Source organism: Durio zibethinus, chromosome 24 (assembly GCF_047325235.1).
Source record: "Durio zibethinus cultivar Kanyao isolate XHJ-2024 chromosome 24, ASM4732523v1, whole genome shotgun sequence".
Classification (NCBI taxonomy): Eukaryota; Viridiplantae; Streptophyta; class Magnoliopsida; order Malvales; family Malvaceae; genus Durio; species Durio zibethinus.
In genome coordinates this window covers 18,861,575-18,919,032 of record NC_143185.1, presented here as the reverse complement: position 1 = coordinate 18,919,032, position 57,458 = coordinate 18,861,575, and the positions used below count along the sequence as shown (strand labels likewise).

General features: G+C 32.2%; 3 protein-coding genes across 7 annotated transcripts; all 3 read left to right on the top strand.

Annotated features, from left to right (window-relative positions):
* The first annotated feature begins 20,448 nt into the window (after window positions 1–20,448).
* LOC111317064 (uncharacterized) lies at window positions 20,449–23,678 on the top strand. Of its 3 annotated transcripts, none has more exons than XM_022919391.2 (7): window positions 20,449–20,750; window positions 21,576–21,799; window positions 21,935–22,125; window positions 22,260–22,495; window positions 22,637–22,880; window positions 22,983–23,090; window positions 23,331–23,678. In XM_022919391.2, exons 1-7 carry the CDS (start codon window positions 20,653–20,655, stop codon window positions 23,451–23,453), a joined length of 1,224 nt encoding a protein of 407 aa, XP_022775126.2. In that variant the 5' UTR covers window positions 20,449–20,652; the 3' UTR covers window positions 23,454–23,678. The 3 variants fall into 3 exon arrangements, with proteins under 3 accessions (XP_022775126.2, XP_022775124.2, XP_022775125.2); XM_022919389.2 differs by having other exon boundaries at window positions 21,562–21,799; XM_022919390.2 differs by lacking the exon at window positions 20,449–20,750 and adding an exon at window positions 21,028–21,412 and having other exon boundaries at window positions 21,562–21,799.
* A 668-nt stretch (window positions 23,679–24,346) lies between these two features.
* On the top strand, window positions 24,347–29,330 carry LOC111317066 (casein kinase II subunit alpha-like). Of its 2 annotated transcripts, none has more exons than XM_022919393.2 (10): window positions 24,347–24,738; window positions 25,004–25,133; window positions 25,230–25,424; window positions 26,562–26,719; window positions 27,604–27,694; window positions 28,065–28,130; window positions 28,356–28,438; window positions 28,530–28,593; window positions 28,681–28,749; window positions 28,929–29,330. In XM_022919393.2, the coding sequence occupies exons 1-10, from the start codon at window positions 24,362–24,364 to the stop codon at window positions 28,983–28,985; spliced, it is 1,290 nt and encodes a 429-aa protein (XP_022775128.2). In that variant the 5' UTR covers window positions 24,347–24,361; the 3' UTR covers window positions 28,986–29,330. The 2 variants fall into 2 exon arrangements, with proteins under 2 accessions (XP_022775128.2, XP_022775127.2); XM_022919392.2 differs by having other exon boundaries at window positions 25,001–25,133.
* Window positions 29,331–53,377: 24,047 nt separating this feature from the next.
* Window positions 53,378–55,841, top strand: HLS1 (Acyl-CoA N-acyltransferases (NAT) superfamily protein). 2 transcript variants are annotated; one of them, XM_089753615.1, is made up of 3 exons: window positions 53,378–53,880; window positions 53,918–54,178; window positions 54,293–55,841. In XM_089753615.1, the coding sequence occupies exons 1-3, from the start codon at window positions 53,696–53,698 to the stop codon at window positions 55,158–55,160; spliced, it is 1,314 nt and encodes a 437-aa protein (XP_089609741.1). In that variant the 5' UTR covers window positions 53,378–53,695; the 3' UTR covers window positions 55,161–55,841. The 2 variants fall into 2 exon arrangements, with proteins under 2 accessions (XP_089609741.1, XP_022773931.1); XM_022918196.2 differs by having other exon boundaries at window positions 53,379–53,875; window positions 54,003–54,178.
* The last annotated feature ends 1,617 nt before the right edge of the window (window positions 55,842–57,458 follow it).

The following is a 57,458-nucleotide window of genomic DNA, read 5'->3' as shown; positions in this document are numbered from 1 at the left end:
AAAAAAAATCTTAAAATGACAAGAAACTTTCAATCAGTCTTATATTCATTCTCCAAAATTGTCCCCCTATACGATCAGGTGAAGAATTTTTATTGACATCTTGCTTCTCAATTCATTGTGACTCTCCGGACCCTTTATGACCAATGTGTTCTTGATTTTCACTCAGAGCATTATGATTTGGTAATGAGTTACCACTAACATTAGGTGTTGTTGCTCTTCCTTGATCAAAACTTACCATTTCATCATTGATTAATCGTTACACCTTATACTTTAAAGTAGTGTAATTTTTAGTAGAATGGCCAGCAATTTCATAGTGATAGTCGCAGTGAGTTGTAAGATCATATCACTTAGGATAGAGTAGCTTGAGTGGCTCCACACAGCTAGGGGCAATCAAGTGGCTATTATAGAGTTTTTGATATAACTATGTATAAGTCATGAGGATTGGATCAAATATAAATTTTTTTCAAGTAATCTGTTGCTCTCGTGAACCACTTGCTGGATTAGTAGGGTGAATTTAGGATCTTGCAAGAGTTTGAATGTTAAAGCTATATGTAAGATCTTGAGGGCTAAAAATTGATCGGTATGTGAATGAATAAGTTGGTTGTGGAGCTAGCTGGTATGGACAGGATGAGGCATTATTCACAGCAGGATAGTATGAAAAGTAACCTTATGATGGATAGGGTTGATAACCCCTAAATTGTTGCCTATCAAAGCTCACAGCTTGAGCTTCAGTTTCTTTTTTTTTTATGCTTTTTTGGTGTCTCCTTCTTTCAACTTGTCATTCTTGATGGTACTCTCAATAATTTCTCCAGAGATCACCATGTCGATGAAATTTTTTATTGCATTCCCTATCATCTTTTCATAATAGAGAGATTTTAAAGTGCTGATAAATAATACTATAGTTTTTTTCTCAGTCAGAAGAGGTTGTACTTGAGAAGTAATATCCCTCCACCTCTAGGTATACTCCTTAAAAGTCTCATTGGCCTTTTTTTTCAGGTTTTATAGAGAAAAATGATTAAGGGCCAAATCCATGATATGTCGATATTAACTGATAAAATCATGGGTCACGTCACTCCAAGAACGGATGCGAGTTCTATCTAATTGGATATATCATCTAACAGCAGAACCAGTAAGATTATCTTGAAAAATATGCATTAGTAGCTTTTCGTCATAAGCATAAGCTATCATCTATCGATAATACATGGTAATATGAGTTTTTGGGTACTTTGTGCCATCATTTTTTTAAATTTTGATACTTTAAACTTATAAGGAATGACCACATTAGGGACTAAGCAAAGCCCAGCAGCATCAACTGAACCATAGAAACCAATTTCTTTCACAGCCCATAGCCTTTGTTCTAGCATACTAATTTTAGAGTTTTTCTGAGCTTCCACTTTTATATTTTCCTTGTCTTTTCTTTTTAGTTCATCCAAATCAGGGATTTGAATTGGTTCAACTGCCTTTTCAGTAAAGACAGGATTCACATAGCTATGGTAATGCCTTGGATTAAAGGCTGATAACATTCCAGGATATGTAAGATATGTGAAGTGTTGTGGTGGAACCTTTTGTGTAGACTGAGCTTGAGGTGGACCAAAATCAGATGGATATAGGGGGTCAGTCACTTCTTATGATGCATGGCCTTATTGGCTTGTATTTTTTTTTTACTCTTTTCTTCTCATTTAATTTGTTGCGAGCATCTAAAATTTTACTTAACTCATTCTTAATCTTTTTTTGAGTTTTTTTCTAGTTTTTCAAATTAATGAAAATTTTTTTGCTCTATTTGTCTGGCTCTGGCTCTTGTATTATATCGATGGATAGGGTTTCTGCTTGATGGAGCTATCCTTGAACCTTTAGCATTACAATTACAATTAGAAACTATGTATGATATGCTAATGTATGCATGAAATGTACTAATGTTTGTCACATCATCGATATCGATAAAAGAAATCTCCATTTAAAACTTTATTAAATAAAATTTTAAAATTACATCATAATAAAGTCAAAGTAATATTCTAAAGTCCTAACCATCATTCTTTATTTCTAATGCCTCCTTATAAACTTTCTAGCTTATTGGTAATGATTTTGTGTCTCATCTAAGAAATCAAGTAAATGTCGTCCATGTACTCTCACTGGTTGCACCATAGCCTTTAAACTTTTTATTTTTTCTTCCATTTCTGATGCTTTATCTGTAACAATGCATATCTGATCAAACAAATGCCTTAGATGAGTTTGTTTTTCTGTATACATGTTTTTCCATAACTCACTCTGTTGAGCTTGTTTCATGCATTCATCAGACAAAGCTTCTACTTGTGCTGTGCATCGATCCACTATCTCTTGTAGCATTTGGTTATGTTTATGTGCCCTAGCAGTAGACTTTTATTCTTCCTCCACCCTCACTTTTAACAATTCATTTTCTTTTAAAAGTCGGGCAAGCTCGGATGTGACTGACGAATGTGTCATATCTAAATCATTAAATAAGGCTTTTCATTGATTTTTTTGCTCTGTAAGACTCTAGATTTTTAGTTCTTAAAGTCGTGAACACTTTCATTTCTATCTTTAATCGCCTGTTTTCTTGTTCTAACTCATCTTTCTTAGACTAAAGTTTTTTTTTAGCTGTTTTCATTTTAAGCAAAAGATCTTGAAGAATGGGTTTTGAGAAATGCCTTAACTGTTCACTGGGAATCACAATGTCTTTTCCCCTCCTCGCATGCCATGCATTATATTCTGGAGTGACATCATAAGTAAACCTCCCTTGGTTAACCCTAGTGGTTTGCTTCCATGCTTTCTTGATCTTTTCAACCATTCTATATGTCTCTTTATCAGTAAATAAGAACTTCCTTTAGTTAAGTTCATAAGTTTTTGAAATGAATTGCTCACACCTAGATTGTCTTCTCACTGTAGCTGGAGCATAAGTAACAGCACCCCATAGGCCTAATAAAAACACCTATGGCTGATTTTCACAACTATATAACACCATATCATGATGTATCCAAGGTGTTCTCCAAACTATCCCTTGATTATCAAGGGCTCAAAAATAGAAAACCCATTCCTCTTTTGACTTTGCTTGAGGCCATGTGCTGTAACAGAATTCTTTGATGGGGATATTGGAACGAAGGTATGGCTTACGAAATTAACTTTTTTTACATTCCATGTGACTCTTGATCCATACATAAAGTAACTGTAAACATCTATTAAATCGACCTTTACCATTTTTGTGATAAAAATTTAGAGATCGAATGGTTTCTGCCAAAATGGTTGGTGCTGTATTAACCTAATATGCTAACTGATCAACAAAATCCATCACTGTAACATCGACATATCCGATGACTTTTGAAAAGATCACCAATCCATATAAAGCTATAGTCATAGCTATTAATCCCTGATATCATCTATGTGCCCTTAGATAAAATCTCGTAAAAAATTCTATGGAATAGCCTTACTTTCACCCTTTATCTTGACACATGAATCGACTTGAGGCAAACTAAGTCCAAGCATTTGCACTAGTTTTTTTAGGATAGCCCACCTTATTGGCCCAGTAAATCTTGTCTGGGTTTGCTAGATTGAAGCGAAGTAGGACCATATACTCTTCAATTGTGGGTACCATGTTTGTTTCATTGAAAATAAAATATCTATATGAAGGATCCCAAAACTGAATGATAACCCTAATCAAATTATTATCCACTTGCACCTGTAGCAGTAAAGCTATGTCTCCATATCTATTCTTAAATTTTTCTTGTCTTATTCTATTCATGCATCCCTATATACTACTTAAGTCGGATAGATCATTTTGCTGTAGCTCTAGATGAACTCTTTTAGGTAATGATGAAATAAAATCCTTAGGCAAGCAATCTTCTTATTTTCTTTGACCCTCTTCTGACTTAATTTTCAATTGATGAACAAACTCATAGTGGACTGATGTAGACTTTGGTTGCATTTGGCTTTTCATGGATGTAAGTGTTAGATCTGATTTATCAATAACTGATATGCGATAAATATTTCCTATATGAAAATGATGCAAACGATAGTGTTAAATATGATCATGATATGATAATGCTAGAACATGAGAATAGAGATGATGCATAGAATGAAATGTTACATATAGATGCACAAAATCAAGCAGACAAAATGGTTAGATAACAAATTGTTCCTTCTTGTGTCCTAATTTTGAGTTGTATCTATTGATGGATAGAAATGGCTTAAGTTGATTTCTTAGGGGTGAACTATATGCAGGGTTAGAAAATTTTGACCACTAAAAGGTTCTCAAATTGTTCTTTATATCATTGTTCATCACAGACTAGTAAGGCAATCAATCCTCACCCATCATAGGCTACCAACGAAAAAGATTCAATTTGAGTGAGAGTATTTCGCTAGCCATTGCGAAGATTATCATCTTACGAGAGCATAAGTACTTTACTTCCTCCTAAAGGGACTGAGCCTGGGTATAGAGCTCATGTAATGCAAATGCATGTGATAGTGTGTGTGAAGGAACACAAAATTATCAATCCCATAAATCAAATAAGAAACCAAAAAAAAAAAATGTTAGTAAACAAATAACTTAAAGCCATTAGTTCAAAGAATATGATAAATTCAAAAATTATGGCTTGACTCTCTATTGTCCCCAATGGAGTTGTCAAACTGTCATAACATATAGATTCAAAAATTTATACCTAGATTTAACAAATGAATATAGTCACCACCAATCTTTTATTAGGTGTGATTGATCACCTGGAGAATCTATCTTTTTAAAAAACTCCTAAGCTTGACTAAGGGTCCCTAAAAGAATAGGTTCATGTTTATTAACCAAAACATGATTTGAGAGTTCGGTTACATATGGAGAAGGTTATAGCACCTTCACATGCCCATCCAAGGGATGGTACCATATTATTTCAAATTTATCCTAAGGTTCGAAGTCTAATGGTTTCAAATATTGGAAACAATTTTTAAGATTCTCCATCAATCTGGTAGAACTCTTAAAAAATACTTTCTCACCTCAAGAGTATTCAAGAATTCATTTTGATTTCTTGAAGAGGCTCTCTCGTCGAAAAATGATTTATTTATTTTTTTATTTTAGAAATAAATCTAATTATTTCACCATTTGGGCCAAATTAAAAATATTTTTTCTTTTGAATTTCTAAAATTTTCACCATTTTGGTCTGTTTAGAAATTTCCTTTTTCTCTTTTTTCCTTGAAAAGAAAATAATATGACAATTATTTTTATTGAAATTTCACCTAAATTATTCCACAATTTAGGTCAAATTTAGAGAAAATTTTTCACCTAGAGATTTCTTAAAAATTTACCATTTGAAATTTTTAAAAATCTCATCCTTAGATAATTATCAAATATTTTCAATCCAAATTTTTATATGAAAAAGAATACAATTACTTGTATTGAAATTTCATCTAAATCATTCTACCGTTTGGACCAAATTTAGAAAAAATTTCTAACCTAGAGATTTCTTAGAAATCTACCATTTGAAATTTTTAAAAATCTCATCTTTGGATAATTTGTATTGAATTCCAAAAAATTTTTATATTTTTATGCTTTTTATGTTTTTAATTTTTTTGTTTGAAAATAATATTAATTATTGTTATTAAAATTGTATCTATATTATTCCACCATTTGGGATAAGTCTAGATAAAATTTCTCACCTAAGAATTTTATAAAAATTTTCATTTGAAATTTTTATAAATTTCATAATTAGATAATTAATATTCATTCTTAAAATTTTATTTTTATTATTTTATTTTATTTTGATAAAATAAAAAAAAAACAAGTAAAACAAATAAATTAAATAAAATAAATAAGAAAATACCAAAAATCCAAAAACGGCTCGGCTCAGGCTTAAGATACGGCTTGGCTCAAGATAAAAATCACGACTCAAATACGCAGCTTGGGATCTCGACTCGGCTCGGTTGGAACCCAGGCAAAGAAACGGGTTGCTGGTTCGAGTGCATTACGGGTTGGGTCGAATCTAGGCAAAACGTGCGGATCCTGTGGGTTTACTAACGCAAAAATAATGTCGTTTTGGGGAGGGTATATAAGGCTGAAAATTGATTTTTTTTTCAGAATTCCCTTTTTCTCTTCTCTCCTTTCCCTTCTTTTCTCCTCTTTCTCTCTAAACAATTTCAGATTTCGATTGAATTCCTATTGAAATCAGGAAAAAGTCGTTGAAAAATTTTGTCAGATTTTGAAAAATTTTTAGAAATTTTCTAGAAAAAGAACTCCAAAAATTTAAAAAAAAACTTCTAAAAATCCTGTACTACCTTTAAACACTTTTTGCTTCTGTTTCACCTCTTTGTTTTTTTTTTTCCTCTCTGATTCCTGTGTGTTCTCAAGCTTAGCTAGGGTCTATATTTATAAGATCAGATTAAAAGAGTTTCTGATCAGTTTCGAATCCTCTTTTGATTGGGTTCCCACATTATCAGAAAACTTAGGATCCTAGAGAAATTGAAACCAATTGCAATTCTACCAGTGCCTATGCACGGTAGAATTTACAATTTTTTTCCTTTTTTTAAAAATATTATCTCTTAAAAATAAAATGAATAAATAAAAAATAGAATTCAGAATAATAAACCAATAAAAAATAAAAATAAAGAAACTGGGCCACCCTTTAGACCAGATCTAAGCTAAGCCTAATGGGCTTAGGCTCAACCTCTATTGAACTAGGCCCAATGGGCCTGGGTCCAGATAAATTATGGTGTCTATACCGAGTATCGAACCGCGAGTTGAAAGTCAAATTCGAATTTTTCACTGTATCAACTCGACTCGACTTGATTACACCCCTAATTTGAACTAATTACCTATATATATCATATGATTTTTTCTTTAGGTCCATAAATGTTTTTATGGTAAATAAACATCTAAAAAAAGTAGACATAACTTTCAACAAAACTCTTAAGGCTAAAATAACAAAAAATCTTTAAATTTTATTATTTTATTTAGATAAATCTTTATACATTTAATACATTTAAACAAATCATTAAATTTTAACTTAAAATCAAAATAAATACTTAACATTTAATTTTATCTAAATAAATTTTTAATCTTTATTTTGTACCTAGATAAACTCTTAATATAAATTAATATTTTATTTGAAATAAAGAGTTTATATAAGTATATATAAATAAAAAATAATAACGTATAAATCAAAGAATAGTAATTTATTTGGATAGAATAAAAATTTAAAGATTTAAATAAAAAATTATAAAAAGTCATCAATCAAAAAATTAAATTTTAAAAACTATGAATGAAAATAAAATATTATTAAAAGATCATGAATGATTGGTATTTTACTATATTTATTTGCCAATAGCCATTGTAATTCAACATTGTTTTGTTTTTTATGTATAAAAAAATGAAGGAACATGATTATTATGTCCAATTGAATGAACCTTGAATCAGATGATAACCTTATCTTTCCATTATATTCTCTTTGCTGTTGTGGTTGGCAACTAATCAGAAATAATAATAGATTATAATTAATTTAAACTTATCCTTGACGTTTTAAAATAGTTATGGCAATTGGAAAAGTATAATACCTAAGAGAAAATTATAATAGCCCACCTCACAATTTAAGGAAAGAAAAAAGGCACTATATTGACTATATATACATTTATTTTGTAATACAATTCAAGATATCCTAAGTTTTGCCTGAATTTAATTTTTTCGGATAATCTTAAAGGCATGTTTTATCACATCGGTATGTTGTATTAGGATTTTACGTATGAATTAATATAGGGTACATTGAAAATTTGAAGCAACATACATGGCTTTTTTAGTAATGGATAGATACATTTCATGAAAAAATAGATAATATTTTAAAATTTTTTTGGTACATAAGAATTCTAAAGTATGAACAAATATGTATCAAAATTATAGAAAAATAGTAACCCCTATATCAAAATGAAGAATGTCTTCTGGAGCTTGTATAGTTTTCAAACCACTAAAATTAAGTAAAAACATTGAATTAATAATCCAGCTTCAAGAAAAAAATTGGTCAATGTTAAGATATTTCAAATGTGTAAAGAATTAATGAAGTTACTTGTGCTATATTGAAGCAAAAACATGAAATGTGGAAAAGAAATAAAGAAACTTCAGACAAATTAGCCAACACGCATATTTAGCCATCATATTCTCCTATACTATTGTCTACTGTTATTGCTAAGAAAAAAATTTTATTTGTATTGTGTAAAATATTAAAATTTATATATTTATGTAATATTTTATACAAAAATTACGTATCATAATTTATATCAATATGAAAATATAAAATATATATTTTTATTTTATTAAAATTTTAAACTGTATTATTTTTATATTTTTTTCGTATCGTATTTGTATCATATCATTGTATTATATTTTATAATTTTAGATCTAAAGAAAAAAAAAATAGAAATCACCAACATCAAATGTACAATTTTTTTCCAAAATTAAAAAAAAAAAATTTTGGTTACAAGATTTAAATATAATTTAATTTAATTAGAAGAGATAATATTGACATGAAACAATCATAATCAAATAATATTTAATGTGCATTATGAAAAATCGATAAACGAATTAAATTAATATTCAATAAAGTAATGCATATAAAATGCATAAATGATGAAACTTGAATTAAAAATTTCAAAATTTTTTTTTATCATTAAAATAAAACCTTGAATCCACTATAACTTAATTCTATGAAAAATAGAACTAATAAATTAAATGCTCAGATGAAATAAATCTTAATAATAACTTCATAACAAATTATCTCTAAGTTTTCATGACTGAAGAAAAGATGCGTGAAAAAATTTGCATCAACAAATTTAGATTTAAGATTTTTTTTTTTTAAAGGTTACGTAGTTGTATATGCGGCGCATGACTGGTGAAATTCTGACCAAATGGAAACGTCATCGTGTCTGGCAGACGTGGCGTCCTTATCCTTACGTGTCAACCTTGTTTTTTTCACTCTCCTTCCCCACACCCCCCCTCCCCCACTTGCCCAAAAGAAAAATAGAAAATTACAACGATAACTTTGGAGCCAAGGAAGAAAGTTACTTATCATTCATTCTTTTTTTTTTTTTTTTTGGCAGTGAAAAATAAGATTTTGTTTCGGGTTATTTAGACGGATGATGCGATTAATTTTGATAAAATTAAAAAAAATAATAATAATAAAATTAATTATTATAATAATAAAATTAAAATTAATAATAAAAATTAGAATGATAACGAAGTGAATTATAATAAAAAAATTGTTTAAGGTATTAGATTAAAAATTATATGTAATAAAATTAATAAATATTTAAAAATTAATAAAAATAATCATATATCAAATAAAATTTTTATTATATTAAATTAATAAAATTATTTCATAAATTTTAAATAAAAATTTAAAATAAAAATAAAAACCTTAAATTTACAAATATTTTTATCTCTACATTATAATTAAAAATAACAACATGATTATCTATCTAAAAATTCTAATGAATGAACCACATAATTTCAATCTCGTCGTGATATCCAAACAAATATCATGGCATTTTGCATAGATTTACATGGCAATCATATCCTCACTGAAAGTTCGGTTGCATCCAAATTCACTCTTAATTAGTTAATTTCCTCAATCAGAGGTAAAAATAGAAAATTAATGAAAAAATAAATAATAATTTTAATGAAGAAGAGAGGTTTAAAATAATAATTTGATGAAATTGACCGTTATATAATAAAAAAGAAAAAAAATTTAGAAGGATCATAATAGCCCCTATTTGCCCCTTAGGGCTGCTCCTGTCCTCGGACGGGGGAGGGAAGTCACTTTCCGATGAAATTTTGGAAATTAAGATAATTCCTTCAGCCAACCCAACACGAAAACTCCCTCCTCTTGAGTCCTGCTTGATGATGATAAAAATTGTTCGGTTTTATCCTTTGTGGACTTGTTTTTCATTGGTCTCTCCTGACATTTGTCTATCCCGCATTGATCAGAATCCTTATCTAATTGGAAGTGAATTAATTTCCTCGATTTTGGCCTAATTCACTACTTTGTTTTCAGCTTAATCTTCATTTATGGACAAATCCCATGAATGATTTTCTCTGATCAACTGAAATTCAATGGTAGAATCATATGTACTATCATAGATTGAACTCGTCATTTTTCTTTTGAATATGAAATCTCCAATATAGAATTTCAGGTTCAAATGCTTTCAATTTTAATTCATTGAAAATTGAATTCAATCAAATTAATTCAATTAATTTACATAATTATTTTTAAAATATAACATTCAATAAGTTTGAATTTTAAATTTTAATCTTTTTAATTAATTTTTATACTCTTATATTACAGCTTTCATGTAAAAAAAAATTGAATTCAATCTTTTATCATGATTTGTGAACTAGAGGCTCCTAAAAAGTGATCAAAGCTTAAATGCAGGTAAGAAGGCTAAAAAATGATCCTAGAAATAAGAATTGAAAAAGATTGAGTGGATAGGTTAACTCAAACTTTTAAAATGTTCCCTCTTATCTTGACAATAAATCTGTCAAAGGGTATCAGAGAAGTGTGTTATAGCTGGATATGGGAGGTAGGCTGATGCCAGAATCTACCATAATCTTCTTTGTTTCTATTTGTTCATTAATTGAATCAGATTTAATTATTGATTAGTTTGTACAAATGTCATACTGTTTCAGATAGCCAGCCAATTGGATTGTCCGTTACCAAAAAGAATCTTCCAGGAAGAAATGCTGGCACTGTAATTTGTAAAATGGTCAAAATCTTCGATACAAGAACTCTCTAATCTGCAGAAAAATGACAACAACAGCTGGTTTGATAGAGCCAAATGACATACCCATTATCTTCTCCTTCTTTGATTTGGACTGATGACCCCATAAAATGGCAATGGTAGCATCAGCTTATTTTAGATCAGAGTTGCTGGGACCATCCTGCGATAAAGCAGAAGAAAGAAACGTTTTTCTCTATAAGAACAAACAAAAGCTCAAATCATCATGACATGCAGGCAATATCTCAAAGATTCCGATTTGTGGGGTCGGATAAGAGAGCAGTTGGATTAGCATGAAGGCCTGTTTTCACCCAAAATGATGGTAGTAAACAAGTCCAGATGTTCGGCTATTTTTAAGCAATGTGACCAATCTGCAGTCTAATAGTTATATCGCCATAATTTTTTGTACAAAATTTTCTGCTAATGGATGGTAACGTCAACGGGACGATGTTGAATCAAATCAAGCACCACTCAAATTCACTTGGATGATAAGATAAAAGTTCCATCCAGTACAGCGATCATTTCTTAATGAGTGGTTCACTCTGATTATCTCCTGAGCCGGAGCTTTTTAGTCATTGGCTTGATATTTTATTATTATATAGCTTACCGTTCTTATCGGTATTGTTTTATTGTAGCAATCTGTCAAAGCTCAATCAATTCCTAGTACCGATCCGTCCCCTCAGTAAAAAAAAAAAATTACGGTAAGACATGTAGATCTAATTATTTTTATTATATATATGAATAATAATAATAATTTGAATATGATTGAATTTAATTTAATTTTGTAATAATATATAATATGATAAATTTTAAAAATTTTATCAAAATTGAAATTGATATTTTTTAAATTGATTTGATTCTAATCAAAATTTATTGATTCAGTTAAATTTGATTAATCAATTTAAAATTTTTTTAAAATTTTTATATATAATTTTAATAAAATTTTAATATATTTAAATAGATTTATATATAAAATAATTATTTTTATTTCATAAAAATTTAAACTATATATAACAATTAATAAAAATATATAATTTGATTCAATTTCATTTTTTTTTATTTTTAATATTTTGATTTAAAATTCAATCTGAATTTAATATATATATATATATTTAATATTCGACTTTAATTTAAATCGAATAAAAAAATCGATCCAAATCGAACTAAACACAAAATTTCAAATTGATTTTTGATTTTCTTGATATTTTTCTCACCTCTAGATATTAAATTGTTTTTATGCCTCAATTGTCACAAGTTTGAAAAGAGTGTGTTAATTATTATTAATTTGACAAAGAATCTTGTATCTTATGTTAGGACAAATCTTAATACTTTTAATTATTATTCTAACGTTGATTGTTTTTGTGCACTGTAAATACACATATCGAATATTAAGGAAAGGTGTTTTGAGCTTTTAGCATCTATAATTTGATTGCCTTAATTATGCTTATATTCAGAATGCTACTAGTTTTAGGTGTGCTATAACTGTTTGTATTTTTTTTTTTTTTATAGTGAAAATTTATAGCGGTTGCAAAGTGGACATGATTTTCACATTGACAATGAACCACTAAAAATCTTGTGTTTCAATTTTGTTTGCATTTATTTGTTATTGAAAATAGGATTTTACTCCTAAGAATATGTGTTTGTGTGTGAGAATTGCTGATAAGGTGATGGCCGTCAATCTTTCATCTGATAATGAACGTTCCAGGATGTCGGCAACTTCCACGAGTCTCCTCATTATTGACGTACCTAACTTTTGTATTGTTCAGCTAAACCAAACCTGGAACTCTGGACTGAGCCATGGCTAAATATGGTGAAAGATGGTGGTTCTTATAGACTTGAAAGAAGAAGACGGGAACAGAAATATCCCTTTCACGACCGGTGGCACCCTGACATACCAGCTGCTGCAGCGGTCAAGGAATTAGGGAGCTTTTTAGAGCTGAAATGGTGCATTGTACTGGAGGTATAATAAAAAATAAAGACTCCCAGGATGATTTCAAGCGTGTTGATCCATATGGCTTGAGTTCAATTTTAATTTTCTTTTGTTCCAAATTCTACTGCATATATAATTGCAAGTGATTAAAGATCACAAACTCCTTGATAAACCCTCAGTAAGAGTTAAAGAGTAGTTCTGTGATGAAGATCAGACAATGTTCAGAATGTTAGGAGCTCAAGTTTATGCTGCTACAAATTTTCTTCTGAAACATCGAGCTATACCACATGGTTACCTTTTAGGTCACTAAAACATGGGTGTAAACAGTTTCTAACGAAATTTTTTAGTGTTTTTTCCACCCTGGTTGGAGTGAGTAAACTATTGTACCCTTGGACAACAGATAACGGCACTGTAAATAATGGCCTAATGGTTTTCAAGAAATCATTACAGTCTTTCAATAGAAAATTTGGTTACAATTGATTGCTTGCTTAGCCCATCTTATCTTCTCAGAAACCTCTTAAAACCCGTTGCCTTCAGCATTTCCCACATTAGCAAACGTCCTATGGTAAAACGCAAATGGGGACCATTAGAAGAATTATCACTCCCATCCCATTTGTCAGCCAGTAATTTTATGGGAGTTAAACCTCTTTCCTCCAATATTGCCATTTGTCTAGACTGACAAGTCTGCAACGAATATCTCCATGATCATACTCCATGACTAGTGACCCCAATAGGATGAAACCCAATAGGATGAAAAAGCGCTGGGAGCGAGCTCTGCAACTTCACAGTCTCTGTTCAGATGCCAGAAGCTGGTTTGGTTAATAGAAACATGATTTAAATGATATTCTGATTAAATTTTTTTTTTCTGACCAGAAACAACTGCAGTGGATATGAATGGTTGTTGAGTTTTTCAGCTAAAATCAGGGAGAGATGGCTCTCTCTAAAAATGCTTCTATGTGAGCTTAACAGAAAAATTATTCCATAAGTGTCTTATTCTTTCAAATATTCAGTTTAAACACCAGGATTGACAACATATATTCAAGCAGGTTTAGATCAAATCAGATAAAATCTCCTATACAGGATTGTTTGTCTATTCTATTGTCCGGGTTATAGCTGCGAAATCATAATGGGTGGGACGAAGGAGTATCTTACTCCCAAGGGGACCAAGCTCTCTTCCCATTTTCGAGATTGGCCCGGTGAAGCCTAGATTCTCACAATGGCTAGTGTTTGAGGGAATATATAAGACTTGATGAGAGTGGATCGCCATTGAGTACTTTCAGAATTTGGATACTTCAAAGAACAGGTATGCTTCCTCAAATTCCATCAAGAACTCTGAAAAGCAGCTTCATAGATCAAAATGAAACTGCTAGCTTTGAACAGGTATCATTTTATCAAGATTCGTGGTTGGAATTGGTCTGCACAAATATCTCACAACAACATAAACTTGATCCGATTCCTGTTGTGCCTAAAGCAATAATCACAACAATACAGAAGCAATAGACAACAATCAATAATCAAATACGCAAGAAAAATAAAGCACACCAAAATTTACGTGAAAAACGAGGAAAAAAATCACGGGTCACCAGAAAAATCTTCACTATCAAATAATAGATATACAAAGTTCTTCTCTAGCTAAAACTAGAGCTAATGAACAACTAGAGAAACAATTGGAGAAATCTCACCAAATAAGTGACTCAACAAATACACCCTGGATTTGTTCCTAGAGAGCTTTAAACCCGATCTTCACCATTCAGAATGTAGAACTCTGAATCATAAACCTCCTGACAAGGTTCCAACTCAATCGGACCACGGATCGACTTCCGTTCAACCAACTCTCCCTTCTCTTTTTTCTCTCTCTATTTTTTTTGGCTTTTCTTCTTTTTCTGCTTGGTTTTCGACACACACCTAAAACAACCCCACCTCTTTTTTATTAAGTAGCTAGGGCTCTGTGTAAAATAAAAGATCAAGGCCCATGGCCTTTACTTGGTCCAAAACCACTTACATGAGACTGGACCCCATTTTCCTAACAATCTCCCCTTCCAGCCCCATTAGGAGGAGATTCATCACCATAGCAGTTTCATTTGAAACTTACCTTGGCCAGAGAACTCATTCCGGCCAAGTTACTACAAAGCTCAAGCTTTTCTCTTGAAAGTATCTTAGTCAACATATCTGCTACATCTTATCAGTATGGACTTTCTTCAATAACATCTACTGTTCTTCAATCACTAAACGTAATCAATGATATCTAACATCAATGTGCGTTGTTCTAGCATGGTACATGATATTCTTACTCAAATCTAAAGTACTTTGGCTATCACAAAATATCATATACTCTTTCTGATTCAACCCCAATTCAAGAAGAAAACGTTTCATCCAAATCATTTCTTTACATGCTTCGATTGCTGCAATATACTTAGCCTCTGTAGTTGACAAAGCAACACACTTCTGCAACTTAGATTGCCAAGATACAGCTCCTCTTGCAAAAGTGAACAAATACCCTGAAGTAAATTTCTTACCATCAAGATCGTCTGCCATGTCAGCATCAGTAAACCCTTCTAGAACTGATTGTGAAACTCCATAAGTCGAGCACATTTTGGAGGTACCCCTCAAATATCTAAAAATCCATTTCACTGCTTCCCAGTGAACCTTCTCTGGATTAGAAAGAAATCTGCTCACTACACTAACTGCATGAGCAATGTCAGACCTTGTACAAATCATAAGATACATTAAAGAACTGACTGCAAAAGAATAAGAAATACTAGACATAGCTAGTTGCTCTTTCTTAAACACTGGATAAGATTTCTTACTTAGATGAAAATGGTTGGCAAGTGAACTGCTAACTGATTTAGCATGTTGCATGTTGAATCTATCAAGCACTCGTTCAACATACTTTTTTTGTGACAACCACAGCTTTCTAGCTCTCTTATCCCGGATAATGTCCATACCAAGAATCTGCTTTGCTGGACCTAAATTCTTCATATCAAAGGATTTAGACAATTGTTCTTTTAACCTGTAAACCATACTAGCATCTTATCCTACAATCAACATATCATCAATATATAATAATAGGATAATGAAGTTACCATTAAGAAATTGTTTAACATACACACAAGAATCCGCTGCTGTTCTTTTATAGCTATGACTCACCATAAAAGAATCAAACTTCTTGTACCACTATCGCGGAGCTTGTTTCAAGCCATACAAGCTTTTCTTCAATTTGCAAACTAAATGCTCTTTCTCTTTCACTTCAAAACCCTCAGGTTGATTCATATAAATGTCTTCCTGTAAATCATCATGTAAAAATGCAGTTTTAACATCAAGTTGCTCAAGTTTAAGATTCAAACTAGCTGCCAATCCCAGTACCACTCGAATAGAACTCATTTTTACAACTGGAGCAAAAATCTCATCAAAATCGATGTCTGGTTTTTGAGAAAAACCTTTTACTACCAATCGAGCTTTGTACCTCACTAGTTTGTCATCATCTTTTTTTAACTTGAACACCCATTTATTCTTTAATGGCCTCTTCCCTATTGGAAGTTTAAAAAGATCATAAGTACCATTCTTTCGTAATGACTTCATCTCTTCTTTCATTACTTTTAATCAGTGCTCTCTATCCGAAGTAGCCTACACATCTTGGAAGCTTTTTGGCTCCCCTTCACTGGTAACTAAAATAAAATCTGAACTTGGATACTTGGTAGATGGTCTGTGCTCTCTAGTAGATCTCTTGGGCTGAGACTCTACATCACTTGATGTCGAAGGTAGCTCCCCCTGTTCAACACTCTCAGGTAGAGAGGATTGCTCTTCCTGCTCAAAACTAATAGCATCTGGCTCATCACCAACTGTGGCTGGCTTATTCATATCCCCAAGTTCTATTTCTTGCTCATTTTCACCATCTGTGGCTCTTTTCTGTGGAATCCCTGTCGGTGTTGAAACATCACACTCAACAGTAACTCGTGTAGTCTTCTCATTTTTTTCAAGGTCTGCTATGGTTTTTTTTTCATGAAAGACCACATCTCTGCTTCTGACTGTCTTTCTCTTTACTGGATCCCATACCCTGTAACCAAATTCTTCATCACATATCTTATAAATACACATTATGTGGTTTTACTGTCAAGCTTTGATCTTTGCTCTTTCGGCACATGCATGAATGCTTTACACCCAAAAACTTTTAAATGAGAGTATGAAGTATCTTTTTCTGTCCACACTCTTTCTGGAATGTCAAAGCCCAAAGGAACTGATGGTGACTTGTTAAGTAAATAACAAGCTGTGTTGACTGCTTCACCCCAGAATGGCTTTGGTAATTTTGTCATCCTCAACATACATCTGACTTTTTCCATAATGGTGCGATTCATTCTTTCAGCTATACCATTATGCTGTGGTGTTCTAGGTTCTATCCTCTCATGCCTGATCCCATGCTTTGAGCAATACTCTTCAAAGTCTTTAGATGTGTATTCTTCACCATTATCAGTTTGAATACACTTTAAGGGTAACCCTGTCATCCTTTCAACCATGGCATAAAATTTTTAAAAATACTGTAGTAGCTGACTTTTGTATTTCAACATATACACCCAAGTCTTACGTGAAACATCATCAATAAAAGTAACAAAATATCTGCTACCACTTAATGACTCAACCTCAATGAGACCATATACATCAGAATAAATTAATTCCAATCTATTTTCTTTTCTTTGAGAACTTTTATGAAAAAAACTCTATGATGCTTACCAAACAAACAATAATCACATGAATCGAGAGACATACCTTTGGTCAAGGGAATGAGAGACTGCCTTGCCAAAACCTGTAACCTTTTTTCACTCATATGTGCCAACCTCCTATGCCACAAGTTTGCTGAAGCATCATTTTTAACGGTATTTACCTGGTTATCGTTCAATTGCATTCATGTCTTATACCTTGTGCAGCTTAGTTTTTCTCTTACAACTACCATAGATCCTTTGAGAAGCTTCTACTGTCCATTCTTTTGTCAGCTTTCATATCCCTCCTTATCAAGGACATTAATAGCAAAGAAGTTCATTTCATATCTGGAATGTGTTTGACATCCCTCAAAGTCAACATACAGCCTGTACTAGTTTGTACAACAATATCATCAATCCCAATAATCTATGACATACTCTTGTTTCTCATCTTGATACAACCAAAGTCTCTTGCTTTGTAAGTTGTAAACAACTCTCTCTTAGGAACATAATGATATGCCGCTCCTGTGTCAACTATCCACTCAATACCGAGATCACTAACATGATTACAATCACCATGTGTACAAATCAAAGTAACTGAATCACTATCTGAATTCATTGCTGCAACATTGTCATCATCTGAACTCTTACTTTTCTCATCTTTTCGCTCTTGCTTCAAGATTTTACAATTTTGTTTTATATGACCTGCCTTACCACAATAGAAACACTTCACTTTACCTCTAGACTTGGATCTATGTTTAGACTTACCACGGCCTTTTGAGTCCTGACCTTTGTCGATGTTTCTACCCATGTTCTCTGTAACCAGAGCTTGATTCCCAGGGTCTACATCTTTTTACCTTACTTCTTCATTAAGCATACTGTCTTTTATCATCTCTAATGTCACATTATAATCAAGAGCTGAATTAAGAACAGTCATAACTAGAGTATTCCAGCTGTCTGATAATGAACCCAAAAGAAATAATGTCTTCATTTCATCATCCATTTTAAGCTTTATAGTAGTCATCCGATTAAATATATCTTAAAAATTACTCAAGTGCTCTGTAACAGATCGTCCATCCCTGTACTATAAAGTTACAGCTTTTTAACAAGCATAACTTTATTCATACCTATTTTTCTCTCATACAATGCTGCCAATTTTTCTCAAATAATGTGAGCATCTGACTCCTGCGCTACATGATGAAACACGTTGATATCAACCAATTTTTTGATTGTAGCCAGCGTCTTTCTACCTAGCTTCTTCTAGCTTTCATCTTTCATATCTACTGATTTAGCCGAATCACCCAATACTGGCTCATACAAATCTTTACAGTATAGATGATCCTTCATCATATGCTTCCAAATTGAATAATTTGATATTGTCAATTTTATCATGGAACTTGTATCACCCTCCATGATCCCAAACAGAATTTATTTCTATCCTGAGTTGCTTCTGTATCGATGTCTCAAAATAACCCTCGCTCTGATATCACTTGTCACGGGTCGAGACTCAAGCTTCGAACCCGCATCCCTCCGAGACCCGGGCATTCACCCTTCCTATGTCTCAGATCAGCCTTCCACCACGGTTCACACCTTTGTGAGATATTATCCGCTCTGGCCCCCCTGACCTCATGATTTTATCCTACAAAAGGTGCCTCACAAGGCGGAGGTGATGTGAACCCTTATATACCCCAGTAACCCTCCTATTATGTTCGATGTGGGATTCAGGACTCTTCCTTAGGTCCGTGATATTCTTTCGCACCCAACCTCGTGACCCCCTCGTCACGGAGGCTGACTACCCTGCCTGCCTCCCTTGAGGCGCTTGGCGTGGATCAAACGGTTTAGGGTTGAGTCTGATACCACTTGTTGCGCCTGAAGCAATAATCACAACAATACAGAAGCAATAGACAACAATTAATAATCAAATACGTAAGAAAAATAAAGCACACCAAGATTTACGTAGAAAACCCTCCAGTGTAGAGGAAAAAAATCACGGGCCACCAGAAAAATTTTCACTATCAAATAATAGTTATACAAAGTTCTTCTCTAGCTAAAACTAGAGCTAATCAACAACTAGAGAAACAATTAGAGAAATCTCACCAAATAAGTGACTAAACGAATACACCATGGATTTGTTTCTAGAGAGCTTCAAACCAGATCTTCATTGTTTAGAATGTAGAACTCTGAATCATAAACCTTCTGACAAGGTTCCAACTCAATCGGACCATGAATCAGCTTTCGTTCAATCAACTCTCATTTCTTTTTTTTTTCTCTCTGCTTTTCCTGACTTTTCTTCTTTTTCTACTTGGTTTTCAATACACATCTAAAATAATCACAACTTTTGTTTATTAAATAGCTAGGACTCTGTGTAAAATAAAAAATCAAAACCTATAATTTTTACTTGATTCAAAATCACTTACATGAAATTAGATCTTATTTTTCTAACAATTCCATCTTGCATCTACTCATCTTTATTAATTTCTACACGCTTCTATAGCTAGGAGTGATGACCCTAGATCGTGACAAATAGCTTATTATTTGCCATCAAGTCAAATAATTTTGATTAGTCTTATTGAAAGTTGTTTTCTCTCTTTAAGAGCAGACAAAAGCTGAAAGATTCCAAATTTGTGGGGTCGTGTCAGAGGGTTTGGATTAGCTTTTGAAAGTTTGTTTCCATCCCAAAATGATGGAAAGAAACAATCCAACTGTTCGGTTAAAGTAATCTTTTTGGGTTCAAAGTTTTTACTAACGGATGGTTACATTGAATGTACGATTTGTTTAAGCAAATCAGAGTCAGACACCTCTCAAATTCACTTCCATAATGCGAAAAATGTTCCATCAAGTACAGGGAATCATTCCTTAATGAGTGGATCAATTTTATCATCTCCTAAGCACATGCTTTAGGCATTGAATTCAACATTTTATCATTGTAGTTACCCTCTAATCACTGTTTTTTTGACCTAGAAGAGCGTCCAAGGTAATGTGTCAAAAGTCAAAGCCTCAAATCATTTCCAAGTGGTCCATCCATCAAAGAAAAAATCCCAACCCATGGCTGTTAAAAAATGGAGGTTGCTGGATGTTGGCAACTGTAACGAGTCTCTCATTATCATCGTACCGAACTGTTTCTTGCATACAGCCAACCTGACGCGGCAATTCTAGACTGAGCCATGACTCAATATGGAGCAAAAGTGGTGGTGCCTATAGACCTGAAGAAAAAGCCATGGGAACAGAAACATCCCCTCCACAACCGGTGGCACCCCCACATACCAGCTGTTGCAGAGGTCAAGGATGGAGAGGTTTTCAGAGTTGAAATGGTGGATTTTAGTGGGGGTGGAATTAAGAATGACAGCTCTGCTGAGGATGTCAAACATGCTGATCAATCTATTGTGAGTTCTAGTTCAATCTTCTGTCTTCCAGTTTCCTTTTTTCAACTTCTACTGCTGGTGCTTAAAAGCAAATACCTCCATTAAAAATAAAAGTAGCTCCATATCTAATGTCAGGCACAAAATTTTGCTGCTAGAGCATAGAACTTTGCCTATGTAATTTCTTTACAATTTTCATTGTTTTCAATTAACAATTTTATCTGCAATTATTTGGTTCTTTAAGAAAAAAAATTGAAACCCTGTTGCTTAGCAAGTGAACGTTGGTATCTCTGTCCTTCAGTAAAATCAAAATGGGACCATTGGAAAAATGGTCACGCCTACGCCCCATTTGTCAGCAATTAGTATTGTTGAAGAGTCAAACTTCCTTCATTGGTTGACATTTGGCTAGATTAACAAGTTGCAACAAATATCTCCACTATCTCCCAGTTTTTCCCACCGCTTAATCCATGGCTCCTCCAACTCCAAGGCTAGTGGTGCCGATAGACTTGAAGAAGAAGCCATGGGAACAAGATCTACCTCTTCCCAACCGTTGGCACCCTGAAATACCCTCAGTTGCCGATGTTAAAGTCGGTGAGATCTTTAGAGTAGAGATGGTAGACTGGACTGGTGGTGTTATAAAAGATGATGATTCTGCAACTGATGTAAAATTTATAGACCTGTCCACAGTAAGTGCATAAAACTCTTCTGTTAGCGAGAGAACACGTATAGCAAAGGAAAATATAAGATCAATAGATCGTTTCTGTCAGATAATTTACTTTAACAGAATCGTCTTTGAAACTTGTTTGTTATACTTAAAGATTACATAATGACTCAGGTCCATTATCTCAGTGGGCCGATAAGAGTTCTAGACAAGGAAGGCATACCTGCCAAGCCAGGTGATCTTCTAGCAGTGGAAATTTGTAACCTGGGTCCTCTTCCGGGGGATGAATGGGGTTATACAGCAACGTTTGACAGAGAAAATGGAGGTGGTTTTTTGACAGACCATTTTCCATGTGCAACCAAAGCTATTTGGTACTTTGAAGGAATTTATGCCTACTCTCCTCATATACCAGGTGAATTTGCCATCTACTCCCTATGTTAAAACTAGTTATAAGCTCTTAAACACTTACCTTGTGTTCCTATGATCATGCCTAAAGTTTGGAAATGATTCAGCTGAGTCCCCTTACAAAGTTTTATATGCATAGCAGGGGTGAGATTTCCTGGTTTGACTCATCCTGGAATAATTGGGACTGCACCATCAATGGAACTTCTGAATATTTGGAATGAAAGGGAAAGAGAAGTAGAAGAAAATGGCCATAAGTCCCTAAAGCTATGTGAAGTTTTGCATTCACGACCATTGGCAAACCTTCCATCAACCAAAGGCTGCCATTTAGGGAAGGTAGTTTATATCAACTTCCTTTATCACTACGTTAATGTCTTGAACGCTGCAGATGAGTTTGAGATTTAACCAAAATTAGTAGACCACAATATAATTATTTATAAACTAACATGGAACGGAACCGCCATGTGTAGATAAAAAAGGGGACTGCTGAATGGGAAAAGATTGCTAAGGAGGCGGCAAGGACTATTCCAGGAAGAGAAAATGGAGGAAATTGTGACATCAAAAATCTTAGTAGAGGTTCGAAGATATATCTTCCTGTGTTTGTAGAAGGAGCAAATCTTAGCACCGGTGATATGCATTTTTCTCAAGGTGATGGTGAAGTTTCCTTCTGCGGAGCAATTGAGATGAGTGGTTTTCTAGAGCTCAAGTGAGTATCAGGCCTTGTACTTTCACATACACTATATTTATGATAGGAATCGCCATTTCAAGTTATAGAAAATCTCACCTACAGAATTATCAGACTTTGGCATGTATTCAATTGTTTGCCTATTTGGTATCTGGTTAATAGGTGTGAAATCATAAGAGGTGGAATGAAACGGTACCTAACTCCAATGGGGCCAACACCGCTTCATGTAAACCCAATCTTCGAGATTGGCCCGGTTGAACCCAGATTCTCGGAATGGTTGGTTTTTGAGGGAATAAGCGTGGATGAGAGCGGAAGGCAACATTTCCTTGATGCCAGTGTTGCATATAAACGTGCAGTACTCAATGCTATTGACTACCTCTCTAAGTTTGGCTACTCCAAAGAACAGGTCTGTTCCCTCAATATTGAACCTTAAAAAACTCAAGTACACAAAAAGAAATCACCTATAGTTAAGTCATACTGATCTACAAGAAACAATGGTGATCATCAGATTTACCTTCTGCTATCCTGCTGCCCATGTGAAGGAAGGATATCTGGAATTGTGGACTCACCAAATGCCCTTGCAACTCTTGCAATTCCAACTGCTATCTTTGACCAGGTATCGTTTCTCCAGAAAATTAACCTACTTATTACATCAGGCCAGTTTTGCCTTTTTTGGGTTTTCCTTCTATGAACTTTTCCCTGCAAGAACTAATTCTCAACTTTCTTTTCCAGTGAGTATCCGCGTTCTTTTTTCCTTTTTGGCAATAGTAAATGTATAAGCATGTAATCCTGGTATGTGAAAACTCAAATAGAAATTGCATGATATAAAGTTTTAATGACAGTAGCATATGTGCAGGACATTCGTCCAAAAACTGGAAAGGTGCCAGTAGGGCCTCGGCTAGTGAGAAAACCAGATGTGTTAAGATGCACTTATGATGGAAATCTTCCCACAACAAAGAATCCAGCTGCCTTGATGTAACTTAAGTCCATGGAGCTAAAGCAAGAACTCCAATGTCGGGTTACATTTCTATGCCTAGTGGGGCTTTTATGCATATGAAAACAATTATGGATGGAAGAACAGTAATGTGAAGAACAGTAATGTGACAGAATAAACTCCAACTTCGGGCCTTATGCGTATGTTATAGGAACTTCTACATTCTTCTTCCGGCCAACAATAAAATGAAAAATGATAGTTGGCACTTGAGTACTTGACCCCTTTCAAAGAAGCGGACCAATTATTCAAGGACTGGCAAAAGAGCCATCAAAATACAAACGTACACACACACATGGAAATGCTAGTTATGTCTTGGTGAACAGATGCACTTACAAGGAGAGCTGCTAGGACTAAGGTCTACGCAGTAACATATTGACAGTGTTCGATGATGCTGGAGAGATGGGCAACGGATACCAACAGACCAGAGCCAAAGATATAACTCCACACTCAGAACCTGTAAATGGGGAAAAGAGAAAAAAAGAAAAAGTCCCATAATTACCAAAAGGATAAAACAGTACAAAAAAAAACTGCAGAAGTGCATAAGACTAGGATCACATGATTGGCCCCTGCTTCAACTGCAAAGAAATAAAAATTTTAACTAAAATAGTGTCAAGACCGCAAATCTATGGATGTAAACTCAATCCATTGGCTGATGGGCTGAGCTTCAATTACACGATTGGTCCATCCAAGTTTTGTAGTCCAGGGTCCAGACTTTCAGAACCGGAAACTTAGCAGCCAACTTAGCGTTGCAGTTTTTGTTAATCTCATAAACGGCGTCGTTTCTGTTTTTGAAAAAGTAAATTAAAAAAAAAAGGGAAAAAATGTTTGCGGGCCGGGCAGCGGCTAGGAAGTAAAAACCTACCCTCCTTTTTTTGTGTGAAGCCTAGCTGTAGATGGCCATAAGGCCCTTTAATTTCACAACGCTCTCTCTTCACCACAAACGCCGCCGTCTATTCCTCTCTCTCTTCTCCTCGTCTTCCTCCTCCTCCTCCTCCTCCTCCTCCTCCTCCTCCTCCTTCTGCTCCTCTCCCCTTTCCTTCCTCCGAGGTATCGCCTCCAAAACCTGGTCCTTTCCCTTCCCAGAACAACAACAGCAGCAGAAAAAAAGCCCTTGGTTAAGGGACCTAAAACAAGACGAAACCCTGGCTCAAAAAATCGGAAAATCTATTAGGCGCCCTGGCGCTCCTTCTAAGTCTAGGGTTTACGCCGATGTCAACGTTATTCGTCCTAAAGAATATTGGGACTACGAGTCCCTCACTGTCCAATGGGGGTATTTATTCTTCGTATTCTCCCTCTATCTACGGAACTAATTTTTTATACGTATTCATACTCGTATTTTTTTTTGTTTTAATAGTTTGAATTTAGTTATTTTCTGCTGGTTGGTGCTTGCGAATTTGAATCTTAGGGTTTTTATTTTGATTTTATTTTATATTGGCTGGAAAATTAGGTTAAACTTAATTGATTGGCTGAAAGATCATAAAAGTGGGAAAAAAAAGTAAAATTTTGATTGATTGATTTGAATGCTTTATTAGCAGGGAACAGGACAATTATGAGGTGGTGAGGAAAGTTGGGAGAGGGAAATACAGTGAGGTTTTCGAGGGGTTTCATTGTACTGATAACGAGAAATGCATAATCAAGATTCTCAAACCGGTCAAGAAGAAGAAGGTTCGTTCTGGTGTCATTGTAGTACTTCCACTTGATCTTATATTTTTGTGTGTAAACTGGAACTTGGTTTGATGTAAATGACTGTCTTGAATGCAGATTAAGAGGGAGATTAAAATACTGCAGAATCTTTGTGGAGGGCCAAATATTGTGAAGTTGCTGGATATAGTTAGGGATCAGCAATCCAAGACTCCAAGTCTTATATTTGAATATGTGAATAATACTGATTTTAAAATACTTTATCCGACGCTGTCTGATTATGATATTCGATATTATATCTACGAACTTCTGAAGGCAAGTAAATGATTTGCTTGTTGTTTTATTTATTCATATATGCTTAACGGCACTGAAGTTGAAATTGACATGAGAAGCATATTCATAGGCCTAAAAGCATGTTTCCATTTGTCTCAAAGCTCTTGTTGCAATGATAGTTTGAGTTTAAACCTATGTGATTACCGATTATGTAAGCGGTCATGATGGGGGTGAGAGATGGTTTCCTTTGGTTCTGGAGCCAGGCTTCTGGGTCAAAGAAAGCAAAGTGTATTTCCTTTGGTTAAACTTTAAACTAGATATATATGTAATGATTTTTCTCTGTCAGGTCATTAAATATTGTTTTACTTGCGTAAATCAAGAAGGTTAGAAGGGTATTAAGACTGGTGAAAATGTTGAGGAAATTATATCTGGATTATTAGCTTTGTCAATAACATTGACATGGGGTAATCATTGGCTCTAGTTTTAAGAAAATCTTAGAATGTACCTAGATGTGTTGCAATTTGTTGAATACCATTTTGATAACTGATTATTATTGGCTTCTATGACAAAAATTGAAGTGTGTCTGAGTGATATATAGGTTGGGAACTCTCCTAGTGTCTAAGAATATACCTACACGGTTTGCTACTAGTCTGCTTTATTTTTGGATTGAAGGATCTTATATGAGCATACATGCCATAGATCGGAAGTAAGTAAAAGCAATTGGATGACCTGGTTGTGCTTTTTATTTTAGCTTGTGTCTATGAGTAATTATGAATATACATCTGCAATGTTTGGGATGCTGTCATATTATTATTTTAAGGCCTCAACTATCTCTTGTTCTGGTTGATGTCTTAAATTACTAAAATTCTTTGTTGGATGCTATTCTTCTCATCATGATTGAAAGATTGCATAAGGTGCTTGTTATACTCAATGTTGGCAATTGCTATTTTTTGCTATGAATTTATTGTATGCAGAATCTTTATTGATGCTATCACAACATTTTGAAATTTAGCTGATGTCTGTGCTTGTTTATTTGCCATGGATTACAAAAATTTCGTATTTTTAGATTTTGTTTGTAAGATAGCTCTGCTTACAATGTGAATTTTGATCTTGTTTTCTTCTCTTTGGAAAGAAAAAAGATGGTTCAATCATTTAAGTATCTTGGGTCTTTATTTTTAGGCATTGGATTATTGCCACTCACAAGGTATTATGCATCGAGATGTGAAGCCCCATAATGTGATGATTGATCATGAACAGCGGAAACTTCGTCTTATTGATTGGGGCCTCGCAGAGTTCTATCATCCAGGGAAAGAATACAATGTTCGTGTTGCTTCGAGGTTTGTTTCCCTTTTGACATTGTCTTTAAATTTCTCATTTGTACAAGTGGCAATATTTCTTTTTCTTCTCCTTTCTAACTATCTTTTCTATTTTACATCCTTTTGATTGCACCAAAGTACTTATCTGTCTTAAATATAGCATTATCCATATTACCGATTTATTTTGTATAGCATTTTTTAACTGGATAGCTGACTTCTGGAGATGGCATGGCATTGTAAGTTGATTTACATAAATTAAAGTAATTGGTGTGCTAACATAAATTATTTGTGGAAAATTTTGCTTCCTTTAGCTAGTTGACTTGGAAGGTACAAGGCTTTTTGGCTTGCTAATTCTTAGTGTTGTCTAAATTCATTTAATACAGCTGGTAAATCTAAGGTTACGTGAGATATGATGCTGGTCAATAATAAAAGAAGCGGATAAAGCTTAGTGCTTGTTATGGTAGCTTGTACTTTAACTTGAAACTTTAAAACTTAGAGTTGAAAAGGTATGGAGGCTAGAAGAAATCACCTAGACATGTATTCCTAGGTGCATCTTGGACTTGGTTTGGGGAAAAAAATTCTATGCTATTACAATGTAACAGGGGGGGAGAGATGTTGCATGGGAATTCCTTGTAAGAGCCGTAGAGTGCATTATATTTTATATAACTTCCTCTTATTTTAATTCTGACAATGTCAGTTCAATGATTTTATTGCATATTAGAAGAGGACTTATTAGTGGATGTCATATTTGTTTGCATATCACTTGTAATTTTCATTACTATATATCTGCAAACCTGTCAACTTGTTCATTTTCAGAATTAAGGTTTTTCAGTATCAAAAATTCATCCTCCATTAGTTGATGCATTCCTTTTGTTTTTCTTTGTCACTTCATTTCCCGTTTGCAGATATTTTAAAGGTCCTGAGCTTCTTGTCGATTTGCAAGACTATGATTACTCTTTAGACTTGTGGAGCCTTGGTTGTATGTTTGCTGGAATGGTGAGTATTACGTTCAGATTATTTTACCTTTGTAGGCTTATATCTCTTAAAGAGGTAGGCTTTCATGGTCCTTACCCTGGCAGTTCATATATCAAATTCTCCTCGTGTACATTTGTGGTGTTATGCAAGTAGACCTGGGCATGTCTTTTGGAAAGCCTGATCATCATGAAGTCTTGGCTCAAAAGCCACCCTTAATAAATGGTCATTGGCAATGAGGCAGAATATTAACATTAGATGAGTGTATCTTAATCTGCTTGCATATTCATCCATAGGTGGCAGATAGCAGAGGAGGACTGAAATTTGATATAATGCCAAGGTATTCGGTGCTCTCTCTCTTGAGATGCTTATTTTTGAGGGTTGTTCTGTACAGATATTCCGAAAGGAGCCATTCTTCTATGGGCATGATAATTATGATCAACTGGTCAAGATAGCCAAGGTATGTGAACTTGGGGCATAACTGTATTTAAATTGTGAAGTCTTCCTCTTCATTATTGTAATATTGGTGCTGTTTTTGAAGAAATACCTTACTTCTGTTATGCATCATTGAGACCTAGGGAGAGTTAGGGAGTCCTTTTGTCAATTTGTTAAATTGAATTTATTTGGGAAATAAAAAATAACCCCCATGGTTCTTGAATAGTTTCCTTCTCTTTTGCTGCTTTAGGTTCTTGGGACAGATGAATTAAATGCTTATCTGAATAAGTACCGCATAGAATTGGATCCACATCTAGCGGCCCTTGTTGGGAGGTTGGTAAATATAAATCCCTTAGTCAGATTGACGATGCAGAGGTGCTGTTATTTCCAGTTGAGAATTATATATTTTTTTTCCTTGATACAGGCATAGTCGCAAACCCTGGACGAAGTTCATTAATGTTGACAATCAACATCTGGCATTACCTGAGGTAGTATAACTAGCAATTTCTAATACAATTCTGAACATTCTCTCTGGCATTCCATCTTTATCATATACTTTTTGTTTTTCTTTGAAGGCCGTTGACTTCCTTGACAAGTTGCTTAGATATGACCATCAAGAAAGGCCAACTGCAAAAGAAGCAATGGTAAACTCCTGATCTCTATGAACCTTTTTGAAGAATACCTCTTGTATTTGTTGGACACAACTTTCAGATATAATTGTTTGTGTGTGCGCATCTGAAGACAATTAGTACTATGGTGTTATCTTTTTAAAGGTGCCCTAAAGCTGGATGTTTCCTACTTGGATGATTTAATTGTCATGCAGGCTCATCCTTATTTTTACCCAATTAGAAACGCTGAAAGCAGCAGAACTCGTACCTAGCATGCCAAATTCATGATGCTGTCAAGACATGGCATCTTCTTTGTGCTTGGTTGGTTGAGGTGCTGCTGACATTGTAGTCTGACTCAAGCTTTGTACGTGGTGGTTGAGCTCGCAGTTGAAAAGTCTTTTAAAAAAAAATTGTTTCTCTGATTTTTCCTGTCTCCCCCAAGGGAAATTTTAGTTTATTGTGACTTTCATATTTGTCCTACTATTGCTGATAATCTTGTGTGATCTTCAGATGGGAACAAATTCCTAAATCAGATTTAAGTGTGCTCCATACTACTGAACTACACTTCTTATCTTTGGCCTCCGATATATTATGCTTTCTTTTCATTTCGTCTTTCATTGTTCCTCATATTTTTTCTTTGATGGATTCATTTGGTTTTACTAGGTTTCATCTTTTTGGTTTTGGCCCATTGGGATATAAGTTGAGCAGCTCCATGTTTTTTCACATAGGATTTGTGCTTTCATTGAGTTCGAGCCTTAGCCCACTGTCTGGATTTTTTTTATATAAATGAAAGACTAATGGGAAAACAAGGAAATTGTAATTCATTGATATAAAAAAAATTTAGATTCACACGAGGGGCATTTTGTTTATTTTTTAAAGTAAGAGCACAAAGACTTACCAAGAAACCCAGTAAAATTTAAGGGTTTTCTTAAAAATATTTTGGCTATTTCCATTCCTAGAGAATAAAGGGAAAAATAGGGTGAGTCGAAGTTATATTTCCTTTTCTATTTTAAATTTATGCAGCTACACGTATCTCTCGAAAATGTTTGAAACATCTCTTTTATCTCCCTTCCTCTACCCTTCGTTCCCTCTTTCGATTTTCCCTCTTCCCAAACATAGCTATCGAGATTTTAAGTTAAAGCAACAATGCTCATTAGTAAAAAAGAAATGGTAGGAGAGGAGAACTATTGATAATAATAAAATGCCGATTTAAGATGACGGATTGAATTCAATGGTTATAAATTTTGATGGTCGTTTCTTGCATCTTCTATAATCATCTATTTACTTTTGGCAATTTTTTTTTTTTTTTTATATTTGAGATTGTTAAAGATTCAACTTTAATTACTTGAATTAAAACAATCAACTGACAACACAATTATTGACAAAATAAAAATAAATTTTCAAGATCTTTTTTAGATAATTTCATTTCTATTTACGTTTATCATATTTGTTTAAACTTTAGTTTTGTTTATTTACTCTTCTCTCAAAAAAATAAAAATGAGGAATTTTTTTTGTGTAATTTTTTATTCGTTTCTTTAACTGTCATGGGAACATCATCACACTCAACGGCTAAAAGTTCTTTAACTGTCATGGGAACAACATCGAACTCAACTAACCATTTTCCCATGCTTTTCCTTGCACCAAAAACTATTCTCCTAGTCTCCCGGAAACAAGTGATGGTGGGTAAAGAAAAATGTGAATGAAATTATGAGAATGGGAAAACTCCTAGGTAACGGAAAGCTCTGAAATCCCCATTTTCTGACGTAACCCAAAGTCATTAATTTCTTTAAAGTTTTGGTCAGCAATGGCGGCAACCTTCAGCTTGGAGGTTTCCTTAAATTCTGAGACTCATAAAATCTTAAATCATGGACAATTTTTTTAGTAACAGCTAGTTGCTTTTGCTCAACAACATTTTCCAACAACTTTGCAAACGTTAAACTCCATTCTCTTTCACCTTTTCAAAGCCAGTTGATTTGCTTGAGACTGCAATTTGCAACTTTTCCTGGCTCGGCTATGGATTTGGTTACACTTGTTATCTTTGCCTTATCTAATTTTCATGCTTTAACAAGACGTTACTCTTTTCACTACAAAATATATATATAAAAAAATAAATTTAAAATAATTAATTCATATAATTATTTTTTTTATATACAGAATTTCCAATGGACAGATAATTATTGGAAATTTGCAATTAATGTCAAGTGGCAAAATTTATAGTAAGTTTCTGTTTTCTTACTTTTTAATCACATCAATTTGCCTATGATCCATGATATAATGCCAAATGGGATTTATTTATAAACCACTTAATGAAAATAATAATAAAAAAAAAAGCTGAAAATAAGATGAGGATTAACTTTTTTGAGATATTTTGAAGAAGCATTATTCATGATTTATTATTTATTATCTTCATCTATAAGGAAAAGTACAACTACCTTTTTGGTTTAGGAAGGGAAAAAGAGAGAAGAGAGGTAGGTGTTGACCCTTTGAAATGACACAAAAATCCCTTCCCCTCCATCCACTTCCACCCCAATGCCCAAGTTATTCAACATGAAAACACAAAATTCTATTACATAAATTTAGTTGAAGGATAGGATTTTCTATTTTTTAGATATAATTGAAGGGCAAGTGTCCATACTCCATAGCTTTTCTTATAGTTTTGATGGATGTTTTATTAATTGGATGATTCATATATTTATATAATATAAAATATTATAATTTATATAAAAATTATATATTATAATTAATATAGATATAAAAATATAAAATATATTTTTTTATTTTATTTAATTTATATATAATTATTAGTAAAATTTTAAATCATATGTTTTTATGTCACATTTATATCATGACATTGTATAATATTTTATATCACAAATTCTACTTTTTATCCTCAACCATGCTTGAGCTCCTTTTTATCCTCTTCTATGCTTTGAGTTCAGCCCCCAACCCCCAAACCCAAAATGTGAATCAACTCACTTCCCTTTCCTCACCAATCTGTCAAGTTAAGACGGTAATATTTTTATTGATGACATGTGTTTTGTTGTAATACATAGGAGTCCCAAAGCTTACCTGCTTACCTTACATTTGGCATTTAATCCGATATTGGGGACCAATCCACCTCATATCAACACTACCATTCCTATCAAATTTTAATGTAATTTCATTTTCCCACTTTTATTTCTTTTTATCAGCCATTCCTATCGCCATTGCTTGTTTTTCAATGATTATTTTCAATCTTATCTATATTCCATCATTAAAATATAAATATTAAAATTTTAATTTATTAAATATTATTTTTTAAAATAATAAATTAAAGGTATTTTTGAATTCAAAAAGTAAATTAGTCATTTATTTCTTTAAAAATTATTAGTAAATAATAATAAATATTTTTAATATTTAGATCCATCGATATGATATATACAATATTATTTTAATTCAATTATGTTTTTATTTTATTTAATAAATTTTTTACATTTTGTCTATAAATAAAGTCATCCAATACAATCTATATGATCTTTTTTTTTTTGTTCTTATTTTTCACTTTGTTTTATTTTCAATAATTAACTTTTTACCTAGCACAAAATATAAAATATAGAGAGCATTTTTTACTTTTATCTTTAATTGCTTTTTTTTTCATCATAATTTCAAAATTTTAACCTTTAATTTGAAGCACGACACCAACAAATTATATAAAAATTAAATTTTAAAATTTTTATCTATTTTTTTAACTTTCTTAAATACGTATATATTATGTATACTTATATGTATATATTGTAAACAAAATTTGTGTGATTTTTTTGAGATTCCGAAGTGGGGGACCTTTTTCTTCGTAAAAAGCCATTAACTAATCAATCCTGGAAGTGACCATCAGGAATCGGAGATTTCAGCTGAGTCAAATTGGAGTTCAATCCAGTGTCTGCCTGTACTCATTGTTTTGTTTAGAAACTTGAAAATTTTAATACTACTAACTGCTTTACTTGTCTGAATGCATACGCAATGGCTGCTGCCAGATCATGCATTCATGGCATTGGCATGCATGGATATGATATAGGTATATCATACATGCATGCATGATGATGATGAGGAAGGATGATGGTGAGACTGATGGGAACTTGAACGACGACGTGGCCTGTCCTCTGAATTTGTTCTTATCCTTTACCATAGCCGCCCCATGCTTTCAGCATCAGGAGTTTTTGTCTTGTTATAACACAGCTCATGAACGTACAACAAAAGTGGATTTTTTTTAATCTCCCAAACTATGAGGGTATTGTTGTACTTTTAATTAATTTTCGTTTGATTTTTTCCTTTGATTAAAATACAAAAACCTTAGACTACCCCTCTAAATTACGAAAGTTCAAAATCCAGTTGTCAACTGTCATGTCAGTGAAGAAAGGATAGTGGTAAAGTCATTGTCGAAAATCTGGCTTTAATTACTTTTAATCAGTTGTTTTTGTTAGAACTAACTTTATTGGATTATTGGACCGACTATACATCCCTTTTAAGGATTTTTTTGACAGTATTTCTCTCACTAAATCAGAGAAGAACATGAAAAAATTGGATCAAATATCCTTAAAAATGTAATGCTGGTTCTTCCCAAATGTCGGCAATGGCAAGTGTTCAATTTTTTTTAATATTTGAAATTATTCAAAAATAATTTATAAATATTAAAATTAAAAATATAATATTTTATTCATTGATCACGTAACTATTGATAAAATTTTATGTTTGTAAGAGAATTTTAGCCTTAGTAAATTTTTTTTACTTGTGCTTTTATAGAAAGAAAAAAAGGTGTGGGAACAGAAAGAATCATCTGTTTATGGTAAATTTAAGTTGATTTGTTAATGATTTCTCTCATAGGTCACTGCTTTTGAAAGCAAATGAAGGTGCAAATTTTAAGTTCTTTAGGGCAATTGTTAAGGTATGCGTACTTAGGTTGTCTTATGAATTTTGTCATCGAATTTAATAAGGTTTAAGGTCTTTGTCATGCCTTCATATACCCGAAACAAAACCTTGAAACTTTGTTCTAGATTTCCTCATGCACCAAATATATTGTCTCTTCAAACTTGAAACATTGTCGAGTGATTTTATCATAATCAGAAAATGGATTTTTCAAATAGATAAACAGTGAATATCCAGAATCTCTAGGATGGAAATATATAATCTTCAATTGCAAAAAGAAATAAATTAAGGTGACCAAATGTTGCTTGAATAGTATTGTCATTTAAAGCAAAAATATAAATATAGACAACCTGCAGGGGGGGTTCAACAACTTGCTCATTGGAACAAAGTTGGTTTCTTAATTTAATTTTGTTGCTACTTTTGTTTTGGGAAATTATTAGAAAGACAAATAACAATTAACATGATGGCTAATTATATAACAAGACCTTATAAAATTAAAGACTTATCTAACAATAGTACAATGCCGAAATATATAATTTAATTTGTGTACTTAATCCAGTTGGTTTTATATAGTCATTTTGATAAAAATAATAATTAACAGATCAAAAATTTTCAGTTTCAGTATTTATAATATTTAAAAATATTTTCATACTACAATTTTTTTTGTACCAAAAGCATATATAACACATGATCAAAGTACATAACATAAATATTTCACGTAAGACAGATAGAGAGATAAATAATAATATTTATAAGGTGACAGTTTTGTTTTGAAAAAAATTAAAAAAGGTTATAATTTGAAATTTTAATTTTAAAATTTTAAAATCGAATTTTTTAAAATAAACATTTATGAAATATTTCTATATTTTTTGTTTTGCTCAGTGTGTGTGTGAAAGGGTGATCTAGTTTTGGCTAGACAGTCAAGATTTGATTCCCAATTAAAATCTTTCATTGTGAAGTCCCATCGTGTTCTTTGCATGGATGTACTTGAAACAATATCGTCCAGAAAAGGAAAAAAAAGAAAAAACCTAAGTGCTACATAATAATAGTAAAAATGTATGGAACAAAAATATGGACGGTTGTGATTTTGTCTTCATGCTTGAGTTTACTAGTCAATTGCATGTTCCCCACGTGTCACCATAACTTGATTATATGAAAGGTCATTTCAAAATCGAAGGACTACACATATGTACAATTGGGGATATAAATATTAATGCCATTATGATGAAAATGTTAAAGGGGGATGGGGAGATGGGGGCAAAAATTGGCACGTAGGTCTGAACGAGGGGACATGGTGCATAATCTTGGGGATTCGTCCGAGCCAGGGCCGCACCCTGGTGTCGGACTCTTGGCTTACAAAGTGCTCAAAACCAAACAAAATAACAATGTGAGAGAAATGACAGCTCCTCAGCCCTCTCCCCAAATACGTCCCCCCACCCCAAACCCCACCCACTCATCTCTGATCTTTGTCTCCCCTCCCCTGCCAAGCCCTCCAACATTCAAAGCTGTACTCCAATTTAACAATGGAACTTGCCCAAGTGCGTTTCTATGGGTAACCATTTCAAATGATTTTACTATTCATGGCAAGTCGTTAAAAAGATTTGATACAGTATATAATATAGCTCCCAAACTAGTTTATAGAACCAATAATATATATAAAACACGAAGAGGGTTATGATTTATTGGTATAATAATAATATAGAGGTCATTTGTAGGTCTTTGTAGAGGGTTATGAGGTCAAGTTTCTATTAAGTCACCAACCCTAAAAACACGTAACGAGAAGGAAACAAGGGTCTGATTTCAGGTTCTTTGATTAGGGTTTAAAATATTAGCTAAATCCAAACCTTTTCGACCAGAAAATATCAGTTCTGTTTTCTGCCTAGGTCAAATATTTGAATGTCTCGATAACAAAAAACCTAGGTCGAGCTGGAGCTGGAGCAGAAGCAGCAGCCTGTCCTGAGTCATGGCCTCATTTGTATTTTATTATTGAATAACAATTTAGAATTATGAATTGAAAGGAGAGTGACAAGAAAAGGCCATCTAGCTCTTGCCATATCCTTTCTCGAGCCACACCATCCCAATAATGTTTGTTTTTTCTTTTCTTTGATGTTTGGTGGTCAACTTGCTTAACCCTACTTTCCAACAGTCTTAATCAATTTTTAATCAGCCCATTAACAAGCTTATTATCCCTTCGTTCCCAATAGGCAAGACAATTTGGAAGATAATGGTAAACATGTTGGCTGCTTGTTAATTTTTTTATTAATCCATGTTTGGTTTCCCACGTTGCACGAGGATTTCAAATTATTTGATGCATTTATCATCTAAAACCAATTACTCTATAATCTCGTCACCTTACGGTATCTAAGAAGAGATATTAGATAAATTCGATAATTTTAAAAATAATATAATAATATGATACGAAAATAATATAAAAATATATATGAAAATAATACAATTTAAATTTTTGACAAAAATCTTATGTGTTTGAGTAAAGATAAAATAATATATATTTTATATTTAATGATATGAATTGAAACACGATAATTTTCATATTTTGCTAGTATTTGACACGAAACAAACAACAAACAACATACACATACACAAACTACTAAATCTATTATTAAGTTAAAAAATAAACAAATAAAAACCAAACAAAACAGTAAACGACATAGCCTAGCATGAGGATTTCTTGTTTCAAGTCGGCCCTACAGTGTTAGCTGTGCTTTGAAATACTTAATCATGAATTAGTATATGATGAGGTTAAGAGATCCGTACGGATCATAAACTAGATTACATGAGAGAGGGAACAAGATCCCTACAGTTATTATTTCGAGAAAATTGTTGTGGGAATTTGTCAGTAACTGTTTTATTTCAGTGCTTAATTTTTTCATCTAGGTGAAGCATGTTAACATGATACGCGTGGAGGACCCATATATTCTTCTTGATTGGGGCTACATTAATTTTATAAAAATTTGACATCATACGTGATTCATGAGATATCATATTCTCGGTATTAGGGTTAGTGGTCCTAATTGGTTTAAACCCTAGTTATAAATATAGCTAGGCATAATTGATCCATTATCGACCTAATCAATCTTTTATGTCTCTAAATCTTGATCTAAATCTTGACCGAGGAAAAACAATGTGAAACAAAAGCCATAATCTTCGCGAGAATCATGTGTTTTATTATGGTTATCATATTCATTAGCTCATTCGTCATCATAGTTTAAGCATAATTCTTGTTAAATCGACTCGTAATTAATACTTCATTTGAATGATACGTTAAAAAGGATTTTTATCTTATCATTTCGTCATCTTAAGACTGCACTCCAATCGATCATTTAAATGAAGTCTAAATAATATTACGAGTCATTTTCAATAGGGAGACAAAATTCCTCCACAAGAATTATTCTTTCCTCGGTCAATAAATTAGGGTCTAATGCTTTTAATTAATTACTAGATTATAAATCACACCAAATATCTCCTTTGATTCGAAATATATTGAAGGCTCAACCATCGTTTACAGAAAGAATAATATTTTGATCAGTAAAATTAACAGGTGGGTTCTTAGGATCACAATCTATTTTCGAATAAGTGATTGAGCAAGCAAGAATCACACCATGAGTTATTTATTTCATCGCCACTTTATTCTAGACCCAATATTTTATCAAAAAGATAGTATGTATATATATATATATATGTATATGCTTCCCAAATTTGACCACCAACCATTTGAAGGAACTGTTACCTTTTTAATTAAAGCCCTTTGAATGTATAATTTTAGTTATAATTTCAAACTACTCACCAAATTTGGATATTATTAATTAATGATTTTAATGTGTACACATGTATGTCTTTATATATATATATTAATTTGTATGAAATTATGATTATGCTAAATTTGGTGTGAACTAAGTTCATCTAAATTTATAATTAAACTTAAAAAGTTGTTCATGCATCAAATCTTAAAAAATGATATTTAATATATTTTAAATTTAAATTTTAAAAATTTTAATTATTTATACAATTTTCAAGTTGTAATTTTTTTATAAAAAAATTATAATTAAATAATAGTATTTGAGGATCTTAATTAATTAATAAAATAAAATAATATATTTATATATATACATAAAAAAAATTATAAATCATGTCCATCATCTATCATTATTATTGTCATTATCACTATGATTGCTAAGACAACTATCAATTTCTACAGGTTAGTGTCATCCCTGATTTCATCATTGTCATATTTGTAATTTAATTATTCTCTTTGTCATTCTCACCGTAGTCATCTTCTTCAGTTTAATTTTCTATTTAATGGTTATAAATCACTTACTATAAAATTTTAAATTAAGTTTAGCGCTAGCAATATAATAGTATTTGTTGATAATTAAAGCCATTTATAATATATATTATATATTCTAAACTTAAATAATAGTATTATATATTTATATATATATATATATATATTCTAAACCATAAATTTATAATTGCTTTTTTATTTTATAATTTAATTATTAGATTAATAAAATTTTCATTATCATCTTTTTTTCACATTTCATATCAAACAAAGCCTAAGGCTGATTTGTTTCTTTATCCATTGCTCCCCAAGTAAAGATAAAAGAAATTAATAGCTTGTTAAAATATACAAGTCTAAGCTATTGCACTTGTTAATTATTTCAAATAATTACTTGTTAAAATTTATAAATCTAAATATCTACAATCTTTTTCATTATTTCTAAATTACAACATTTTATACAAAAAAATTTGAAAATGCATTGTCCTGTTTTACTTAAATTGTGGTCACTTGGATTTCATTTGTTTTCTAATTAAACCATTCCGATTATGTATATGTCATTTGTAGCTTTTTTTTATTGAAAAATAAACATTCAAACTATTTTACCGTACAAACCTACCTATATATTACTCAGGCTAATGTTCATGATGTAGCTTTTATTGATAAGGCAACTTTAGCTATACATATGAACATCTTATCAAGAGGATAAAATTAATTTAAAAATAATTGAGAAGATTATAGGGAGACTGAATAATATATAGTTTCTTTAATATAAAGTCAATTGTTTTTGGTAAGCGAAAGAATATTATAGTTAAGCTTAAAAAATTTAACCCTTGAACTTGTTAGGGGCATTTGATAGTCTAAAGGGTATAATGATTTTTTTTTTAATCTTTCAGTAGATAATCAGAAGTATTTTTGTCATTTATGTCGACTTGACATGTCAGGTTAGTCTAATATGTTCAGTGCCACATCAACTCGACACTGTCTTTATTGTCTCAAGATGATCCCCTATAGCTTACCTATAAATATGAAAGTCCTGGCACCATTAAGGCAAGTCGAACCTACTATTTTTCTCTCATTCTTACTTCATTTCTTATTTGAATCTTTTTGACTTATATGTTGGAGTGCAAACACAGGGAATACACCTTATCTTTGCCTCTAAACTGTCCTTTTTTTTTGTTTTTCAAGAAAGCTTTGAGGTTGGAGCTCGACACCAATATATGGCATGTCAAGTAAGGGACTTTTATTTTATTAACCAAACATAAAGCAATGCTGTCAAGAAAAAAAAAACTTTAAAGGAAGGAAAAACAATCGTCCTAACTAGAACAGAACCCATCATAGTCAACATTTCGTCTAACTAGCCCAACCGCAGATGAGCCTGACATGGAACAATTTTAAGCCCTGACTGAACAGATACAGGCTCTTAAACATATGTTATAAATTATAACTCCACAATAGGTTTAAAAAGTTTCTAATTTAATCATACCTACTTAAGAAGTCGTTATTAGACGATCGAGCTACAAAGAGGTGGAAGCCTTCTCGGCTTTTAAAAAAGAGGGGCATACAACCCTAGTCCACAATTACCCCAGCCACAATTCAACATAAGCTACAACCCAAAAATTCAAACAAACAAACCTCGAAACCCAACTGAACAGAGATTTAAAAGCTGTGATGTAGGCCATAAGAAAAGAGCTAAAAATAAAAGCAGTAGATTTTAAGAATGAGCTTAAGTCATTGGAGTGTCACCCTTCACCAAAGAAATTGATAGAGCCATGCCTCATAGAAGATTTAAGATGGCGACTTTGAAAACCTATAATGGTACTTCTGACCTTTTGGATCATTTAGAATTTTATAGAACTAATATGATGATGCAATAGGCAGAAAAGGCTCTAATGTGCAAAAGTCTAGCTACGACACTAAAGGGAATAGCTTGGTCCTGGTATAGTAGCCTAGAATTGAGGTCAATCATGATGTTTAAGGAGTTCAATCACTCTTTCTTGTCCAGGTTTATGAGTAGTCGAAGGATAAAAAAATGACCTTAAGTTTGATATCATGTGTTTTAACGCGAAAGATCTATAAGTTAAAGACCTAGAATAAATAGTCATTGTCGCCACCCTAACAAATGGACTTAATGACAAAGAGTATCACTTGAAGCTGACATTATTGCTATAACCACTTAAAACTCTGGCCGACATCCTGTCGATGGTAGAAAAGTACATAAAAGTCAAAGCTACAATGAAAATTAACCAATGTGAGAAATGCTCATCCCTTTTCCTCAATAATTGAGGTGAAAATGGCTCATCTTCCTTTTTCGATTGTAAAAAAAGTAAGGATTTTTACGATCTTCTCTTAAGAAAGAGATGACATAGGGTTAGAAGCTCAACTGAAGAAAAAAGTTACACTACACTGAATACCTCATAGTAGAGGATTTTAATGCAATTGAAAGAAACCCCGACCTCAGATGGTCGAAGCTACTAAGACAGAACACAAAGAGAGATTCGATCAAAAAATATGTTTTTCACAAGGACATAGGCCATAACACTGAAGATTTCGTTGACCTAAAAACAAGATTGAAGCCTTGATAAGAAGAGGCCAATTGAGAAAGTTTAAAAAATAGAAAAGACAAGGCCAACCCAGAAAAGATTATAAACAGCACTAAAGAGAGCCCACTAGGGGCAGAGAAAAAATGCCAGAATATGAAAGAAAATAAGCCCAAAAAAATGAACCGATCCAAGAAGATGACCAATTAATAATAAGAAGCCAATTACCAAGGTAATTAATATAATCACTAAAGTTAGTTCTATCTCGACAAAAAGAAGTTTAACCAGGGTATGGTTATGATGGTAAATACCTCGACAAAAAAAGAAAAAGATTGAAGAGACAGCGAATCTCATTTAACTCGAAAGACTTTAAAAGAATCCAACACCCATACAATGTTGCTATAGTGATCATTGCCTTAGTATATAACTATATAGTTAAAAAAATCTTATTTGATAATGAGAGTTTGACCAGCGTCATGTACTACGACTACATAAAAAAAATAAAGATTAGTGAGAATCAGTTGAAACCATCACTACCATACTTGTGAGGTTTGGGAATGAGCAAATGATAGTAAAATGAACTATCAAGCTTTCGATCTACTTAGGGACTGAACTGAGAACAATCACCTCGATCATAGAATTTATAGTTATGAATATCCCATCAGCTTATAGTATGATATTGGGTTGAGCTAGCCAGTTTGTTATGTGATTTATAGGTTAAGCTCCCTATTTGAAAGTAAAATTTTTAACACCTAGGGGGTTAGAAAGGTCTGAAAAGATCAATTCATGGTACAACAGTATTATGTCATAATAATAAGGGATAAAATTGAGAAGCAGATAAACAGTTTAATAGAAATTGAGGTTAAAAGCAAAGAAGAACAACCACAAAAAATCAATGAAAAGCAAGAAGTCACCGAAGGGAACATAGAACATAAAATTGACATGATAGAAATGTGCTATTAAGTCGCTCTGAGCTTTGAAGCTTTAATAAAAAGAAAATAAAAACTTTTGTTCTATTTTTCAAATTTTTGTGGTAACACTAAAGATAACTGTGCTTTTAAGCCAGCGTGAATAACCATATGTCATCTAGACTGAGCTAATATGCTAGCCAAAATATAGTATAAAATAAAAAATACACACTAATTTCACTACCTACTTATTCAACAAGTTATTCATAGTGTAATGATCATCACATCGGGACTTATTTTTGTAAAAAATGATATCAACCTAATTGAACAAAAAAAGATAATTGATTAAAAATCAAACTCGGATGAAAATTGACCTGAGTTGGCTGAAGACCCTGTAATAGTTTCATTTTGAGATAACATCCCTAAAAATACATGCAGATTGAGGCTAAGCTTTAACACAAGGATCAGTTAAGTTAACTTTTAAAAGATAATGCTGACTTATTCGCTTGGACACCGTTTGATATGACTAATATTGATACTAAAGTGATGGTTCATAGGCTACACAGTAATCCCAAAGTAAAATCAGTTTGGCAAAAGAAGAAAATTTTTACCTCTGAAAAATAATTGACTATCGAGGATGAGCTTGATAAATTATTAAGAGTTGATTTTATTAGAGAAATCTACTACCTTGAATGGATATCCAACATGGTCATGGTAAAAAAAGCATAGTGAAAAATAAAAAATGTGTGTTGACTTTACTAACCTGAACAAAACCTGCTTGAAAGATAGCTTTCCATTTTTTAGCATAGATTGACTGATGGATGATTGTACCGAGCATGACTTTTTCAACTTTATGGACACTTATTCTGGTTATAATCAATCAAAATGCTAAAAAACGATGAGAAAAAGATAGCCTTTATCATTAAGAAAGGCTTTTACTATTACAAATTAATGCCTTTCAGATTGAAAAATGTAGCAGTGACCTACCAAAAGTTAGTAAACAAGTTGTTTAAAAACTAGATCGATTGCAATATGAAAATATATATGGACACATGATAGTTAAAAATAAGAGTTTGATTCAGTATCTGAAAGATCTCAAAAAGACCTTTAACACTCTGAGGAAGTATAATATGATGCTTAATCTAAGCAAATGCACTTTTGAGGTCACATTGGATAAATTTTTTTATTACATGATCAATTAAAAGAGGATAAAGGCAAACCCAAAAAAAGTTCAGGTAATTCTAAATATAAAGGCTTTGATCTTGGTAAAAGAAGTATAGAGGCTAACTGATAAAATAGTCACACTCAGCTAATTCATGTCTATGTTAATAAAATAATGTCTACCATTCTTAAAAATTCTCAAGAATGTCTCTGACTTCATGTGGACTCCTTAATGCCAATTAACTTTTAAAAAACTCAAAAGATTCTTATCCTCTCTACCCATTTTGTCTAAGTTGGGTTCTAATAAAACCTTGTACTTATACATAGCCAACATAGATCAAGTCAGTAATTCGATCCTAATCCAAGAAGAAAAAGCAAAATAGAGACCAATCTATTTTGTAAGTAAAGTACTGATAGGGTCAGAGATTAACTACACTAGTATAGAAAAGCTAACTTGTACCATTGTTACCTCAGTTAAAAAACTCAAGTCATACTTTTAAGCTTACACGATTCGCATACTGATCGATCAGTCACTGAGATAGATTTTACAAGAGCTTGAAAAGTTGGAAAGATTAATTAAATGAGAGATAGAGCTTAACGAATTTGACCCATACATATTACCCATATCAATTTTAAAATTACAAGAACTAGTAGGCTTTATCATAGAGCTCACTTTGGTACACCCGAAAAGATAATTCGAGAAAAAAGATAAAACCCTAAATAAAGATGATTTGAATCTTTATGTTGATGGATCGATCACAAGTTACAACGAAGGAATCGACCTTGTTCTGATTAACTTGGAAGGGCTACAGTACTCATACGCCTTGAGATTCAAGTTTATGGCCTCCAATAATGAGACGAAATATGAGGCTTTGATAACTAATCTAAAGTTGGCAAATGAGCTAAACATTTAACACATAACCTCGTATAGCAACTCCCAACTGATGGTCGATCAGATAAATAGAGAGTTTGGAGCTTGAAAAGATGGGATTCAAAAATATCTCGACAAAGCTTTGACTTTGGTAATTAGCTTTAAAAAAGTCAAGGTGAAGAAAATACCAAGATAAGAGAATTGACTAGTAGACTTCTTGTCTAAATTGACCTCAGAAATAATAATGAAAAGTTTAAACCAAGTTTTGATAATAAGGCTTACATACAAAAACACTTAAGATAGGCTTGTAAGATAGATTATAAAGAAAAAAACCTAGATGAGCTAATTAAGGCATACTTAACCATGAAAGTACTACTTTAGAAAAGAATTCAAGCTAAAGCACTGATGAGAAAGGCCTTTTGGTACACAATGATTAAAAAAAATTATACAAAAGATCTTTTAGCTTACCCAACTTAAGATGTGTTGATGAGAAAGAGACAAACTACATCCTACGAGAAATCCATAATGGAATATGTGAAAGTCACCTCGAACCTCAACTATTAGCATACAAAGTGCTTAGGTAAGGCTATTATCGATTCATCATCATAAGGGATACAATCGAACTAGTAAAAAGATACAATAAGTGTCAGAGATTCACTCACGTGCAACATCTTCCTTCGATCAAGCTTACTCCTATCATCAGTTCATGGCCTTTCATACAGTGGGAATGGGTGTCTCGAACCATTCACTCCAACTAAAGGTCAATAAAGATTCATTTTAGTGGCAACAGATTACTTAATCAAATGGCTTGAAATTAAGGCTTTGGCTACCACCACAGAGGCCCAAGTTGAGAAATTCCTATGAAAAAAATATAATCTTTAGATTTGGCTTACCTCAATTTATAATAATAAACAATGATAAATAATTTGAAAACCTGAGGTTTAAGAAATGGTATCTAAACTTTCACATTTACTTTAGATTTATGTTGGTTGCACACCCTCAATCCAATGGGTAGGTCAAACCTATGAATAAGACAATATTAAAAGTCCTGAAGAAAAAACTCGATGCAACCAAAGAAAAATAGGCTTATGAGCTATCAGGAGTACTATGGGCCTTGAAGACAACCACAAAAGTACCTATGGTGAAATCTCGTTTCATTTAGCATTTGGAATAAAGGCTATGATACCTGTTGAGATCAACTTTTCAAGTTTAAGAGTTAAACTAAAGTCAAAAGAAAAAAATAAAAAAACGTTTAGAGCCTACCTCGACCTTATTGAAGAACAAAAAGACATAACCTTAACACGAATAGCAACTTATCAGCAAAAAGTGATTAACTATTATAATAAAAAGGTCTGACGTAAGCACATTAAAAAAGATGACCTGGTACTTAAAAAAGTAAAAGCTTAAATAGTAGATGATCAAGGTGGTAAATTAGCCTCGACTTGAGAAAAACTATATGTTATTAAAGAAATCATCCATGATGTAACCTACAAACTATAGAACCTGAATGGCAACATTGTCCCAATGATATGGAATGTAAATAACTTAAAGGTCTATAGTTCACTATTATATTTTATTTTGTACTCGAATACATGAGTTAAATTATTCTCAGTGAGCTTACACCTATTTTATCAAACAAAATCTAACCTAAAACTTAGATAAATTCTCAAGTTATTTTGATCCAAGTGATCATCTAAATTTTTAATTTAATTAACCGTGCTCAGTTCAGTTAATTGTGCTCAAACTTGTACAAATAAAGAGAAAATCATAATAAAACGAGCTAAAACTTAAATAGAACAAAAAAATTTTCTATTTCATTTATGTTAGGTACATCAATTATTGGTTAGGTGGATTATCACCTGAGGTCATTATAAAAAATCGACCTCATACATTTACAAAAAATTTATAAAATAAAAAACAAGTAGTTAAAAGAATTATTCATTAACAACATCATAAGTAACAGCAATGGGTGTAGCATCCTCATCAGTAAGAGCAATAGTAGCGATGACCTTACTTTTTTTAACCTCTAACACTTTATTCTCGGGTCGTAAAGCTACCTTCAGCTTGACCTCCAGGGCTTTATCCTCTTTTTTATCCTTTTTAGACTGATTTGAATGAGTTTTTGATATGATATTATTGATATTAATATTAAAGAGGATGAAAGCAGATAATTTAAACTATACCTTATCTTTCATCTATTAGAAGGCCTCGAACACATTCTTTCTAGAGAACTCTACTTTCATCTAGAGGTACTTATTAAAGGCTTTGAACTTCTCCATAGATTTTTTTTTTAGGTCTTCTTCACCCTTCTCCCTGGCTTCGAGCTTGGTCTTAACCATAGTTATCTCAGCCTAAGCGTCATTGAGTTTGAGCTTGACTTGCTCTATCATTGAATCAGTTGAAACTTCACCAATCAAGATAGCTTCTAACTTCGTTGTTAACTCATTAATTTTTTTTTCTACTCAACTTTTTTTTTATCGGACACGTTAAAACTAAATTGAACATTGCCTAATGCATTTGAGCTCTTGTTGTATTTTTCAGTCGAGGTAGTTATGTCCTTTTTGACCCTCAACAGGTGGGGTTTCACTAGTGTTTTTCAGGGGTTAAGGGAGAAACTTTTATTGGGCTTCATAAAATAACTTCAAACTTAGTAAAATATAGAATACTAATAAAATAAAGCTAAAGTCAGTCAATACTTACCAAGATAAGGGACTGTAACTTTGTTGAATCTCCTTGCTACGATCAGGTTAGTGATAGAGTCATTGACATGAATGTACTCAAAATTAATGGTGATCTTTTTCAAGCTGGGCCTTAATACATTAACCTCAGGGTTCTATAAGGTGAAAAAAGAGGCCTTTATATATGACTTTTTGGTAGGAAGAAGAGGGGGTGTTAGTGCTGAGATTGAAGACAGATCCAAACCTACCCTGGCTTTTATTTTTTGACCTATGAGAGAAAGGTGTAATGAGGTATTGACCACTTTGTCTCCCCATGAGATGGAGCACTAAGCTGAATTTTTTTTCCCTTCTTAGGCCTGGATAGGTACTAGTACAGCCCAAAATCAAAATCGTTGCTACTAGCTATCTTTGCAAAACTGAGTTAACAGTTAGACAAAATTAGGTTAAAGTAAAATCTTACAAGGTTACTTTAAACTAACATCAATACTTCATTTTGTTTATTACTTTTAGGAAGGTCAACTCATGGACATCAATGATGACCTTCCCCTAATGGGCATATTCCAAAATTTTATCTCGATCTGATAGATTCAATACAGAAAGAGCCACTGGTACATTTATAAAAGATTCAGACATACTCTTTATTTCTCAAGCCTTAACCTCAGGAATAGCCTCAACCCTGAACACCCCATATTTATTTTTTTTTTCAAGGGAAAAAAAGACAACTTTTAATTTTTTATTAAGTTGAAGTAGTCAACAAAAAGTTTTTTATTCAACTGAGCTATTATATAATACTACCTACTATCGCTGGGATTGTTTTAAAAGAAAGGAATTTCTTGAATAGAGAGAGATAATGAATAGTGTTTAAATGTTGGTCAAGAATGATAAAGACTACTATGTACCTATAGAGTTAGGAGTGAGCTGAGTGATATTCAAATTATAAGAATTAAAAATTGAAACAAATAAAGGATAAAGTGGGAACCTTAGATCGGTCATGAAAAAATCCCAATACATGTAAAATCGATGTGGCTCTAGTCTATCAGTGCCTAAGTCTGATAAGTTCAACATTATTATATTATATCCCTCTCTGAAAAAAAGAAAAATTATACCTAAAGCACGGACATGATGATTTGAACACACGTTCGGATAGTTTTTAAGATTTATCCTGCTCTTAGTTTACTTATCACGTCTTTGGGGATCATGTTGAGGTCACAAAGAGTATATACAGAGACCTCGACAAGTTCGTCTTGCACTACAAGGCTTTATTCCCCGTCGTCACTTTCCCTAGCCAAAGTACTCTCTTCCTCTCATTCTTTTTCAGAACCTTTTTCGTCATATATTTTACCTCCAGAAGACTCTGACTTTTAAATAAGAGTAGGATTATGAGATAAAATTATGGATAAAAACAACTCAATCCCAAAGGAATAAAGACAAGTGGAGACCTCTCAGGAGAGGAAGAGATATTAACTAAAATTGACTAAAGAAGAATGAAAGTGATAACAGAAAAGTCAATAAGGAAGAGTAGAAAAAAAAAAGGTTAACGAGATTGAAGCCCAAAAAAAAAGAACAACCGAAGATGAAAAAAGGTTGGCCATAAAAGATGGACCGACCTGAGAGATAGAGAAAGAATGTAGATTTTATAGGTCAAAGTCAATTTGAATGCACAGCTCTTTTGTGCTTAGAATCCATTCTCCTTTTGTTTGATCATTTTTTTCATTTCATCGCTACCCTTCTTTGGACATCGATTGAACCAGTAGGCTATCTTTTCATAATTATGGCCCCCGATAATTGGTGAGATCAAATAATCATATTGCTGACAATGTTGACCTCCTCTAGGTTTTATCCAGTAACTCTCGACCTCTTCAAAATTAAGACTAGAAGACATAGTTAACATATGTACTGTAAAAGGTATGAAAAACTTTAAAGGTTAAAAAGCTTTTGATATAAAAAAATTCAAGTCGGATTAAGAGCAAAGAATGCAGAAAAGTGAAAAATTAAAGCCATAACAACTTTTTATATAAACGTGTCACAGATTAGATGAACGACATAAGCCGTGCCACCTGTTGGAGCAAAAATGAGAAGACATCTTTTCATCTATCCCTTTTAAATTTCCCCACTCAAACTACCTCTCTCCTCATTTAATGCTATTAGATCAGCCTAACTAAACAAATCCTAGGTCAAATTGGATAAATCGAACAACTCTTTAAGACAGACCGAGAGCTTAGTTCATCATCAAAGTTTAAAAAAGAGACTCAAATCCAAGTTTTTGAAATAAAATACAAGTTTCACCATGGCTAAACGAACTCCAACACTAACCTCGAAGCATTTCGAACAATTATCATCTTGATAACCTTTAAGCAGGTTATGCATTCAACCTAAGATACACGTGCAAGATCAAGTAACTGCAAGGTCAGACCACAACTTAAACCTAGTTATCCCCTGATACCAACCTCCATTTTAATATTAGCTTCAAAAAATCAAGCTCCTAAGTTATCTTCTTTAACCAATCTATCTTACACTAGGGACATCAATCATAAATTCAACGATCTGATATTCAGACCACCTGGTGAGAGGACAAAGTGTTAGGGGCATTTATTGGTTAAAAGGGTATAATGGTATTTTTTTTTCTCTTTGAAACCTTCGACAGACAATCAAAGGTATTTTTTTCATTTGTGCCAATCTGACATGTCAAATCGATCTAACATGTTCAATGTCACATTAGCTCAACACTGTCTTTATTGTCCTCTAATGGTCCCCCACAGCTTACCTATAACTATGAAGGTCCTGACACCATTAAAGTAAATGGAACCTACTCTTTTTCTCTTTTTTCTACTTCTTTTTTTACCTGAATATTTTTGACTTGCGCGTTAAAATACAAACGTAAGGAACACACAATGCCTTTTTCTCTAACTACCCTTCTCTTCTATCTTTCTAGGAAATCCCTAAGGTTAAAACTCTGCTTCAAATAAGCTAGCAAACTTTGCATATATATTATGTGGGAACAATCAAATTTACACAAAAAATTTTATATATTGTTTCTAATTATTGATTTTAATAAATCTAAAAAATAAGATTCAATCATTTTTTACTTATCTTTGTCATGCATCGAATTTATTAAAATTAATAATTAACAAAAGTAATGTTTTATACTAGTGTAAATTGATCCCTCCTTAGATTATTTTATGTAATATTTTTTAAGATTCTTAATTTACTTTTAAATCTTTTACTCTAATACTTATCTAATTAAATAAAATATTACACATATAATTTTTTTAAATCTATAATCTTCAAACATTAATTTCAATGACATACCAATTATCTAAAAGTCAATGGCTTATGAAATATTAATTATTGATAAAAGTACAAAAAAAAAACTCTAATTTTTTTCCACAATCCTTAATTAAAATAAAATACTTGGTTAGCAACAATAATTGTTACTACTTACCAATTAGAGAAGCGTCAAAATCAATTCTCAATAATCGCATACCAACTCCACCACTAACTCACGTAGACATTCCAAAGGGACCAGTCAAATGTAGGGCCCCAGTTTCCTACTTCAATAAATTTAATCATTTAATTTACATTAAAAGATTTTCTTTACATAAATTAACATATATCAATTAAAAAAATGGAAATTTGTCTATCTCCTAAACGTAGGAAACTCAGTTCTAACTTAACTTGACTTATCAATGACTTTCCTTTCATCTTCGTCTTTCCCAAGTGTTTACTTTAATTAAATCCTTAATAAATTAGGTCATTTTCAATAATTTCTTTTTAATTCTTAATCTATTCTTGACCTTTTAACTTGTTTACCTAACTCACCGGAAGAAAATGTTATATATATATATAAAATTTTCTCGATCTATAACTTCTCGAATCTATAACTTCTTGATATTTATCTACTTAACTCACATGAGAATGTTATTTATTTAAATTCTCTTAAACTTGTGATCTCTAAAAATTTATCCAACATACATGCTATTTAAATTAAAACTATTAATATCATATTCAACAATATTTCGATTTTCTTCAAAAAAAAATGGCATTTGTAGGTATAATTATTTCAATATATTATTTCAAATTTTTGTATTTAGTACACATATATTTATAAATATATATATGGAATTGTACATAATAATATTACTAATAATCTATAAAATAAATATACAATATCTTTAAATAAAAAATAAATAAGTTTAAAAGTATAAGATATAATATTATCATTTATCATAATATTTTTAAACAATTAATATAATTATATGATATTTAAATGAGTATTTTTCTTTTTCATGTGAAAACATATCAAGATAAAAATAAAGATATGAAAAAGAAATTAACCTTGATTTTAGGATTATTAAACCTTAGCGAGCATAAATGATTTCTTAAAAGAAATTAAAATGCTTATGAACCTTGGTTTGGATATAATAGAAAATAAATTGTAGTAAAAAAATAGAGAAATTAAACTTTTAAGGGTTATTTTATCTACTACTTTTATTTTTATTAGTTAAAATAGTTAAATAATAAAAGATAAGTTAAAATTTATAAAATATATTTCATATTCATGTATTTACAAAAGCAAATTAATTCACCAAACTTCATCGAAACCAATCGAAATTTACAAAACTAACCAATATTACTTCATATCAAATTTGGTATGAAAAATTACTCTTAAATGTATCGTATTTTGGTATAGACAAAGCATATCAACCAATGCAACTAATATCGAAACAAAATTAACAATATTAATTTAAATTTATCCTAAATTGGCTTCAATAAATTATTTTTAATTATTAGTAAAAGGAAAAAAATTATTATTAGTACTTTAATTTGAAACTATCATTGCACCAAATATATATATATATATAATGGTTACTCTACATCAACATATATCACGTTTCATTTAAATTATGTTAAATAATCATATTTTTTAAAAAATCAACTTTACATTTATTATAATAAGCATTAATAAATTTATTAAAATTAATATTCACCTTTTAATTATAACATGTAATGTATAATAAATATTAAATTTTTTGAAAATATAATTATATTGTTCAATTCAAATAAAAGTGACATATAACATAAAAGTAACGGTTTTATATAACCATTTCTCTTATACATCTTCAAACAGTTACTTAAAATAACAGGTTTAATGTAGTAATGATAAGGCATTAAATAATTAATCATATTGATGACGTGTCCATTTCCTCTTAAGAACCCAATCATTGTCGAAACCGTTTTCGCCTTCCAATTAAACTCCTCACTTCCTCTACTAAACTACTAAAATAAGATATCCCTCACATGTAACGCCCTTCCAGCATCAATCATGCGGTTTCACTATGCTAACCCACTCTAAATCATGTGGAATTGTTGATCCTTTTATACTTATATTTAAATTATTATAATTTAAATCTTATAAAAATTTAATAAAGTAAAATTTTCCCAAAATTTCCCACGATCAATTTGGTAGTTAAATTATAAATTTTAAATGTAAAGATTTCAAATTTAAATCAAAATAATATATAAAAAATTTTAAATTACTAAAATAATAAGATAAAATCAATCCATCAAACATAATAATAAATAATTATCATCTTCGTTATTATGTTATCACATTATTATTTCTTGTTAATAAAATAAGTAGTACCTTTCAATACAGTTTATAAAAAGAGTTGAAAGACCCATAAAAAATTGAGTTCCCTTCTGTTCATTTTTTTATTATTTATCAATTACATTGATCATCATCGTTCTTCACTCATATATATATATATATATATATATATATGATTTAATCGAAAATTGTGAAAGTGGATGATGACAAAAATTGTATTAAAAATTAACGAAGAGAAGTCAAGTTTGGCTAATCGATAAGAAGAACTCTCTCTATTTATCAATCAAAGTTAAATATTTGTACATAGTATTTTGAAAATAAAATTATATATATAGTATTTATGTGAGAAATATATATTTAAAAATGTTCAAAAAAAGTTAATGAAATATTAATTTAATAGTAAAAAGGAGATTTTAAAATTTTAGATATTTAATTAAATTATAATTTATTAATTAATTATTTAAATATAAGTATAATTTTAAAAAATTCAAAAAAAAAACTGAAATTCTAACAATTTTTGAGATGACTATGGTATTATAAAAAAAATTGAAATAAGGAAGAAATTATGGAATTTGTAAAAGGAACATAAAATCAGTGTAAAGTCCCATCAAAATTTTTCGCTTCTTGCATGTTCAAAAGAAAATTGATAGGGCTGCATTGCATGGTGGATATTCCAGAAAAAAAGGGAGGGTGAAGGGGAAAAAGGAGCATATAGAGCTTTAGCGATGATTGTGAAAAAATGCAGCTATCCGTGAAGGGAGCGATCATGACCGTCCGTTTTGATACTGATCGCAAAAGAGATTGAAGATACCGATGATGACGATGATGTATCGAGATCGGAAACGCCACGCTACCAGTGGTATATTTTAGCATTAGCAGTTATTCTGGTGATGTGAAAAAAGAGAGCCGCTTCTGCAGAGTCCAGTCCAGTCCACTTACTCTAGATTTTCTATCAACGGCCGAATTTCCTGGGTGCCTCATCACCCCCGTAACCAACGATTCCCATCTCGCCACGTTATTACCTTTTTCACCCCACTAATGATATATGCATTTTATCATAATTTTCAAATAAAAATAATTATCTAATAATTATTAATAAAATTTTAAAATATAACACTGAATAATTTATCAATCTCCAATATATATATAAAAAATTTTCATTATTCATGAACCGACAAGATTATGTATGTGGAAAAGTTGGTGATGATGATGATGAGATGAAAGGTGGTGATTACAAATGGGGACATGATGGCAAGGCCTCCATCCGTAGAAATTAAATGATTATAATGAAAAAGTGAGATAGAAGAAAAAGAAACCCACAAGATTGCGCAGCCATAGCCGCCATTTCCACTTCCACTCTTTTTGTGATGATTAATAATAAAAATCTTTATCATTATTTTTTTTATTTACTATCCATTTAATTTTTTTAATGATTACATTTGCTATTGGTTATGAAAAGAGAGAGAAAAAGAAAGATATATAGACAGACAGAAAGAGAAGAGGAGATAGAGACTTTTAAAATCACTGAATTAAACAAAAAGCCAGAAGAGAAAAGTAAGGGTTTGGGGCTTCTAGAGATAGACAGAGAGTAAAAGCCTTTTCCTTTAAAAAAACCCCAAAAAATGAGTATTTAAAAACAGCTTCAAACCAATTGTTTCTCTGGCAATGAACTTACTAGTTTTTTCTCTTTGACAAAAAAAAAAAAACCAAAGAAACTAAAGCTTGGGAGACCGTACTGTTCTCTAAATATTTATATATGGTTTTACTTTTATCTCTGATTTCGAAGTCCTAAGCTTTTAGCCTTCGCTGCTGTCGCCTCTTCTTTCTCTCTTATTGCTTGCTTGATTCAAACGTTATTCAGCCTATTTTCTACCCTTAAAAAAGCTGCTTTTTCACCTATATAAACCTTCCATTCGTTACCAATTATCTTCACTCAAAAACCCTCGCTTTCACTGTATCTAAATCTCCTTTCTCTGGTGTCATTACTCTGCCATACTGAAAAGAAGTGAACATAAAAATTATGGGAGACGATGAGTGTGTTATAGTGGTAAGAGAATTTGATCCTTGCAAAGATTTAACAAGTGTAGAAGAAGTGGAAAAAAGATGCGAGGTTGGTCCCAGCGGCAAACTCTCTCTCTTTACCGACCTCTTAGGTGACCCTATTTGCCGGGTCCGCCACTCCCCTGCTTTCCTCATGCTGGTACTAACATTTTTTTTCTATTTGTCTTTTTTCTTTTTTCTCCATTACTAAAATCTCGCTCTTTTTGTTTTTTTCCTACATACCGACCCTTTATCATTCATTTTATTTTTCCTTTGTAATCAAGCAGGTGGCTGAATTAGCCTCAACCAAAGAGATAGTTGGAATGATTCGAGGTTGCATAAAAACCGTTACCTGTGGAAAGAAACTCTCTCGGAATAGCAAAAGCAATGATCCTAACAAACCTATTCCAATTTACACCAAACTCGCTTACATTTTAGGCCTTCGGGTCTCCCCTTCGCACCGGTATTTTGCCTTAATCTCTTACCATAAATGGCGCAACAAATGGTTTTTAGTACGTTAAAACAATAGTAATCAATGATCTTAATTTTGGGTTTTGCTCTGTTTTTTTCTTTCTAGGAGAATGGGAATAGGGTTAAAGCTGGTGCTTAGAATGGAAGAGTGGTTTATTCAAAACGGCGCTGAATATTCGTACTTAGCAACGGAAAAGGACAACCAAGCTTCTGTTAATCTCTTTACGGATAAATGCGGTTACTCCAAGTTCCGTACTCCTTCCATTTTGGTTAACCCCGTGTTTGCTCACCGACTCCCTGTTTCCAACCGAGTCACCCTGATCAAGCTTCCCCCTTCCGATGCTGAGTCCCTTTACCGCCGCCGTTTCTCCACCACCGAGTTCTTCCCTCGTGACATTGACTCGGTGCTTAATAATAGGCTTAACCTGGGAACTTTTTTGGCTGTGCCACGTGGATGTTTTTATACGCGGGAGTCATGGCCTGGGTCGGATAAGTTTTTAGACGACCCGCCAGAGTCGTGGGCGGTTTTGAGTGTTTGGAATTGCAAGGACGTGTTTAGGTTGGAAGTTCGCGGGGCGTCGAGGATGAAGAGGACGTTGGCTAAAACGACAAGGATTGTGGACAAGCTGTTGCCGTTTTTGAGGTTACCGTCGATTCCGGAAGTGTTTAGGCCGTTCGGTTTGCACTTTTTGTACGGGTTGGGAGGGGAAGGGCCACGCGCGGCGAAGTTGATTAATGCGTTGTGTGCACACGCGCATAACTTGGCTAAAGAAGGAGGGTGCAGTGTGGTGGCGACTGAGGTGGCGAATCTTGAGCCGTTGAAAGTTGGGGTCCCACACTGGAAGAGGTTATCGTGTGATGAAGATTTATGGTGCATCAAGCGGCTTGGGGAAGACTACAGTGACGGGTCTGTCGGTGACTGGACTAAATCACCCCCTGGACTTTCCATTTTTGTAGATCCCAGAGAATTCTAAGCTCTTATCACCAAAACAAAAATCTCAATAGTAATAAGTTTTTTTTTTTTTTTTATAAGGATTTTGGTAGAGAAAAGAGAGAATGAGAAGATATGGGGCTTTGGTGTAAGAAACAATACGAATATCCTCTCCTTTTTGTTTTTTGTAAATGGATGTTGCTTTTAAGATCCTGTTCTACCCAAACAAAGCCTTAAGTTTTAGAAGTGGGGTTGGATATCTTTTTAGGGAATTTCTTCTTTTTTTTTTTTTTTTATCTTATTCCAAAGTTTGAAACGGTTCTTTACGGAGGAGAAATCATGTGTAATCAGAATATCCCTTTGAAGATCAAAATCCCTTTCAATTTATAAAAAAAAAAAAAAATTCCCCAATTGACTTTTGGCATTATTAATATTCTTTTTTTCCATTGTAAATTATAACTTTGATTATATGCTTCGAATAGGGCACCCTATTAACCTTACCCTATCCTTTAATTTTCATAGTTTAGAGTAATTGGGTTCTTAGTATCTTTCTAATTAAGGGTGGTGGAGAACATAGGACCACATGGGCAAATTGGCCTAAAATTTATGCAGCTCTCTCCCTAAAAAAAATTATTATTATATATCTAATATGACATGATTAGTCATAATTGGGAACTTTTTTTTGTGGATGAACTTTGGTGTTGTGGATGGATTCTTTTTCATTTGGGGTTTACTTTTTTATTAGATTGGGATGGACGATGTGAGATTTGGCTTTTAGCTGCTGCTTTGGGTTTGGCTTTCTTTGCTTTTTGGAATGAAAGATTGAAAATTGAAATTGATACGATAGGATAGTGGTCGGAATGATATTATGATATGTTTTTTTTTTTCTTTTTCCAATTCCTCGTCTTTTCTTTTTTTTTTTTTTTTTCTCTCTTTGTTTAGGTGGTTTTTGTTTGGAACCATGGGCCCTGTAAGCAGGTTCTAGGATTGTGACGTTTGTTTTTATAACAAACCCAATCCTCCTTTTTCTTAAAAAGACAAAACATATATCACAATAATGTTGTAGCATTATAGTTGGTTGCAACATAAATTATTCATCCATTCATTTTAAATAAATGAAAACAAAGAAAAAATTAGATCATAAAATATAAATTTTGACAGAGAAAAATTTTTTATCACGCATTTAAATCAAATTTTATTATCTTAGATCGATAATAATTTATTTTTACTAATAATTACTTATCATTTAGATCAATAATAATTAAATATATTTGTCGTTACTATATTTGAAGATACTTTCAAAAAAGATTGGAAGGAAAAAAAATATTTATTTTTGCTGAAAGAAAAAGAAAAATGGTGTGCCATGGTCAATAGGTTATACATGCAATAAACGCCAGGAAAAAAGGATGAAGTGAGTGATGAGTTACCGACCAAAGAAGGCAGATGAATGGCAAAGCACAGCTCGTTTTCTCTGATTGTTCCGAGTCTTCACGGGATTTTGCACCAAGGATTCATAAGAATCATGAGGAGTGAAAGGCGATTTGTGGGTCATTGAAAAAAAAAATTGAAGCAGAATAAATCAATGAAAAACTACAGTTCTAAATTCTAATAGGAGGGCATCTTTGCTTTATGACAAGTTTAGTTCCACTCAGTGACTTACAGCTGGGAATTTTTAGAAGAATTTTCAGGTCAAAAACTCCCCCAAAGGAACCTTTTACCTTGAGCAATGGCTGACCTTCTTTGGATCATTTTGAAGAAGTAGTAGGTAGCTGTTTCATTGAATCGATGATAAGTGAGCACCTAAGAAAAGAGCCATGACTTTGACTGAAATATTCTGATAGAAACTTTAACTGTCCTACAAATAAAACATGGGTAATGGTTATATCTTGAAATTTTTTTATAAAATTGTCCACCATATTTGATCATAAAGCTTTTATTATTTATTATAAGTGCTCATTGTTGGGTAATATTGGTAGCTGCAATTTGTATTTGTCAATCAAGTTGATGAATCAAACATGTATCTGATTAAAAAAGCCAATCTTGTTTATTAATGTCTGGATTTAACATCATAAACATTATCCAACATGTAATCATGGAAACAACATTTCATTTCAAGAATTATTCTTACTTTTTTCAAGTATAAAGTAATCGTAATCTTAAAATAAGAAAGGAATTTAAACTTTAACTTTGTTAAATATTATCTCTTAAAAATAATTAATATAAATTAATTGAATTAAATTTTGATTTAAAAATTATTTTTACTTTTACATATAATACTTTTAAACTTGGTAAAACATACAAAATTACAAAAAAGGTAAGGATATAAAATATATTATAATTT

What these genes read in the sequence shown, in the direction of transcription:
- LOC111317064 (XM_022919389.2), top strand. Translation starts at nt 20,532, where the DNA reads ATGACTCAATATGGAGCAAAAGTGGTGGTGCCTATAGACCTGAAGAAA. An exon ending in AACATGCTGATCAATCTATT is followed by an intron (nt 20,751 to 21,561) that starts GTGAGTTCTAGT and finishes ATAATGACTCAG; the next exon opens with GTCCATTATCTCAGTGGGCC. An exon ending in AAGGCTGCCATTTAGGGAAG is followed by an intron (nt 22,126 to 22,259) that starts GTAGTTTATATC and finishes CGCCATGTGTAG; the next exon opens with ATAAAAAAGGGGACTGCTGA.
- LOC111317066 (XM_022919392.2), top strand. Translation starts at nt 24,362, where the DNA reads ATGGCCATAAGGCCCTTTAATTTCACAACGCTCTCTCTTCACCACAAA. An exon ending in TCCCTCACTGTCCAATGGGG is followed by an intron (nt 24,739 to 25,000) that starts GTATTTATTCTT and finishes ATGCTTTATTAG; the next exon opens with CAGGGAACAGGACAATTATG. An exon ending in AATGTTCGTGTTGCTTCGAG is followed by an intron (nt 26,720 to 27,603) that starts GTTTGTTTCCCT and finishes TCCCGTTTGCAG; the next exon opens with ATATTTTAAAGGTCCTGAGC.
- HLS1 (XM_089753615.1), top strand. Translation starts at nt 53,696, where the DNA reads ATGGGAGACGATGAGTGTGTTATAGTGGTAAGAGAATTTGATCCTTGC. An exon ending in GCTTTCCTCATGCTGGTACT is followed by an intron (nt 53,881 to 53,917) that starts AACATTTTTTTT and finishes TTCTTTTTTCTC; the next exon opens with CATTACTAAAATCTCGCTCT. An exon ending in CGGGTCTCCCCTTCGCACCG is followed by an intron (nt 54,179 to 54,292) that starts GTATTTTGCCTT and finishes TTTTCTTTCTAG; the next exon opens with GAGAATGGGAATAGGGTTAA.